The sequence below is a fragment of the Pleurodeles waltl genome, chromosome 3_1, assembly GCF_031143425.1.
Source record: "Pleurodeles waltl isolate 20211129_DDA chromosome 3_1, aPleWal1.hap1.20221129, whole genome shotgun sequence".
In the NCBI taxonomy this organism is placed as follows: Eukaryota; Metazoa; Chordata; class Amphibia; order Caudata; family Salamandridae; genus Pleurodeles; species Pleurodeles waltl.
Genome location: NC_090440.1, coordinates 1,352,517,337 through 1,352,589,425, shown reverse-complemented (window position 1 = coordinate 1,352,589,425; position 72,089 = coordinate 1,352,517,337). Strand labels below are relative to the sequence as shown.

General features: G+C 44.1%; 1 long non-coding RNA gene across 1 annotated transcript; it reads left to right on the top strand.

Annotated features, from left to right (window-relative positions):
- The first annotated feature begins 25,032 nt into the window (after positions 1–25,032).
- Positions 25,033–63,535, top strand: LOC138283356 (uncharacterized). Its single transcript, XR_011201213.1, has 4 exons — positions 25,033–25,203; positions 56,218–56,379; positions 62,525–62,556; positions 63,229–63,535. It is a non-coding gene; the product is annotated as an uncharacterized lncRNA (long non-coding RNA).
- Positions 63,536–72,089: the final 8,554 nt, after the last annotated feature.

Below are 72,089 nucleotides of genomic sequence, written 5' to 3'. Positions count from 1 at the left end.
TCAACTTTCACCTAACTCTACGGGGTACATTTATATGAAAATAGTGCAACACACCACAGCAACTAAAGAGCATCTCAAGGACACACTTAACTAAATATGGCCTACTCTTGCTCTCTTTCCCTGCTCTGGTGCACTACCAGGCTGCCTAGAGCCATGCACATACCTTTGCTCTATGCAAAGGGTGTGTGTGATGTCAAGCATATATTTTGTACTGGAAGGGTACCCATCCAATAAATCTTAAGCGTATGCACATTTTAAAACATTTGAAACATTGGATGCCTGCTGCACTGTGTGGCACACATGCAATATGTGAAATGTTAGAGGAAATAAATACATTTCAACCACTTGACATCTGTCTCTATGATGCGTTATTTTTGCCAATCTTTCTGCATCTGGCTCTCTGTCAAAATACATGGGTTGGATCATTGGTATTCCCAACATTGATATGCCCCACTAATGCAAACTATCGCAAAATACTAATTGCACTACTTTAATGGCCACTTTCCAGTTTAAAAAGGTTTTACTCTGGAATATGAATACTTTATCAAGTCTTTGCTCCTCTTTCTGCCACTTCGTCAAGGTGCAAAGCAATCACAAATTAGTCCCTTTACTTTGGTATCCCTCTCACACAAACGTATATGGGCACCTCTTCCTCAAGATACACTCTTCCTTCTCTCACTTCCCCGCCCTTACACACACGAGCACTCAATTATCAGACACAGTCCATTCCATTGTCAACGAGGAGATGAGTGGGTCCTTGGAAGTTTCCCTAATCAAGTACCAATTTCCAGTTAGAGGCATTGTTCAAGCCATGTATGGGCTTCCCAACCCAGCACCTCTTGAGGTAAAAATTCACTCATAGTGTCGTAGCAAGGTGGCAGGGACACAAAACAAGTAAGGAAATGGGGCACCAACACCGCTTTTGGGCCCCTCACACTCCTGGGAGCTCGCGCCATTGAGCCTGGTGCATTTTTGGTAGCTAGTCCCCTGGCTTATTTTCTTCAAATTACTCTACCACCCACCAAAAAAGCTTTCCACACTACTTAGTCTCAAAAAGTGCAGTTCAAGCCTCCATATGTTCAGAATGCAGAGGAGCTGGAACAATCTCGACAGAAGCTCATCCATGTGCAATGTCTAACACACTCGACACACAAGGTACAGGCTTTACCCTCTGGGGAAACACTTCTAAGGCTCCTGGGTTGACAGATGTATTTCAGTCTGTGGTAATCCCGACCCCTCGGGAGTGGAGAAAAATGAAAAAGTTACTCGTTTGTACTAGGCAGCTCCTCTTGTTTGTTAGCTGGCACCATAACCAACTTGAAGGTACATTGTGCCATCTGCTGGCAAGACCAAAAACAACCCCTGGATAATGAACACAGGTTCTGTACGTCCCAATCGCTGGCAGGGGCGTAGCTTTGTCAGTAAGACTGGTGGCGGTGGAGGGGGTGGTGGGTTGGCGAAGGCTTCAGATTTTCCGACAATCAGACCGGCATACAATGTAAAAATACATTATCCGACAAGCAGGGTGCATGGGAGGGGCCTAAGGAGCAGTGGAAAGAGAATGGATTGCGGATTGTGTACTAAGAGTTTAAAACATATTTTTTTGTAAAATATTGAGTTTGTGTGTTTTTGTCTGAATGAATGTTAAAATTCCTGGTGAAATCCGGCAGACATTACCCCATACCCGAATAAAAGCATCCGTACCAACATTTTTTATCAGAAAATTAATTTATTATGGTGGTGTATAACCCACCCCAAACAATAAGATATGGCCCCAATTGCTGGGCCCTGGCCTAAACTTCAGCCAGGTATCTGCTTAAGTGGTGGTGGCTACCTGCAGGACAGTGCTTATTGCACCTAGCCCCACCCCGATTGACATCCCTTCGTCACCCTACAAATTGCCCCTCTTCCCTCCTTAGACCCTTTCTCACATTTATTCAATTCAATGTAGGACTCGGAACGATTTAGATCACACACAAGGTGCAGTAGTCACGTCAACCATACTGGTGGTTAATATATGCTAAGCGTGCTTGGTGTGCAGAAACGAAGGGTAGATCTATTAAAAGTTATTCCTCTTCATTGTGTGAACGTGAGGGAGCATAATAGTGCTATATGCAGTGAGATATGGTGCTGTTACTTTTGCTGTAGCACTAACGTACTGTAGGCTAAATTACACCAAAGTCCACACTCTTGCACCTTTAGGTCCATAGTTATACTTTTACACGCAAAACTGCATTAGCGCAGTTTAGCGTGTGAAAGTATAGAGCCAGCCAGCGCCATTCCTGGACGCTGGCTGGATGCCATATTTATGGACTGGCGCTAGCCGGCGCTAATGCCCTATTAGTGTCCTTGTAAAGGGCGATACGCATGGTGGGGAGGTGTAGGGGAAACCGGAGCTTGTGCGCCAAACAATTGCACTACACTGTTTAGAGGCAAAAAAATGCCTCTAAGCAGTGTAATGCCTTTTACTGGCACACAAGCCTCATGGACATTGCTCCTGTCTTTGTAAAGACAGACGCCATGCCCACCACCTCAATGGGCATTCCCAGGGTACAAATGCTCCTGGGCATGGCCCCTGGGGCTAGCGCCATGCAGGGGGCCCCAAGTCAGGGCCCCAGAGCGAGAAAAAAATAAAAAATACAAATACTTACCAGGGCTTACCTGGGATGGGTCCCCTATCCTGTGGTACCCCTCTGGTGTGGGTGAGGGTGTCCCTGGGGCCAGGGAAGGGCACCTGTGGGCTCTTTCTATGGTCTCTGACCATGGAAAAAGGCCCTCATGTCCCTTAACGCCTGCCCTGACCCAGGCGTTAAATAATGGTGCTAAGCAAGCTAAGTGCCTTTATTTAAGGCCCCCATCCCGCCGTGCTAGATTTCAGCACAGGAGGATAAATATGGCACTAAGGCCATATGGTCGTTCTCTGCACAGGAGCGCCTACCTTGCATCTCACTGACGCAAGGTAGGTTTCCACGTCCATAAAATGACGTGAACTCCATAACTTTGGTGCTAGACGTGTCTAGCACCAAAGTATACATATGTAGTTAGGTTTGCGCTGAATTATCGTAAAAGAAAATGACACTAATTCAGCACAAACCGAGTATAAATATGGGCAGTAGAAAATATCATGCTTGAAAAAAGTTAATACTTTCCCACTTTGTAAGTATGCTGTACGGAACAGTACACATGAAATATTGGAAAATGTTGGAGAAAACAGAAACTTTCTCTAACATTATGCTTGCCATGAGAAGGCATAATTTCTTGATACAAATCATTTTCTACCAATGTTAGTATATAGAGATTAGCGTTAACATCCATGTGTGGTGGCGTGGGAACTTCCATGTAGCCATATGCCCTTATGACACACAGTAGAGCAAAGTAACACATACTACTATTTTGGGCTGCTTTTGGGCTAATTTTCAGTGCAAATCAGGAAAGTAAATCATGAAACAACACCCTGCACATTGTTTCCTTCACTTTTGTGCAGTAGCCCAGGACAAGGTTTTACTGAATCTGCACCTGCAAACACAGGATGCAAAAACATAACACTGTGGCCAAGGGTACCCATACTAATAAAAATGTAATTTTACAGTAACAATAAGGTTCTAAACCTATTCCTAGCAGTTTACAAGCAGCTCTTTGAAGCCAGTTCTCAGCTCACTGTGCTATATTAGAAGGGCTGTAATGTATGAAATCGAAAATAACAAAATAATTTATATTACACATGCAGGAACCCATTGAGCTATCTACATGCAATACGGATATGTGAACTGCATGCAACTTGTTGTGCTTTGCGGCAGGAACATTAACCCTTTGTGCTGCTGTATGACAAGTCAAAACTGTTGCTAGAAAAATCACAGATCCCTTCAAAAAGAGCATTAACCATCAGTTATCTTTCTGTTATAATTATCCCCTAGAAAATACAGGGTATACAAAGATCTCTGTAGGCTGCTCTTTTCCTCACCCCAGCTTGTGATGCAAACGATGCCCCCCCCACACACACACAAGGGTGATGCATGTTATACGGCTCTGATGGAACCACCTTAAAGCTGGCACTGCTTCCACCAGCCCCTACATCAGTATTACAGATAAACTTCCTTTAATTACTCTTACGTGCTGCTCAATCCTATTCCCACACTGAGGAAACAAATTTGCAAACAAAGAATTCTGGGCAGTGGCATAGCTCCAGTGGGGGTTTTGAGGTTGTTACACCTCCATTAAAAATGTATTCTTTAGTAAAAAGTTGGGTATAAGTGCTTTCATTTGGGTAATGTAAAGTGTTTGTCGGATTTCACCTGGGATTTTTACATACCCACACTTACAAAAGCATACACACTTTCCTCTGTTTGAAGGCCTTAAAATATTGATTGATTTAAAAATATTGCATTTTGAGTACCCCTAACAATCTGCACTCCTTTTTCCACTACCCCTTAGGTCTCACTCGTGTCCTGCTTCACATATGTGTTTTAACAAGATGTCCAAGTGTGATTGTTGGAAAATATGAAGCTCACAACCGCCCAATCTTACGGCCCAACCTAAGCCCCTAATTCTAGGAATAAGAAGCAGCAAGACTAGTCTTGGATGAGGGACCAGAAAAGACCAGGGGCCGTATTTATATTTTTTGGCGCACAACTGCGCCAACGCAGTTGTGCGTCAAAAAATTTAACGCGGCTAACGCCATTCCAAAGCGCCATGCGGGCGCCTTATTTATGGAATGACGTTAGCCGGCGGAGCTGCCTGGTGTGCGTAAAAAAAAATTACCCACACCAGGCAGCGCCGGCGTAGGGGAAAATGGAGCTTGGGCGCCAAAAAATGGGGCAAGTCAGGCTGAGGCAAAATTTTCGCCTCAACCCGATTAGCGCCATTTTTTTTTACTCCCAACCCCCATTGAAATTACTCCTGTCTTAGCAAAGACAGGAGTCATGCCCCCTTGCCCAATGGCCATGCCCAGGGGACTTATGTCCCCTGGGCATGGTCATTGGGCATAGTGGCATGTAGGGGGGCACAAATCAGGCCCCCCTATGCCACAAAAAATAAAATAAAATTCTTACTTGAACTTACCTTAAGTTCCCTGGGATGGGTCCCTCCATCCTTGGGTGTCCTCCTGGGGTGGGCAAGGGTGGCAGGGGGTGTCCCGGTGTCCCTAGGGGCATGGGAGGGCACCTCTGGGCTCCTTCTGAGCCCACAGGTCCCTTAACGCCTGCCCTGACCAGGCGTTAAAAAATGACGCTAAAACGGCTGGACGTCATTTTTTTTGACCCGCCCACTCCCGGGCGTCATTTTTGCCCGGGAGTGTAAATACGGCGCACATGCCTCGGAGTCATTTTTTAGACGGGAACGCCTACCTTGCATATCATTAACGCAAGGAAGGTGTCCACGCTAAAAAATGACGCAAACTCCAAGATCTTTGGCGCTAGACGGGTCTAACGCCAAAGTATAAATATGGAGTTAGTTTTGCGTCGGAATTGCGTAAAAAAAAACGACGCAATTCCGGCACAAACAGAGTATAAATATGCCCCTAGGCATGTGCAAGAGCATTTAGATGGGTGCATCTGAAGGTATCAATAGTATGGCACATGCTGGCGTACTACAGATCCCCAAAACAATGAGAAGTTTTAGGTAGACGCAAGATCTGCTTTTGCTCTGGACAAAATGTGTTAAACATTTTTTAACATGGGAATTCTTGATATAGAGAATTTTTATCACAGCATTATTTTATTGTAAAATGTTATGGGATATGTGCACTCAAGATGTGAGTAATGTAAATTGCATCACAACAGAAGGTGTCATAAAAGAGGATACAATGGGTGTTGGAGTACTCAGCAAACGACTGGCATAGTCTGGAAACTAACAAACCAAAGACAATATTAAGCAGTGGAGTGTCATGCAACACTTTATAACAAATACTGACATACACAACTCACATATTATGGCAGCAATATGCAACACAATCTAAAACCTGAATGATCCTTTCCTTGTGCAGCATAAGCTAATGCGAGCCAAGGAACCACCCACTTACTCTGCTTTCACAGGACGTGCTGGAGACAGAATAATCACACTGCCACTACTGAACTCTGTACCCTGATTACAACCTGTGGGCTAACCTTCTTTTTAATGGGTTGGTTGTTGTTTTTAGGTCAAAGCCTACCAGACAGAGCCGCTATCTGGTTTGTTGAAGACATCTTGGGGACATTCGGTTAGCTTCCCCAATAATGCATTCCGCTCATTGCTTACCATTTGGTTTGTGGGTTCTATCTCACATTTGCTTGCTTTCTGTTTGCTGGTTTTATTTGCTTTGGGTTGTGCAGCTTGATGTAGCATTGCCTATTTACCATCACTACTTGTATTCTTCCATGAGTCCATGCTTTCTGTAAACAGGGCTATAATTTTTGTTCTTATCTTATCACATTTGCTGTGCATTCAAAGACAGAGGTCAAATGTCATGCTTTGTCTTCCAGGGAGGTTGATGGTTTTTTTTTTCTTTCTCTGACTTTAAAGTGAGACTCTTTATCTGGCAATCTGGGTGTGTGAAAAGGGGTGGCATTTTCCCTTTGATTCTGTGTACGGTATTCTCATCTCTTTCCATTTTCTCCCCAAGCCTCTGTCGATGCCCCTGGCTTTTGTTAGCACAGTGACAACTTTGGGTACTGTATGCTCTACAAATATGCCTCTCCACCCTATACCAGACTACTACACTCTATACCACTCTAATTTACACCACTCTGCTCCATTCCACAACACTCCATGATGCTTTACTCCACTCCATGCCACTTTAAAACACTGTACGCCATTCCATGCCACTCTATGCCACTCTACGCCAATCTACTTTATGCCACTCTGACACTCTGCTTTACTCCACTCAACCACACTCTATGACACTTTACTTCACTCTAAGCTTCGCCGCTCCACTGTACTCTAATCTATGCAACTACACTCCACGCCCCCATGGCACTCCACTCCTCGACACCGTACTCTATCCCACTCAATGCCACTCCACTCTACTTCACTCTATGACACTCCACTCTATGGCACTCTAATTTACTCTGTGACACTGGGGGTGGGTGGAGTGCTTTATTCCATCCACAGAATTGGCAGACTTTGGCATCTCTGCCTTAACATTGTAACTTAGAGTTCCAGTCGATATCCACTAATCACTGTGTGGGAGAAATGTTTCCCACGAGGCTCCAGAAATAGGAGCACAAGTGAGATTTGGCACTCCCCTAGTGCAATTTTCTAACACGGTGGTCGAGGGTAGCTATGTGTGCTCACTGTCAGAGGACTGCTACTCCAGTATATGTGTCCCAGCTCGATTAGATTTTCTGCTCATGCAACAGCAAAATCAACTTGAGGGCTGTGCACTCTTGCACACCGCATGGTGATGTTGGCATTGACTTTTCAGTGCTGCTCGTGCTACTAGCACTAAATTGCAGCATGAGCAGCGCAATGGGCATATTTGCCAACCATTGGCAAAACTCTGCGGAATCCTACAGAGTTTTTTGGAACCCCACAGAATTCTGTGGAGGAAACTCAGTGAGTTCTACTCACCACTACACAGCACTTTGCTCCACTGCCATGGCACTTTATCACACTCTATACCAATCCACTGTGCCATTCCATGCCATTCCACTGTACAGCACTGTACTCTACGCCACTGTACTCCACTCTACCCCACCTTACTCTACTCCACTCTACCCCAATCTACTTCATGACACTCTATGACCCTCCACTCTACATTACTCCTCTTTATCATACAATACTCTACTCTATGCCACAGCACTCCAGTCTCTGCCTCAACACTTCACTCTACTCCACGACACTCTACAGCACTCCACTCTTTGCCACTGCATGATACTCTACTCCACACTATGCCACTCCACTCTACGAAAATACTCCACTCTATGACACTATACTCCACTCTATGCCACTTCACTCTACGACACTCAACTCCACTTTTTGCAGCTCCCTCTATGCCACTCCATGCCACTTTACTGCACTCTACACCACTCCACTCTCCTCCATTCCTCTCTTTGACACACTACTCCACTCTATTCCACTCTACACCACTTCACTCTACATCACTCTATGTCACCCTAGTCTATAGCACGCTCTGCCACTCCTCTCTGACACTTTACCCTGTCCCTCCACTTTACACATCTCCAGTCTATGCCACTCTACACCACTCTACTCTACACCAATCCAGTCCACTGCACGACACTGCACTCTACTTCACAACACTACATGTTATCCCATGACACTCTACTCTTTAACATGGTATGACACTCTTCTCCACTGTATGCCATTTCACAACCCACCACTCTATGCCACTCCGTGACACTCTACGTAACTCCAATCTAAACACTCCACTCTATGACACTCTTCGACACTCCATACCACTTTCCACGTCACCACTAATCTTTAGCCATACTGAACTGTAACAATGCTGGTTTGCATGACAAAGCCAATAGCTCTTGCATAGGCAGGAACTATTGGCTTTGCCAATGCTTATTCCCTTTGCCCTCATCCCCAGACCTCTGTTCATCAGACCTGTGTCACTCTACACGCTCTCCACATTGATTCACTGCCCCCTTTTATACAGCATAAATGGAGTGTTGTGTCAGGAGCCACATTTTGTTTTGACTGTTCCCTGGCCACTGCCTCTCTTCATCAGTTCCTTCGCTTTCCATTCCTTTTGTTTCCAACACTCCACTGCTTTTCTTTGTTTGTCCTCTGCTGCTGTACATTCTCTGCGTAGGTTGCTGCCACGTCTGGCTACCACAGACACTATTTTGTATCAGTGGTGGTTGGTTTTATTTTTCGAGAATGGTGTGCCACCCTATCAACTGCCACTCGCTGCTCTTCCACCACCATCCCCCTTCTGTCTGCAGTGGTTCTTTGATCACTGTCTATGGAAATATGGAGCCAGAAAGTCACCAGTGGCCTAAAAGTTAATTGTCAATTGTGGGCTGCAATGTTATTTAGACGGCCCTCGAGGGCCTATGAAAGCATGACTTCACCCTGCGTTTTTAGCTCTGATCTGTAATGAGGAAAGCTGCATGAAGCACATGGCAAATGAAAAAAGTTTTGACATGTTAAAGGCCTACTGTTAACATTACCCACATCATCTATAAGTAGCACAATGAAGCGTCCAGGGACAATATGCATACTTATAACGTTAGGAGGCTGTGGTGGCTATTCCTTATAATAAAAGAACACTTTTAAAGTAGAGTCATAATTTTACAATTCAAGATACAAAGGGGCATATTTATACTTATTGGTGCATAACTGCACCAAAAAGTTTAGCGCTGGCTTGCTCCATTCCTGAACACCAGCTGGGTGCCATATTTATGGAATGGCGCAAGCCGGTGAAAAGGGTGGGCTAGTGTAAAAAAAAATGACGTTAGCCAGGTGGGGCTGGCAGTATAGGAGAAGGGGGTTTTACACCATTTTCTGATGCAAAACCATCCTTACCACATGACTCCTGTCTTAGAAAAGACAGGAGTCATGTCCACTCCAATGGCTAGCACAGGGGACCAAGTGTCCCCTGGGCATGGCCACTGCACCCTGTGCCATGCAGGGGGTCCCAAGTTGGGCTCCCAACGGCACTTTAATAAAAAAAATATATATACTTACCTATACTTACCCTACTTACCCAGGATTGGGTCCCCCAACCTCTGGTGTCCCTCTGGTGTGGGTGGGGGTGTTACTGGGGCTTGAGAATGGCACCTGTGGACCCATTTCATTGTGTTTAACCATGGAAATGGGCCCAGAGGTCCCTTAACGCCTGGTCTGACCCTTTGCACCATTATTTAGCCCCTCCTCCCACCCGTGCATCATTTTAGCACGGAGGATAAATATGGGGCTATGGGGCTATGGGGTTAGCACCATTTTTTAGATGGGAACGCCTACCTTGCATCTCATTGACACAAGGTAGGATCACGCATCTAAAAAATGGTGCATACTCCAATATTTTGACGTTGGACATGTCTAACGTCAAACTATAAATATGGAGTTAGTTTTGCGCCGAATTTGCGTAAAAAAAAATGACACAAATTCGGCGCAAATAGGGTATAAATATGCCCCCTAATCTAATACTGAAGACAGATTTTTGTTAAATAAGCTGCAAAGATAATTTTGTTAACTCGTGCTTTGCTCTGCTTAAAAGTCTGTCCAATACTTTAGTTCTCAGACCAGGTTCTGCCTTCTGCAGTGGGAGCAGTTTGCACGTGGATGATGTGTGAAATACATTTTTGGGGACAGAAGGACAGGCTGTTCGAATGGCAGGGAAACGTTACTTAAAGACTATTCACTGCTAGTTATTGTGGAGTGTCAGAGAGGGCAGTCGACAGGAATAAGAAGGCTGTCATGTTGACAGAAAACAAGGTTCTAACATTCCCGGCCAATGTAGCTCCATTCTTAATTGAGAGGGACCTGATTTGAAAACCAATCTGGGTTGGTTTTCAAGAGGAGGGGCGCCCTCATTTCAATAAGGCAACTCACCTCTTCACACACTGACAGTGGAGACCTCCCATTTTCAAAGACTCGTGATCACGGTTTCCACGGGCTGGTTGCAGCAAAACAATAGAAAGTGTTGACAAACAATGCCGGTTTACCATTGGGAATTTTCTTAGGATTGAATGAGTAATTATCATCAGTCACTGGTGGGTCATATCCATAAGAAAAGTTACGTGCCATCAGCAAATCAGAACATAACTGGACTTGGAAGGGACCAGAATAACCAGGTAAGATTTATGCTTGATGTTTGCCTAGGGGAAGAGTGGGGACCTTATATCCTGCTTCCCTTCGTAGGCAGAGGAAAACAAAAAAAGCAATGGTGGATAACTTGAATTATGCTCATCCACTGGGAATAACCATGGCCTACAATCCTGTTCATCCATTTCTGCCCACCATGCCTCATCAGACAGGAAACAGCCATATGCAAATCAGCCTGACCCTTCCCTGCTAGGAACAGTCCAGTCAAAACTGTGAGGCATGTCCCCAATAAATGGGAAAACATTCAACCCCCGACTGGTTTCGACCTATTTGGACCTCATCAGTACTGGAAGCATGAATCTTAGGGCACAGTGAGCACCTTTCCCACATCTAGGAACACCTGTCGGACTGAAGGCATTTCACGGAGGAAAATAAAAAGTGATGGGTAGCTTACCTGAATTACTGCCGGCAATTGAGAATTACTCTGGCCACAATCTCCCTCATTTTTGTTTTTGGCCACCATACCATCGCAGACGAGAACCCGCCATATGCAAATTAGCCTTGGTTATGCTTCAATTGGAACAATCCAGGCCGAACTACCAAGCCAGGCTCCCTGATCTACAGCACAGACAGTCCCAGTCTGATTTCTGCCTATTTGGGACTCTTCAGTAGTATGTGACTTTTTTCTAATGGCACTGTGAGCTTCAGACCCATGTATGATCAGTTATGTTGCACCTAGGGCATTCATCTACGTTATACAAAAAGTGACATGGAAATACTTGAATTAAGCTCATCCACTGGTAATTACTTGGGCCTCATCCAGGGCCATTTTTTTTTTTTATCACTATGCTTCCTCAGACTACCATAACAGAACTAACAGGCCAGCCAGGTCCCCTCTCAATCTGAATAAAGGCAAACCCAATCCAGTTTCAGCCTATTTGGGCCCTTTCAATGGGGTGGAGCTTGGTTCCAGTGGCACAGTGAGCACAGGACCAACATCTGAGAATACCTGTTGGCATCACACTGAGGTATGCAAAATATACCAAAAAATAATTGGGTCCTTTGCCCATCTATACGGTCTATGGATGTTGGGAGTGTATAAATCACTGCGTACATATAGAGCATACATCTGGAGACCATGACACATGTAGCTGTGGCCACACTGGATTTTGTTTTTGTATTACATATCCTTTAGTGACATGTAAACATTGGATTGGAGAGAGACACCACTGGGAAGTTGATGTGAATTACATTGTTTTTCCACAGAACATCCCAGAAATCCTTGGTAGTTAGTTAGAGGAGGGTTTGGGAAAGAGATAGAGGACCCCTTTGAATCTAGGTAGCTCCCCTGCCCCTTTCTAGCACAATGTTCCTTGAGATTGACTACCCCTCACAGGTTAATAGGGAGTTAACTGATGCCTCTTCCAGTGCCTTTGTACTCTTATTTAGGGTTTCTCCTAAGAAGAGACTCCCAGCTCACCTGTTTCCCTGATCACGCTTGTGATAAAGAGCCTGGCTGGGCATGTCTGTGTGGAAATAGCAATAACGCAGAGCTTTCCAGAACCAACCACAGAACTGAACTGCTGGAATACACAAGGACCATCTGCAGCCTAGGTATAAAGCTGAGACAGACATTTCCATTCAGTGTGCCAAGATTTCCTTACCAGAAGCCTTGGATCTCTCATTAATGGCAACAGGAAGATTCCTTTGTGGTACAGGGTTGGCTACTGATCATCACATTCTCTTGCCAGATTCAGGACAAGTAACCAGGCCACAGCTTGACTTGTCTGCCAGAAGGGGCTGTCTGGACCCTAATGAGAGGGCTAGAGCTGACTGAATGCTCAGTAGGGACATTGGATTTGTCCAGTGGCGGCTGGTGACATTTGAAAGGGGTTGGGCGTAAAAGTTGGGTATGACTTTACATAGTGAGTGAAGCGAGCAAACTTAATGGGCAAACGTGGGGTCCAAGGAGAGCCCTCCTCCAAAGAAAAAATTGAAAAAAGATTGACACGGTGTATTTGAAAGCAAATTAATTAAGTAAGAAAGCAAGGTTTATGAACAGAAGGAATGTATAGTCTTGAAATAATAAACACGTTAAAAACTACCCCATATTTTATTGCATTAATATGCTCAAGAGATATTTAATGTGCAAATTGTACAGTGCGACAACTGCAGGCCCTTCAAAGTGTGTGCTTGCCCAGAGTCTTGCACTGCATGCAGCATCAACTTTGGAAGAAAATCTCTAACCGAGCATCGCAAAGCACCCACAGCTACTGGCTGTAATCAGTCATACAGAAATATGTGCAGAAGATATTTAAGTGGGATGAAAACAGTTGGGGCTCTCTAAAAGATAACATGTAAAATAAATTTCAGGGATTCCCCTAGTGTGCCACCAAGCCTGAATTTTGGTTTCCCTCTGAGATGTTATTGTATTAGACAATATAACACAACAACTTACATACCATACACCTAAAACCTGTCATTACTATTCGCTTTGTCAATGGTTGTTTGGAGTCTAAGGTAAACGTGTAGCAACAATTATTAGTTATAAATAATTAACAATGAAAATGTTTCAATTCTGAAATCGTGAGACCGTAAATTAAATATTATTAAAGACTACGAAAGAAATATGGCCTTCAGTTATGTGTAATTTACATTAGACATGTATGTCCTTTTTCTTTTCACATCTCATCCATCTGCACACTTTCAACCTCCCCTCTTTCTTCTTCGGCACAATCTTTTCTCTCTCCCCATGCCTAATCAATACGGCAGGTGTGAATTCGGTCAAGATCTGCACGGCTGATCAAGGATGAGGTTGTGGTCCCTGAGGTATCCCCATAGCATAGGCAGTAGAAATGGCACCCAACGCTGAGGATGTCTTGAAACTCCAGGGATTTTCTCTGTCAATTACCACCTAGAAGTGTCTGAAGTGTTGGAGAATCACTGAATGTGGTCAAACTGCGAAGAAGCAACAAGTGCTAATAGACGACCAACAGCATTGAGAGAGACTGTACCTTCAAAGCAGGTTCACTAGAGCCATCTAGGGAGGAAAAATAGCTTGTTTGGATGGGAAGTTTTTTTGAATGGCCCTGAAGAAGACCCATATGCCAAGATCTCAAGGACCATCAGCACTGCGAACCCAGGGCCACTTACGTTTGTCTGGTAGTGATGCTGTTTAGACTTACCTGAAGTTGTGGGCACTGGTGCTCATAGAATGAAGTGCATCCGGGTCGGCTGGGTCAGAACAAGGACAACAAATAATCCAGCACAGTGTGCTGTCCAGAGCTCACACTACCAGGTTTGTATCTCCTCCTAATGACAGCGGTGCCTACAGCTATGACCTGCTTCGGAAACGTCACAACCTCTACACCAAGGCCGGACAAATGCAAATCCTCTGAACCTGAAACAGATGGCAAATAGTGCAGATTTATCTGAGGGATTAAATCTTGAGAGAGAGTGACCTTGCCAAAGCTCCTCTGAACGCTACCACTGAGATCTTCTATTGGGACAAGGGACTATACACGATACTACAAAATACTGTCCCCAGATGACCGTGGGTACTGTTTCACTTGGTACCCTTTTATAAATGCAGCCTGTTGCTATGTACAGTATTTTTGTTCTCACTGTGCATGTTACAATTAAAGTCATATTCGTTATAAAATTAAAGAATTGTCTGGACTGTGTCTGATTATTTCACCCCAAAGCAACAAAACATGCCCCTGCCTCGGATAGCAACCAGACATTCGCCTATTTCTTTCCCTATCTCTTCCTTCCTCTTACTAGTTTGTTTCACCATCAATCGATGATCCAAGCTGTGATGTGAGTTCTTGTTTACAAGTCACTGATGTGTTCCTGTCATCACTTTTAAATGAAAGTTTATACATGTATCATTGAATACAAAGCACCTAGAGAGTCTCTAAGTGATACACACATTATAAATCTTCGTTAACAACAAATTATTTATTGCTCTACAGCTATGAAATTGTCTATAAAATACACCCTATCAATTTATTCTTCTGTCCTCTGATGAACACGTTGAGGCTTTCCAACAGCCTGAAATGCTCTTTAGTGTTAACTCCCGGACAATGGAATATAATGTATATTCATATCAATTGATCCTGTGCCATCAGATTCACTTGTAGACATGAAGCAATAATGAAGTAACCCGCACCTTTACTGCAGATTTCATGCAAATTCAGATGGGATGTTTTGCATATTCTATCATCTTCCAGACATAGCTCTGCAGAGTAGCGTTTTTAGGTCGAGCATAGCAGTGCACAAGCGTTGCTTTTCGGACTTGTTGGTATCTATGTGGGCTTTTAACCACACTCACCTCACACCCATCACTTTCAATCATTTATGGGCTTGCCTTTCAAAAATCCTTTGATGAAATGGTAAATGCTTTACAATTGTCTCTCCTTGGGACAGTTTTGTTCCCGCCATGGCCATCAACCCTGTTACATGGATTATTGCACTTTTGCTGATAAATTTGGCTGGACGCAAACTTCATTATCCTTTTTTGTCTCTCCTTGCTCGCGTCTTTACAAAACGGCGCACAATGGCGCACATAAGGACAATAGCATCAAAGATTTTGACACTGTTGCAGTACTTTACAGGATTAGCTCCACATATTGTGACACTAATCTTGCAAATTAAAGGGAGTCCAATCGAAAGTAATGGGCGCATCATTTCAACGACTGCCTTAGTCAGGCATTAAAAAAGGCGCCAAAAATTACGCAGAGAAATGTTGTAAATTTAACTGCGCCATTTTTACGGGCCTCCCAGTGGGGGAACACTTCTCTTTCATATATTATGCCTGGTGCAGGCATAATGTGGCACAAGGGGTTACAAAGTGGCACAATGCATGCATTGCGCCACTTTGTAAATACGGAGAAGGAGAATGGCCCCCTTAATGACACATTAGCATAAAATAAATTATAGTAGTGTGGCGCTAAGAGGTGCTAGGTCCGTGAAAATCTGGCCCTTAATTTTTTCATAAAGAAGGATGTTAAGCACTCAACATGATTGTGTAAGCTTGGAGAACACATATGGGGAGGAGAAAGCTGTATAACTCATACTAAAGGGAGTATAATTACAGTTGTTCCTGGCTTCTGTGAGTGGATGAATATTAGAAACTTCCTAAAAGCAGTCTTCTACTGGCACAGCATCTGAAGTGTTGCTCATCATATTAAAGCTAGCAATCTTGAGAAGCCGCTAACATATGGCAAGCTGACCACAAAGACTTGTTAAGAAGGCATTGGTGTATTGAGTAAGTGTGCCCTATCGATTTTCTGCATATTCAGTTACTGTTTTCTTCCCACACTTAAATGCTCTATAAATGAAGGGTGCTACTCTGCTGTGCTGACAAGACGTTAGATGGAGTGGTGGGGGCTTGGTATTCAGCCGCTAAGCTGATAACCTTTGTTGGGTTATGTTGTGGCATCCACATTACCAACCTTTATCTAAAGGTGACATGACCAGCTGGCTTGAAGTTAAGGAGAGGTCCACTCAGGGCGTTCCATGTTAAGCAACCAAGATCGCAGCACCACAGCAGCTGCTTTCGTAAATGTGTGTTCTCACGATTGAAGCAACATATCTTATAACTGAACACTTGCAAAATATACCTATCTTTAATGGAAAGGAGGCCTTTTAAACCACTGCTTACAGGAATAGATATGAGGAAATATACAAGCGCACTTCCCAAGCTTTCCTGGTGTACGCACAGAACAGGTATAGAGCAGGCACCTGCAGTACCAAAATGTCCTCTCTCACATAGAGCAAGTACAGCATAGACAACAGCGGGGCAATATTGCCTCATAGCTATAAAATATGTACAGCACAAGTAGCAATAGCACAGGCTTCCCTCACACACACAGAACAGATACATTACAGAAGGCTGCAGCAGTGCAAGCTTCCCTCGCACGGATGGAACAGACAGTGTGGAAGGCAGCAGCAATGCAAGGTTCCTTCACACCCATGCAACTGATACAGTACAGAAGCAGCATACGTGCAAGCTTCTCTTACACTTATAGAAGAAAGTACAGAAGGCGGCAGCAGTGCAAGCTTCCCTCACACTAACGTAACAGATACAGTACATAAGGCAGCAGTAGTGCAAGCTTCCCTCGCACATAGAGAGCAAACAGTACAGACGGCAGCAGTGCAAGTGCCCCTCACACTAACATAACAGCTACAGTTACAGTACAGAAGGCAGTAGCAGCAAAAGCTTCCCTCCCACTAACAGATTACAGTACAAAAGGCAGAAGAAGTGCAAGCGTCCCTTGCACATAGGGCTCAGACAATACAGCAGGCAGCAACAGTGCAAGCTTCCCTGACACTAGTATAACAGATACAGTACAGAACGCATAATCATTGCAAGCTTCTATCACACTAATATAACAGATACAGTACAGAAGGCAGCAGCAGTGCAAGCTTCCAACACAGGTATAACAAGTACAGTCTGGGGAGGAACAGTGCAAGCTTCCTAAACACTAATATAACAGCTACAGTTACAGTACAGAAGGCAGCAGCAGTGCAAGCTTTCCTCACACTAAGTAACAGGTACATTACAGATAGCAGCAGAAGTACAAGCTTTCCTCTCTCATAGAGAGCAGACAATACAGCAGGCAACAGCAGTGCAAGCTTCCCTCACACTAATTTAACAGCTACAGTACAGAAGTCAACAGCGGCGCAAGTTTCCCTCACACTCGTATAACAGATACAGTACAGAAGTCAACAGGGGTGCAAGTTTCCCTCACACTCGTATAACAGATACAGCACAGAAGGCAGCAGCAGTGCAAGCTTCCATCACACACACAAGTAGTCTGAGGAGATGCAGTGCAAGCTTCATTCACACACCAAATATGCATGTGCAGCAACAGCCCTGAATGATAAATAGCAGAGCACATCAAACCTTTAGAGAGAGCACCTTTTACTTATCTCTAGAAGGAAGAAGAATTTAAAAGGCGACTGGACAAGAGAATATATGGTTCTTAATGAAAATATGAAGCAGCAGTATTAATGGACACATAGACCCACGTTGTTGCTATGTTAAGTCGTGCTCCTTCTCAATCACAAAGAGGAGGTGGTTTGTTTGTTAATACAATAGGTGATGATTACTCAGAAAATTGTGTTCAAGCAAAAAAATAAATTAACTTTATTTGATTAATTCAATGAGATGATGAAAAGAAAACTAGAACTGATAACCCGAGGGACATTTGTATTTAAGGTCCCAAACTATGTCCAGGGTAGGCTTAGTTCTGCAGGCCAGAACACTGCCAGCTGCCATCTGCTGAAGTAGTTGTTAGACCTTTTTGTCTAAAGGACTGACGAGGGAAACCTTAATGTAAACGTCAGACTAAGGCAATTTTTTGCTAGACTGCGTGTTGTAATGAGAACTTGAAAATGTAGGTTTGATTAACTCAAGTGATGCTCACTCGTGGACTAAGGTGCTAATTCATATGTAGAGTGTTTTAGCCCAGAGGGAATACATGCTTCGTGAAGATGTTATTTATGAATTCCCTTTCTTCTCCTCAAGGTTTGGGCGAGATGATGCTGATTTCTCCGAGAACGTGACTGAAGAAACCCCAACACTGTGCCAGAGCTGTATAGCCTGGATTTGGCAGTGTATATTTTGCTTCGCAGGCAGCTAGTTTTCTGGTGTTCCCCCACCTTCCGCTGCAACCCACGCCCACCGCTCCCGATCAGCCTCACGTCCCACGTAGCCTTTTCAATTTCTGTGAAGAAATATTTTTGTTATAGTTAGGAATATTTGCACTTATCTTGTTTGTGTATTTCTTTTATTCTTTATATTTTTGTTTTTCTTTTATTTGGATGTATTTGTCTGGACATTTGTAACTGATTCTAAACTATGTTAAATACCTTTATTTGTTAAACTGTGTCCTTCCATTACTTCTGGAGATAGGTTTTTGGACGTTCCTGCTTTTAATATCAAGGTCCTTGCTTCACCCTGAGTGGGCAAAAAAACAGTGCCGGGGCGACCATGAATCTAAAACACTCCTCCCATTGTCAGAGGACTGAGACCTTGTAGGCAACCTCGCCATTTTCAAGATCGATCAAGTGGCAAACGTACCCTGGAGGAAGGTTGGAGATGCACCTACAGATCTGAGGCGCAAAGGCCAGTGGAAGAAACCGGGGTTTGTGAGCCCTGAAGGTATGCGCAGTAGGTACTAGCCTACAAGCAAGCAGCCTCTTACTTATTATGGCGCGTGCAAACAAGGCTTCAATTATTGTGCCATAGTAATTGAAGGCGATTATTTCTGAAGGATAATGATGCACATCAGTGGGCTCTGTAATACAACATGCCCATGGGTAAATTACATGACCGGCACCTGCACTAAACCTATGGACACCTCTCTCTGTGGTGTTTAGCACGTGCTTAGAGTGTCAGTTCCAGGGGAACCCACAAATTCATCTCATCACCCCACAAACGTGTAGGGGAGGAGAGATGCGCTATATGATTGCTGAAAGAGCAACAATACAACAGCTTTGTGGCTTGGGAGGAGGGATACAGATAATACCCACACACTGTGTCTCCTTTGGTTGGGTGCTGGCACAGTGAAAGGGAAAAGAAGTGCTGTTACGGCCTCCATGTGTAAGAGCAAATCATAGAGCGAAACATGTGCCACTAGTGGGCACATGCTACATAGCAGTTCTTCCACACTGTAGCCATCCTGTCCACATATACAAAGTTCATGTATTCCTATTATCTCTTTATTTGCCTCGACACTGGTGATATCCATTCATTTACAATTCACCGCAAGTGGAGGGGGGAGGGGGGCGAGCATGGAACGGCTCCCTGCCCAAAGAATCCCTCCTTTGTTGAAGTTTAGACAGTCTTAGGCTTTAAACACTCAGCTATGTTCAGGGCCACACATGGAAACTTATGGGATGATGGAAGAGGCCATGTTCGTCTTAAATTGAGTAATGTCAGAAATCATAGATTATTCTGTTTTCCTCAGATATGTTTATTTTGCTGTTTTTCCTCATCCCATCAGTTCACAGACGTTTGTCTACAGGCACGTGCTTGGATTGGTTGTAAGAGGTGGGCTGCGGGCAGAGGTATCATGCTCTTCCCCAGCCTGGTGCTCATGAGGAAATAACTTCACATCTAGCTAAAGCTGAGTCAAACCAGAAGAGACAGGTAGGGAGAGTGCTAGCCTGATCAATGTCCAGTTTCAAGCCTCTTTTTTCTCACATGTTTTCTTTAACAGCCAATGGAGGCATAAGATGAAACAGATAAGAAAGTGAAAGAGAGGTCAGGCTTACCATTAGTAAGTGTGTCTTTGTGTGCGTGGCAAGGCCCTCCAAAGAGTGGTGTGCACATGCAAGTGCCTTGAAGGCTCAATGGTCTGGCTTTTCACCACTTCTGAATGTCCGATTGTAGTGCTTGTAATTGGATCAGGTCCTGATTTCTGCATTTTATTAGTCTCACCAGGACTGGTACTTTCATATAGACTGTCGAATTTGACTTTAAACTTCCAGCACGTCACCCCTGGTGTAATGCACTATTCCTGAAGGCAGAAGTCTGAATTGCTCCTGCTATGAGGATTAACAGTCTAAGAATTTCTCTAACATCAGGGGCGAGCCAGGGGCTCAAAGGGGAGACTGTGTCCTCTGGTCCTGCTCTTGACTGACTCTGAGAAACAGGCTTAGACTGCAAGACGTGAGTGTACAAGAGAGAGCGATGGGTCAGGGCAAGAGAGTTGGCTTGTCAAGAAGGTGTTATGCTGATTGGCCGGCCTGCTGGCTTCTGGTCTGCATGCCAGAATTCTTTGTTCTTCATCTTGGACTTGACCATTGCTTATCAGGTGAGCCCTCATGGCAGGTGTGTGGTAGCATGGCCTGGGGTCTTGTCCAGAAAGAAAAGAAGTGTTTTTAATTTCAAGTGGCAGATGCAAGTGGCGGTTCCATAGTCCTTGCTATAACCTTGGACTCAACGTACACAACCAGGGATTTTCCTCAACTGGCTTACTATTAAGGGTGCATTACACATGCAAGATTGTTGTAATTCCCATAATCATAATTACCTATCTCAACAGCGTCTACCTACAGCATAGTACTTTCATGTAAATCAGTACAGTTTTTCTACAAATAGCACTATGTTCCCACAAAGAAGCATTGTCTGACAACGCAGCACCCTCTTCTCATAACATAGCTCTGCTTTTCCATTAAGAGCATAGTCGTAATTTGGGAATAGAGAGAAGTAGTATCTGCTATCCTTAACTTGCCCCTTGCAATCCCTGGCAAGGCCTTGCTACTACTTATCCCACAATAATGAGGGCAGCAGTAGAAACAAGCACTGGCAAAACAATAGGTCTCACCTTTGAAAGACGTTAGCTGATCTAGTGTCTTTGGCAATGTTGGTTGCTGATGCTGAGCACCATTGGCTAAAAAACAAATGTTTGCTGACAGTATAACAAGCACTGGCAAAATCGATAGGTCTCTCCTTTGAAAGACGTTAGCTGACCTAGTGTTTTTGGCAATGTTTGTTGCTGATGCTGTACACCATTGGCTAAAAAACAAATGTTTGCTGGCAGTGTTAAACAGCATCAGCAAAAATAAAAGTAGCATGATGATGCACTCATGAGCATGCATCACAGTGCATGCACACATATGCAACATGAGGCTGCAGCGGATGTTTATTTTTAATTTATCATTCTAAGATGAGAATGTCCTTCTTGGAGTGATAACATTAATAATGCTAAAAATATGCTTAACCACATTAAAATGATAGGAGAGGCCCAGCAGCAAATCATAGCTGCTGGGCCCTCAAAAAAACTACAAAATGCAAAATTGAAGAAAAACTAGATAGGGAGGGGTTTGGAGCAACAAAGAAGAGAGGGACAAGTGAGAGCAGCTCAGCACTGCCAGCGGGATAGACAAGGATGGTATTTGCACCATGCTAACTTACGCAAACTCAGAACTCCGCTATATCCACTAGGATGGACGTTTTTCTCAAACTGAGGCTGAAATCTCAAATTAAATAGCATTCCAATGACAGTGAGGCAGACTTTGCCCCAAAGTAAAGACAGAGAGGAGCACGTTTGCAAACCATGAAGATTTATTTGTAAAATTAGTAAAACTATAAACTCAGATCAAATTAATAAAGCATAAGTCAATAATCACCTGCATATCGCATGTAGGAAATGGTCCAGGAATTTCAAATCAGCAAATGCAAGTACATTTTATTAAATATAACAGAGAACAAAATAAGCAAAGTCTCATTCCCATAAAGGGAAACTCCCTAATGCTAGGCTAAGTTTGTGGGTAAATTTCCACAGCACCATGTGTCAGCAAATATAGCAGCAAAAGTAGAACAAAATGAAGGTTGTGATCGAGAAAACCAAAAACCTACTTGCTCTAGATTGTAAGTTTATTAGCACAAATAAAAGAAGCATTGGACTCAAGAGAGGGAAAGGAATGTCTGCCTGAAGAGGTGGACTGGAGAAAGAGTTCCAACTAACAAGCATGACACAGTTAAAACATGAAATTAAGTTAAGAGTTATATTTTACAGGATCGCACAGAGTAAGAACCAATCAGAAATCAATGTTCCTACTGTGCTTGGTCTCGGCCTTCTAATCACATATAAAACAAAGGAGTATTCACCTCCTCAGTTTTCCATCCAGCGCAGTGGCTGAAAGTCACTGTCCAAACTAGTTAATTGCTACTGTAAACCTTTAAACTATAACACAACAAAGAATAACGTTTCTAAATGAGAACATGGTGACTCTGGTGCCTGAAACTCAAGAGTTGTTAGGCACAGCAAGCAGAAATACAAAATGTATTTCGAATTGGAGTAAGGCACTGTGGTCCACTCACAATAATGTTGAAATGCTTGAAAACTAAGTTTAGTCAAAAACATTTGGTTCATTCAGTTTACTAACCCTAAATAAAAAACGCAAAAAAATAATATGTGAAATATGTGAAATAATGAATAACTCATGTGCAAACCACGTCTAATTAATGTGAGCAATGGGTATGTGGGTTATAAATTAATACACCATTAAGCGCAAATAAGTGATGGTGACACTGTGTCACCACAACCACCAAGCACTGATGAGCAACTATCAGTGGTCAGCAAGGAGCGACTTGGGAGCAAGAGGAGCTTTTAACAAAATTGATTTGTGGGCATTTCACCAAGGGCCAAGCTCCAAAACATTCTTGTTCTTGCTCCATATAGATAGTGTTGCCTGTCTATGGGTATTTTGGTACCTCCAACTTCATGCTGTTTAATTAGACACTAAAGTGAAGACAGTGGAAAGTCTGTTTCAAAAATAAATGGGGCACAAAGTCTGCATACCAAAAAATTAAAAGAAAAGCGAGCGAGATGGGACAGCAGTGCATAATTTAAGCCAGTGGTTGCCAGTGTCAGTCATCTGCACTCGTTTTTGGGGACTGGCACTTACTTTTCCTCATCTGACATTTCCCCAGAACAAGAGAGGGAAAAACACACAAATGGAGAAAAGCAGAAAGAGAAAGATGTAAAAAAGTCACCAAAGGAGAAAGCAGAGATTAGAAAAAGTGAGATGAAGAGTAGAGAGTGCCTGGTGTTGGATTAAAGAGGCTCATTGTGGATTCAGGACTACACAGGCTTGGTATTTGGCACACTGACTTTTAATATTAACAACTGTGGGCTTCTGAGCAGCTCTTTTGGGCACCAGCACTCCTCATTTGACAAATTAAGCACTGTGAGGAGGGATGAGAAACGCAAAGGGTGAGGTGCTAGAGCAACATGGGGAAATCATGTGTGGGTGGAAGCAACACATGGGGGGAGAGATCAAGAAAACACATTTATTACCGTGGGTGCTTAAAGAAATAGTAAAAAGTAGTTCCCTGATGTCAGCCTTAGAAGAATATCAGTTATACAATCAAAACGATAGAAAGAACCAAGAGACGCTATACTCAAAGGTAGGGGGAAACAAAAGTAGAGGAAGGTATGCCATTAAATAAGGAGTAAGCAAAGGAGATTGATAAAAAAGCTAACCAGTGTTAAACAAAAGACTGACTCTAAGCCCATTTTTTAAAGTTCTGGAACTGTATAAGTTTCGTTTGACAAGATGGCGAGACCTAAAATATTAGCAGGGTTGTAAGAGGTTGATTCCTTCCGATAATTAACATTCTTTACTCCCTCTTGCTCTTCAGCAGCACAATGGAAGCTGCTAAGGGGCATTATGTGAGGCAAAATGAAACCTCTGTGGTCTTCTCAGAGGTGTGTGATGTCGCTTCCACTGTCACTTGCCTTTTGGTGCATTGGTGTGGATAATTAAGACTAATAAGGGGCATATTTACAAGCCCCTAGCGCCACCAGAGCATCACTTTTTGTGACACTCCAGTGATGCTGTACATTGCGCCCTATTTACAAGGCTTCCATTAAGCCACGTTTTGTGACATAATGCCACCTTGTAAAAATGGCCCCTTCACAGGCAGCATTATGGGGAACATTTACAAGCCCTTAGCACCACCGGAGCATCACTTGATGTGACACTCCAGTGGGGCGTACACTGTGCCGCATTTACAAGACAGCGTTAAGCAACTTTTTGTGGTTTAATGCCACTGTGTAAATACGGTCCCTTAACACGCATGTTGCTGCGGGTGTTCCACAGCAACACCCATTGCATTTTGACGCTGCCCCAGATTTACGAGATATTGTAAACCTGAGGCAGTGCCGAAATCTAATGCCACCCCAGGGGTGGCGTTAGCATGGCGCAACGAGGAGAAATGCTTTTATTTCTCCTCGTTTTTGCTCTATACGTGCTGCATTTTGCAGCACACATAAAAGGAGCAAATCACGATTAAAGATTGTTTTGTGCAGGAAGGTGTCCCTTCTTGCACAAAAACAATCTCCCCAACAACGCAACCATCCTTGCACCACAGGTGGCTGCGTTGGCGTCTGGCAGCTAATTTAGTGCCGTCGCAGGGAGAAATGAAGGGGTGTGTCGTATTTTCGTAAATACTGAGTATCCCTGCGTTTTAGAAGTGACGCAGCAAGGCACTGCCACTTTTGGCACCGCTGCCGTGCTGCGCCACTTCTAATAAATATGCCTCTAAGCTCGGCTACCCAGGGGCTCCCGTCTTCCCATACATTCAGCCGCTTCCTTCTCCTGTCTCTCTTTGCAGGGCTGCCGTGGTTGAGAGAATGCTCACTCCCCGCTCCCCCCTCTGAGGAGTGACAGGTCTGAGCAGCTTAGTGAAGCACGGCTGGGATAAGCAGTGCACCCCCTAGAGCCAGCCGGAGTGTCAGGGGTTAATGGAAGGATGTGAGAAAGAGATAAGAGCAGATGCTCGCGGTGTGCGGGGTAATTCTGACAGGCCCTAGAAGGGTGTTATCTGGAGCAGGGAGAGGAGGGGCCTATTGGGACAGTTATGTGGAATGGGGAGGGGGCACAGATAATCTGCAGGAGCTCAGGAAGCAATCACTGGAAGAATCTGGGCCATACAAGGAGGAACTAAACTGGAGTTGGTGAATGAGTGACGAGGTGAGTGGGAATGGAGGGAGGAGCAAGGGTGAGTAAAAGATAGGATGACCCAGTGCAAGAAAGACTCAACAATACTGGGAGTCAGCGGTGGGAATAGGCGACTGTGTGGCTGAAATAATCAGCGAGAGAAAGAGGGAAACTGCGGAGGCCGTGGAAATCAGAGACCCAGCGTTTGACTGGCGGGGTCCGAGAGAGAGCAGAAAAGTAAGTGGTGTGGAAGCGAGTGCTAAACTAAGCAGGTGAGTGAGTGGGAAGAAGAATGCATGAAAGAGTGGGGGGTAGTGTGAGCAGGTGGCAGAAATGAGTGACTCAGTGAGTGTGGCATGCTCGTGTGGAGGGGGAGTGAGTAACAAATTGAGTGAATGATATGAGAGTGTGAGTGAATGAGGACTAACTGTGTGAATTTATGATTTGCAGGGATAACAGGTGGGCCAAGGGCGGTAGTAATGTTTCTAAAAATATTTATTTATTAGTTCATAGCGAATAAATAAAAGAAATACGCACTGACAAAGCCGATAGGTCACACCTTGTTGATCTACTGACTATGCCAATGCTTTGTGCCGATGCTCCGAAGTATAGACAAAAAAGAGTACAATGACACGACCATTGTTGCTAGGCATGTCACTTCGTATGTGTAGCATTCATCGCCATGAGTATGCCTATGAAAAGACGTAGGGTCAATTTTTTATTTACTAATCTAAGATGTGGGATGTCTATTAAATTGGTAAATAAAAAAAGATATCTTCTGTAAACGCGTTTAGGCTAGCGGAGTTCCCAGCCAGGAGCAAACGTCAGCTGCCAGTCATCCAAAAAAAACCAGCGTAAAAAAAAAATTAAATGACTGCAAGGTGTTTGGGGGCAACAGAGGAGAAGGTGGTGAGAGAGTTGGGGGACAGGTGGTGCAGAAGCGAAGGTGAGTGAGCAGGGCGAGAGAGCAATGGATATGTGCAAAAGAGCTTGTCAGAGCCCAGCATCGAATACCAGCTTCTGGGCCCTTGAAAAACAGTAAAATGAAACTAATATAGTTCAAGGACCACGTGTGGTGAGGTGCCATGGAGGAGTGAGTGATGGGTAGCCGAAGAGATAGCAATAAGTTGCGGGTATTTCAGGGGGTAAGGTGGGGAAGAGAGAAAGAAAACACATGCACTCTCATAGAATGCTTAGAAAAAAAAAGAAAATGTATTTCTCTAAATCTGAGCAGTGGAAGTACACAAGTCCTCCAAAGGATGGCAAAGAGGCTATGATCCAAGAGGGGGATAAACACAAAAGGATGAAGGAAATCCATCAAATAAGAAACAAGTAAATGAGAGTGACAGTAAAACCAACCAATGAGAAGCAATGAGAAAGCTCTAAATGCACAGCACGATTATAGTATGATCCACAATAGGTTTTCGCCTACAGACAGTTAAAAGCTGTCTAGTAGGCAAGGTCTAAAAACTTGAACAGTCAATCTGTAACGTCTTTGTGGCCAAGCACAAACATATAACACACATTATTTTGAACAGTAAATGACTTCAGGTGAACAAGAATGTAGACTGTAGTCCACTAAATAACTAATACAAATTTCTCTTAGCAGGGTACATTGACACATGTTAAACAAAAGGGGGCCCCTCAAGCCCTGTAGAGTGAAGGCATATTTCTTGTTGTGGCTTAAATTTAGATGGGGTGCTTAGTGTTTAAGGCAGCACCTGATCTTACAGAAAAAAGTACAGTTTGTCCAACCTTCCTACAACTCCTTAGATGGTTTTCCCTTCTGTCACCCTTGCCAGTCATTTTCATATAAACTGCTCAACACTCACCACCCTTCCACAACTCCTACCCAGTAATTCAGCAAATTTCCCCCGACTCATCCACTTAATGGGCACTCTCTAATTGGTCCACAGAGGATGTAGCTGAGCATCTTCCATTTGGTATGGAAAGTGAAGGGGGTCATACACACACATAGTAGACATGTCTTCAGTGTCTTATGGAGCTGGAGATCATGTACCCTGAACATCAGTTTGTGACCTGGTCATAAAACTTTACCATCTTCGAACAGGTCCAAATTAGTTAAGAATACCACACTTGGGTCAGTTGCCTCTTTTATTCCTCTCTCATGTAGCAGTCTTGGGTCATGTGTTGCTAGAACATATTGAATGTCTATGAATTAATTCTGGGTGGGTTGGGGTAGTATACACAGTAATATCAAACGAATATGCCTACCTACCCAAAACTGCAGGAACACTACTGTTAAAGGAAAACGTTTAGTGGATATTCTGTAAGCTAGATAACTGCTTTTAGTTTAAGCATTTTAGCGAACCAACCATCAAATACACCTTAACTGCAAATTATAAAAAGGACAGCAATGAAGGAAAAAAAGGTACAGTAGAAACATGCACTGGCCAAGCTAATTGGTCTAGCCCTTGGACCTATTGGTGTTGCCTCTATTTATTGTGATTCTGTTCAGCATTCCCAATGATGTGCAGCATGGCTAAAGAGGAATATAAAAAGAGCCTGTTAGACTTGGCATTCTTGACGTGGTCTCCCCTAACTTTTTGCCTCTGCTTCTCAGGTTGTTGATGTGTGCTGGACTCTGTTTTTGCTGTTTTTGATACTCTGAGCACTTTACCACTGCTAACCAGTGCTAAAGTGCAAGCCCTCCTATGTAAAATGTATGTGTAATTGGCTTATCAATGATTGGCATATTTGATATACTAGTACATCCCTAGTAAAGTGCACTAGAGATGCCCAGGGCTTATTAATCAAATGCTACTAGTGGGCCTGCAGCACTGGTTGCGCCACCCACATTAGTAGCCCTGTAAACATGGCTCAGACCTGCCACTGCAGTGTCTGTGTGTGCAGTTTTAAACTGCTAATTTGACTTGGCAAATGTACCCACTTGCCAGGCCTAAACCTTCCCTTTTTATGCATGTAGGGCACCCCTAGGGTGGGCCCTAGGTAGCCCCATGGGCTGTGTGCAGTGTATGTTAAAGGTGGGACATGTACTGATGTGTGTTACATTTTCTAACTGTGAAATACCGCTAAATTCAATCTTCACTGTTGCCAGGCCTATCTCTCTCATAGGTTAACATGGGGGCTGCCTTTAAATATTATTAAAGTATAGATTCCATTTGAGAGCAGATTGAAATGTGGAGTTTGGGGTCTCTGAACTCACAATTTAAAAATACATCCGTTAGTGAAGTTGGTTTTTAGTTTGTTGGTTCGAAAATTCCACTTTTAGAAAGTAGACATTTTCATGCTTAAACCATTCTGTGACTCTGCCTGTTTGTCGATTCCCTGTTAGGGTCAGTTTGACAATTGGGCTGTTTGTGAATCCCCTCTAGACAGTGAGACAGAGGGAGCTGGGGTGTAGCCTGCATATCCTGATGAGCCATCTGTTTTAGAGTGGAGGGAGGAGTGGTCACTTACACCTGAATGCGCTGTGCCTGCCCTCTCACAGTGCACTCGCCAACCCCCTGGGGTGTGTCTGGGGCCTGGCCTGGGCAAGTGAGGATTTTGTAAACAACATAGACTTTCCTTTGAAGTATGCCTACTTCAAAGGCAGAAAGGGGTATCCATATTGGACCCAAAGCCCCTGAAAATTAGATCACTTCTGGAACCAAGAGGAACCTCTGCAAAGTAGAAGCGCTGAAGAGCTGAGGATAAGTGCTGCCCCTGCCTGAGACTGTGCTTTGTTGGAACTTTCCTGCAATTGCTGCTTCTGCATGTTAAAGGGGACAAAGGCTGAACTTTGGTGGTATATTCCTGCTTGTGAAGAATCTCCAAGGGCTTGAACTGAGCTTGCCTCCTGTTTTCAAGTCTCAGGGCCATCAAAGACTTCCTCTGCCAGCACCTAGACTCTCTCCTGAGACTCCTGCCAAGTGGTGCCCTATTCAGTCCCTGGGTCCTTGAAAAATGAAGCTGGCAGAACAAGAGCAGAAAATTCACTCACAGTACGCTGTGAGGGGAAATTTTTGACGCACCATCTGCAACGTGGCTGATGAACGATGCAGCGCTGGCATTGCGGCTGGAATCGCCGCCCAACCTTCATCACTGCTGGGAGATCGACACATTGTGGCTGGAGAAACAACACGCAACACCTGCTTGCGGCTGCTGATAATGGCGCAAAACCCACGCAGTGCGGTTTTCTAACATAGTGCAACCGGATTTTCCATGCATCGACCCTAGGCGTCAAAGTCACCCCGAATCTGCACGGATCCAAGGGGACCTGTCCAGAAATCGGCGCATCACTCTCTTGCGAGGGAGAAAAACAACGCATTGCCGACCTGACCGGAGACGAAATGACGCACTGCCTCCCTTGCAAGGAAGGAATTGATGCATCGCTGACTTTTCTGATGCACGCTCGCCCGTGCAGCTTTACTTTTGATGCTAACCAGGTACTTTGTGCAAAATCAATGTTTCCATTGTTTTCTAGGGAGTAAGACTTATTCTTTTGAAAATTCAAATCTTGACTTGTCTATGTTGGATTTTTATCGTTTTGGTCTTGTTAGATTCAGATACATAATACCTATTTTTCTAAACTGGTGTGGTGTCCATTTTGTAGTGTTTTCACTGTATTACTGTGTGTGTTGGTCCAAATACCTTAAACATTGCTTCTGAGTTAAGCATGTCTGCTCATGCCAAGCTACCAAGGGGGAGAGTGGGGGCTAACCAGGTGTGTTTCTTCTTTGCCCTGCCTAGAGTGAGGGTCTTTGCTTAGACAGGGGGTAACCTGACTGCCAACTAAAGACCCCTTTTCTAACAGAGCCTATGTCAAGGCTGGCCAAGTCATTTTATAGGCATTCACACCAAACATTTATGTGCCTGCAAAATGATGCAGGTACTTTTTTACTTTGCATTTATTGATCTGAGCTGGATCAATAAATACAAATAAAAAACACTCAAAAGTGTTCTTTTTTGACAGCGGGTGTTGGCTGTCAACATGGAGAGGCAGAAGCAACATGGAGTCACAGGTCAGGAGAAGCAGAACGGAGGGCAGGGCTTAGGAGGGGGAAGCACATAACAAGGAGGGCAATGTGCAGTGCAGGAGAACAACAGGAAAGAGAGAGAGCTACATGGATTTCTTAGTCAGAGAAGCACATGGGTGAGAAAGCAACTCAGAAGGGAGAAGCACACAAGCAGGCAAAATATTTCAAAGGGGGGGCATGCGGCCTCCCAGGCTGAATTTGGTCCCAGGGCCCCATCCCCTGGCACTATATTTAATGGGGAGGGGGACACAGCCCTCCTATGGGCCAATTTTAAGCCCAGGAAACCCATCCATCAAGGGCTGCCACATTTTGTGGGGTGGGTAGGCACAAGTGAAGCATAATCAGCCTCACTAGTCTGATTTTGGCCATGTAGACCTCATCCTCCAGCGTCCACCTCTATATTTAGGGGTGAAGGGGCATGCAGCACCCCCTCCTAGCCCAATTTCAGCCCCGGGGACATCATCTCTTGGGGCTTGGCCATATTCCAAAGGCAGAGGTTGGCACCCAGCCCCCGGCCCGGTTTTGTTCCCATGGACCCCATCCCTCAGGGCCTAGCCAATATCTAAAGAGGAGGGGGCACCAACTCCCCTCTCCAGACCAATTTCAGCACTGAGGACCCCCAGACCTAGCCCACATGCCCCTCCCCAGAGCCAAATTCAGCTCATGGATCCCATTCCATGAGCCCCAGCCAACAAAGGGTGGGTGACCTGATGCCCACCCAGGGCACCCCCTATATCCTCACTGGCGGCAGTGGGGGGAACCCCAAGGCCCCAGATGTTTCCCCACATCCAGCAGGCATTGGGAGCGGACTTCATATTTGCTCTCGCTTGGTGGGAGCTTTGAAACTGCTCCCACCAATTGAGAGCAAACCCAGATTTTCCAGCCTGTATTTTTGTGTGGCAGGGCTGGGAGTGGGCACCATGGGACATAGCAGGTCCGGCCCTGGAGAATAGGATCCCCAGGGCCATTAATGGCATCAAGATGGGTGGCACGTGACCCCTTCTCCTTTTCTTATTGCAGCTGGGCCCTGGGGATGGGGTCCCCGGGCCAAAATCTGCCCAGGGAGGAATGAAGCATACCCCCCCCCAAAAAAACTAAAGCCAGGCCATGGGAATGAGGTCCCTGGGCCGACATCAGCCTGGGAGGGGACTTTTTGGCCCCTCCCAATTTATTTTCAAGGCTAGGCCTAGGGCATGGGGTCCCCAGGCCGATATTGGCCCTGGAAGGGGGGGAACTTCACCCATTTACCCCCAAAACTGCATAAAATCCCCCCTGGACCTGGCCCACATAGGGGACATAAAAAGCAAGAGTAGGAGACCTCTCTTTTTTTCAATTTAAATTTTGCTACGGATCCTCTGTAAATTTGTGGCAAATTTAAGGAAAACATTTTTGGCCTTAGATGGGGTTCATGTGGGACACCACCACCAGGCCTAGGAGTCAGGGTATTCCTACCCTGCCTCCTTATGTTTTTTTATTCATTTTACTTAGGACTCAGATCGGGTCCAGAGTCCCAAGATTCCTGGTTGAAGTGTTGGTAGCCAATCACGAGATATGTCGAATCCTTGGATACTCTTCATCCTTGGGCATTTATAAATCTTTTTTTTTTTTTAATTACTTAAAAACCACTGAATGGATTTACACCAAATTACAAAAAAAGCACTTTTTCAGGACCAAGATCTAGCTTGCTGCCAAATTTCGTGTAATTCCGTTCAGTAGTTCATGTTGTCATTGTGTCTAAAATTCTTATGGGAAATTTCATAAGGAAAATGTTTAAGGGTTTTGAGACCTGCCCTGTTTCTTGGCCCCTGCTTGAAGAATCACCCTGAAATTTTAGGACAGCAGCTGAAGTGAGTGGCAAACTAGTTTTGATAATTTCATGAAGTTTCGTCAAACTCAATCAACTCAATCAAAGTTATTAGCAAAACAATCTATATATATATAAATATGTATTTATATATAGACAGAGAGAGATAGAGAGAGTGATCTGTTTATGCATCAAATGGAAACAAATATTATTTGAAATATTTTGGGGGGAAACTTGATTGTGCCATTCCTACAGGCTTGCATGATGTGACGGACATAATAACTGCTGTGTATATTTTATGTTGGAAAGGACCCTTTGAAATATACAACAGACTATTCCAGTGTTTTTAGATGCTGTTCTTAGCTAAGATGAGTGTGCACCCAGCTGATCCTCTCCCTCACCAAGGACTTCGCCAAGACCAACCTCCATGAAGGAATGAATGCCATCGCCGAATGGATGAAGAGCAGCTGCCTCAAACTCAATACTGACAAGACGGAAGTCCGCATCTTCGGCTCCATCCCGCCACATGGGATGACTCCTGGTGGCCTGCTACTCTCGGAGCCGCTCCGACTCCCACAGACCACGCACGCAATCTAGGATTCATCTTGGACTCCTCATTATCCATGACCAGTCAACGCCATCTCCTCCTCCTGCTTCAAGGCCCTCCGCATGCTCCGAAAGATATACAAATGGATACCCACTGAAACCAGAAAAACAGTCACCCAAGCCCTCGTAAGCAGCAAACTGGAATACGGCAATGCCCTCTACACAGGAACGAAACTCCAGAAGAGGCTGCAATGCATCCAGAACACCTCCGCATGCCTCATCCTGGACATCCCCCACCACTGCCACATCACAGACCATCTGCCAAACCTGCACTGGCTCCCAGTCAGCAAGAGAATCATATTCAAACTCCTCACCCATGCTCACAAAGCACTGCACAACACCGGACCAGAATACCTTAACAGGCGGCTCTCCTTCTACACCCGACCCGACATCTCCGCTCCGCCGACCTCACCCTCGCAACCGTCCAACGCGTCCGCAGAACTACAACTGGCAGTAGATCATTCTCGCACCTCACCACCAAAACGTGGAACACTCTTCCCACCCACCTGCGCCAGACCAAAGACCTCCTTACCTTCAGGAAACTTCTCAAGACCTGGCTGTTCGAGCAGTAGCAGCTCCTCTTCTCCCCCTCCCCCCAGCGCCTTGAGACCCTCACGGGTGAGTAGTGCGCTTTACAAATTCCTGACTGATAGATTGATTGCAAGCAGAAATAAAACATTATTTTCTTAAATGTAGAGAGTCTATACTTTAATTGCATATTGATGTATTGGTGTTTTTAGTCCTCCTTGTTGAGAATCATTAATGCTGTGTGTTTCAACCCAAACCGGTAGCTACATGAGTGGATCTTTGTCTGGTCAGGGAGTCACAAAGTTCCTGTCTATGTAGACTCTTCAGAGTTTCTTTTGGATTTTGTCCAGTGATCGTGAGTCTGATCTATGAGTTATATGGGGTCATGTCTTACATTTGATCTGAAGGGTCCGTGCTTGTGGGGCCTGCCTTGGTTTCACCCTGAATGGTTGCTTTTTGCTTAAGCTTTTCAGCACTAGAGGGTAGGTGGCAGCCATCCTCATTTGTTCACTTTTTCTGTACTATATGGCCTTATGTTGAAATGTGACAGTCTAAATCTTGCATTGCCAGTGGTATTCTTAAATAAAGTGAAAAATGTTCTCAATGCCAACGGGAGATTCCTTCCCCACAGTTAGCTATTCATTTACATTTTATTAACAGAGGTTGGTTAGTCATATTTCGCCTCAGTGTCCTGTCTGCTCTCACCATACTCAACCAACATGAGCATTACACATCAATATATATTATATCACGTAGACTCAATAACCTTAATAAAATAATAAATGCTTGATTAGACCATGATATACATCCCTCCAAATCCAATTCACAGATCCCAACGGTTAACCGTCCCTGCTTTGCGAGAGCTGGCTAAGTGAGACAAGTGGGTGAGCCATAGGGGACATACATGCCCTGAAGAAGGATCATGTGACCATTGATCTAATAAAATTCAGAAACTCTGTCCCAGGTATAAAAGCAATGCACTACACAAGAAACCAAGATGCTTCCTAAATTCAATAGTGTCCCGGTAGTCCCTGGATCATGGTTGTCTAACCAAGAGGCAGGAGGCGAGCGTGTGTATGCTTCTCCCCCCCAGGCCTCGCAATCTGACATTGAGCATGTTGTAGACTCTTATCAGCGAGAATGGTATCAGAATATCATTGGGAGAATATCAACTAACAATCATATGAGTCCTAAATGTTGTTTACAAACATATTTAACCACTTAAGTTAATGAATAATAATATAACTTCTACTCCTAATGAGATAATATTTTGTAAAGGATATTTAGGAAATCGATATTTATGTTAGAATATTTTTGGCAATAATATTCTGACATGCACACCACTGTTGTTTATTTCGTTGGTTGAAACTAGTACCTCATTCAGCGCCTCATTTACTTTGTTTTTGCACAGGGCAGTGCCGCAAGCCTTTTTGATGTGCCGCCCTGAGTCAAAACAAAAAGGCACAAGCATGGGCAGTGCAGGGGCCCCCTGACAGGGCCCCATGGAGCTTTTCACGATGGGTGCAACTGCACCCGTCGCACAGCCGCAGCACTGCCGGCTCCATTTGGAGCTGGCTCCTGTGTTGCGGCCGAGATCCCCGCTGGGCCGGTGGGGATCTTCAAATGGCCGCGGCGGGAGTGCGGCCGCATTGGCGGCAGCCGCCCGCCAAGGTCGTAATGACCCCCAAAGTCTTGAATCTCTCTTCCAACTTCCGCCCCTAACATCTCCTTCTTCTCCCCTTCTGTCATGTCATTATATCAAAGTGACCCAGTCCATCCCCTAATTCCTAATTGGTCAATTAATCACTATATGTGACGCTACCCAATACATTCAATTCTTCAAATCTATGAATTCTATTATTTCATCGCTCTCAAGTTGTCGATTGAGTCACAGTAGGATGTCTTCATCATCCGGCTCCCCAGGTATCAAAAATGTTGCATCTTCTTCTCCAGTCAGTGTCTCTATTGTTCAAATCCTGGGAAAGTACATCTCGTCTGCTCTACACATACCTTGCACATTTTTGATTCCATCATCTCCTGTCCGTCGGTTCATCGCAGAAAATTCTAGCTAAGCAGACTTTATTAACAGTGTTCATGGTTAGTTCATCACATTAGTTTTTCTACATTTCATGATTATTCTGCTGCTGCTCGAGGCCTGGCAAAACTCGGCCACAACTTCGGCTACGTTAGCTGTACAACATAATGCAAAACGTACGTTATACATCTTAATATGACATATTACTACATTGTTATTGCACATTTTCAATATTTCGCACATTTTAAATCATTTTGGTACAACTTATGTAAGTTGACAGCCACTCTTCGTGGGCACATCTTCAAAATGTGCACATTAATTTTTCTACATTACTTTTCTCTACATATTATTATTATTATTATTCAAAACGCATAACCACTCCTTAATTATTTTATTTAACATATCTGCGTCAGCAGGAGTATCCATAAGATACAGTGCATTCCTGTCCTTGTCCCCTGCTCTGGCACAGAAATTGATGCCTAATACCAGCACAGGCAAATATGCACCATGTTGCAAGGATGCCTGCGTTGCGGGGATGATTGTTTATATGCAGGAAGGGACACCTTCCTGCATATAAACAATCATTAATGGTGTTTTCCTCTTTCTATGCGTGTTGCAGTGCAGTGCAGTACGCATAGAAAAAGGGAAACAGCGAGAAATAATGTTATTTCTCCCTGTTGTGCCACTTTAAAGCTAGCCCTGATGTGGCGTAGGAATCTGACACATTTCCAGACTTGTAAATCTGATCATGTGTCAGAGTTCGTCAGGTTCCATGGGTGTTGCTGTGGGAACAAGTGCATGGGCAGTACAGGGCCACCCGTAGAAGCCCCACAGCACCCCTTCCACCAGCCTGTCCCTGGCAGGGGAACCCGCCATGGAAAGGGTGTGGGAAACAGGGTACATTATCCAGAGGGCAGCGCTGCTGTAATCCGCCATCATCAGCGATGGCTGCCTGTCAGCGGTAGCCTGGCCGTGCGGAGGGCCGCCAAAGGCAGCCTCCCCTATGTTAATTATATGGCGGTTCAGGCCACCATGCCGGTGGTGGTCTTTTCTGCCGCTGCCAGCATGGCAGTCTGAAGGTCGTAATGAGGGCCTTAATCTTTGAAAATTTGCATCCGTAATCGTGTATGTTGGATTTGTGTCATTTTGGTCTTGTTTTACTCAGTTAAATGATGGCTATTTTTCCAAACTGGTATGAAGTTCTTTTGTGGTGTTTTCACTGTTACTATGTTTGTGTATACAAATACCTTGCACATTGCCTCTGAGATAAGCCAGATTGCTCGTGCCAGCCTACCAAGGGGGTGAGCAGGGATTATTTTAGCTGTGTGACTCCCTTACCCTGACAATAGTGAGGGTCCCTACTTGAACAGGGTACAAGCCACTGCCAACTAGAGTCCCCATTTCTAACAAATGGCATCCTCTTAGTACGTCCATTCTGCCAGACCCTCCGTTGGCCTCCCACCAAACAAACATGCATGCCTCTTGTTATCACTTTGGATAGTTAGAGAACTGGTGCTGAACAATTTTCAGAGTGGGGATGCTGCCATTAGTATTACATACCTGACGTCATAAAGGTCGTGAAAGTAAGCATCACACATGGAATAAGTATAGCAAATAAGCATGCCTATTCGGAAGGAGAGTGTTATGGGTGTGGTAGTTAGACAGTGGTGTATTTAGGAGCATAGTGTTGCAAATCTATTACTTTTATAGACAGCACATTTTCCATTGAAACGGTGACAGAATTCACACTGACATTCAGTTTTACTGATAAAACCATAGCACACAAATATTGACAAGTGAAAGTCATCAGATTTCAACAAATATTTATGATTCACACATGGCTAACGAAAGCATCTTGATTTATTTTGATCCTATTAAATTATTTGTTTTTGTCACACTTCAGATTCCCACTAAAATAATGTGCATCATTTGTGCCTCCCTAAATGCTGATATATGTTAATATATTTGTACAGTTCATTTCCAGGTATTTTAATTTTGTTGTGTGTTAAATAAACAGGTTTGCCTTTTAAACTCCACGTAACCCAGTAAGATTTTCAGACAGCTCACCTTACAAAAATGCTCTATCTTTACAGACAGACTAAGGAAAGGAAACACCAATCTCCATTTTAAAACAATAAGCAGAAATTTGTCAGACTACATAGCCTGACATTTGACCTCTTTCTTTAAATGCACCAGAAATGTGTCAAGATAACAACAGAATTTGCAGGCATCATTAATTTTCATTTACCTTCTGAACACCTGCATAGTTATTCTGGGATGCTGCAGCAGCCCAACTCTTCTACGTCCAGCGCCTATGAGTTAGAATGCTACGATGCCAGACTAGGAGCAGTTGCAAGCAAAACAAGTGCCACATAAGATAACATGGATTCTAGCACCACCCTCACTTTATTCCGTGCAGTAGAGCCCATTCCACCCAGCATTTCAATAACTGTGGCTCAGAGTCACCCCTCAGCTCCTTCCTCCTCTCCATAGCACAACCATTCATTGGATGCCCGCATTTCCTCATTTCCTTGTACTGACATCTTTGTGCCTTTGCAAGTCCTCCCCCTCCCCCTGCGCTGTACTTATATTGGTTACTTACATTCTATTGTCATAGGTGACAACTGAATTAGGTGTTAGTGCTTTTAGGAGCACTTCTCTAGCACTTCTCTATATTTTTTTAGGTCAAAGCCTAAAATATAGCGCAGCTGTCTAGTTTGGTAATAACATCTTGGGAACATTCAGAATGCTTCCTTGGTAAGGCATTCTGCCTTTTGCTTACCATTGGGTTTGTGCTTTCTAACTCACATTTGCTTGCTTTCTACTTGCTGGCTGTATTTATTTTATGCTGTCAAGCTTGAGTTAGTCCATTCCATGGCCAAAACCCAATTTATGGTATCCTTTCACCAGTGCTTGATTTCTGTAAACAGACCTTTAAATCGTTTTCTTATCTTGTCACATTTGTTGTACATTTAAAGACAGAGGTTAAATGTCAGGCTCTGTCTTCTGAGCAAACTTGGTGTTTACTTTTATTTCTTTGACTTCAAAGTCAGAGGATTTATGTGACAATCATGCTGGCTACTGAGTGTGTGCTGGACGGAAGGCTGTACAATGTTATTTTTTCTAAAATACACAAAATTCAAACGTCTGAAAATGAACTGTGCAGATATTTCAGAATATATCAGAATTATGCCACTCTACGCCACTGCAATCTATGCTTCACCACTCTACTCTACTCTGCGCCACTCAGCTCTACTCTGCACCACTCTAATATATGCCACTGCACTTTACTCTAATCTCTGCACTTTATGCCATTGCATTCCATGCCAATACACCGTACACCACTTTACTCAAAAGCAATGCATTCTACTCCACTGTACTCTACATCGATCTACTCTGCACCACTGAAGTCTATGCCACCATACTCTGCAACACTCAATACTATGCCACTGCACTCTACACTACTGTACACCATTGTACTCTATTTCAGTTAACTCTACACCACTCTGTTGTACCCTGCACAACTTTACTCTAAGCCACTCTGCTCTACACCACTCTACACTGCCCCACTCTACACCACTGCACTCAGTGACACGCTACTCTGCAACACTGCACTCTCTACCACCGGACTCTATTCTACTCTACTCTGTGCCACTGAACTCTATGCCACTGCACACTCTACTGCACTCTATGCCAATACACACTATGCCACTACACTCTGTCACTACGCTCTATGCCACTCACTCTACATCCCTTTATTCTGCACCACTCTACTCTATGCCAATGCACTCTACCTCTCTACTCTGAACCAAAACACTCTTTGACACTGCACTGGACAACACTCCAATCTATGCCACTGCACTCTACACCAATGCACTCTATTCTGTACCACTACACTCCTCTGCACTCTATGACACTACTCTATGCAACTGCACTGTATCCTGCCCCACTCCACTCTACCCTGCACCACACCAAGCTACTTCACTCTGAAACTATCTACTCTACGCCACTGCACTCCATGCCACTGCACTGTACACCACCCTATCCAGTTTGCACCACTTCACTTTATGCTACTGCACTCTACACTACTGCACGATATGTCGCTCTACGCTATTGCACTCTATGTTACTGCACTCTACACCACTGTATTCTACTCTACGCAATTGCTCTCTACAACACAATACTCTGCACCACTCTACCCTGCACTACAGCACTCTACATTTATGTACTCTACACCACTGCATTCTACAACACTGCAATCTGCAAGACTGCACTCACTGCCACTGAACTCTATGCCACTCTACCCTGCACAACTATACTCTATGCGGTTGCACTCTACTCTGCACCACTCAATTCTATGCCACTCTTCTGCACTCTACACCAGTGCACTGTATGTTATTACAATCTGTACCACTCAGCATTATTCCACTCATTCTAATCTACTCTACACCACTGCACTCTACTCCACTCTATGCCACTCTACCCTGCAGCTCTGTACTCTACCCTGCACCACTCCACTCACCGCCACTTCAATCTCCTCTGAAACAATATACTCTACGCCATTGCACTCCATGCTACTGCACTATATGCTATTCAACTCTACTTCACTACACTCTACAACAATATACCGAGCTCTACACCATTCAATTCTACAACCCTCTACTCCACTCTATTCAACACCCTCCACACCACTCCAACCTGCCCCATGCCTCTCCATTCTATGGCACTCTGCGCTACTCCACTCTACGACACTCTATGACACTCTTTTCCACTCTGAGAAACAGTCATTACAACGCGGCTGTTCCCCCGACTAGCCTTTACCAAGCATTTGTTATAACGCAAGTGTCATTACCATGAATAGCCTTTAGCACGCACACCATTACACTGTATTATCTTGGAATGGTATTTATGTTTAGGGCTATGCTTGGCGATGCTGGTGAAGGCTATCTGGGTTGTTAGAGGAAACAGAAAGATCTTTCCATTTCCTCAGAACAAGCTGCACCGTGCCTTAGGAGTGAGGTAAGGAGGACTGAGCCTGAGGATGCGGGGTAATGTTTTAGGGAGTGGGTGTTGGGTGAGGTTTTAGGGTGGGGCGGTTTTCAGGCTTAGGGTGGGGGCACCATCAGTTTAGTGCTATGTCTGTGGGGGTGGGTACTATTTTAGGGAGGGGTGCGTGGGGTGGAAAATTAGGTTTTAGGGCAGGGGATGGTTTTTGGACTTAGGGCTTAGGGTGGGGAGATGATTCTAGGAGTCAGGGTGAGGGATAGGGCTGTACTAATTTAGGGTTCAGGGCGAGGGAAGGGTATTTTTTAGAAAGACTGGGGGATGTCACGCTAGGACCTTTACCACACACATGCCTTTAAAACACATGCTTTTGCAACTTAATTCCTTGTAAAAGTATGCGTGGTAAAGGATATGCGTAGTAATGGCATTCTTGTTGTAACGCATGAGTGGTAACGACGTGTGTTGCAACGGAATACGTAGTTCCATCATACAACCTTTCACTCTACGCCACTCAGCTCTACAGCACTTTGTGACACTCTACACCTTTCCACTCTTTGACACTCTACTTCCATTATGACACTCAACAACACAACACCAGTCCATGCCATTCAACTCCAATCTGCGCCACTCTATGCCACATCTCCCCACTAAACACCACTCCACGCCAGTCCATTAACTGGAATGCCCCAAAGATATAGGAAACTCACAAACCTTCAATTGTCTGAGAGCCGTTGATCAGTGGATGACATGGAGCCATCTCAAACTGAATGCTTCCAAAACAGAAATACTCACATGTGGTGACTGTAAAAATTTGACACACTCTGCACCTGACCTGACGATCTAGGTCCACCTCATAAAGTATCTAAGGAAGTTATAAAAATTGGAATTACCATGGACTCCAAGTTAACAATGAATGCTCAAGTGGACAAATTACCAAGATCAAGCTTCATCGCCATAAAAAACTCAGCAATGCATCTTCCCCCACCTCGGATTTCAACACAAGGTGCGGGATACTATCTCTTTTGTGCCCTCTAAACTGGATTACGCCAATGGCTCTACAATGGATCATCTCTATTTACTGTTAAAAAATCCTATAACGCATTGACAACTCGGCTGCCAGATTACTCCTAGATGTAAAGCCACAAGCCCACATCGTCCCTGCCTTGAGGGCCCTACATTGGTTTACTGGTTGCCAGAAGATCCACCTTCAAGCTGCTCTGTATCACCCACAAAGCAATACATGGAACAGGACTGCTTTTCATCAGGAATAATATCACAAACAATATTCAAAAAAGAAACCTCTGCTCAAATTGGCACCTCACCTCAAAACGCCACCATACAAGAGAAAAACATTAGGTGGTACATTTTTCTCTCTTCAAGCAGGCAAACTATGGCATTCACTAGCCTTAATATAAGAATCACAGATAACTATCTTATCTTCAGAAGACTACTCAAGAGTTGGCTCTTTCATTCATAACCATCATACTCAAACAGCTACGGACTGCATAACTCTGTATATGTAAACATTTATAATCTCATTACATGTATATATCTAGATATGTGTATTTCTTTGTACAAACAGATATAATAACTATTTTATCTTAAATTGTATACATACCCTTAATGCCTGTTTTAACAAATGTATATTTTACTTATTTAAATGTACTGTATATATGTATGTATGTGTAGGTGGAGACGTATGTATGAGTGTATATATATATATATATATATATAATAATGTATATGTGTATGTATATATTTATATATATGTATATTATTCTACGCTTAACATGTTCATAGGTCATTGCATGATGTCTATTGTAAGTTGCTTGATTAGAAGCTTAAGAGTCTCTGGCCCTCATTACGACTTTGGCGGTCAGACAAGCCAACTGCCAAACTTGCAGGGATGGGACCGCCGTCAACCCGGCATACTCAGTCATATTACGATGTTCCCACCGGGCTGACCAGTGGGAACATCATATTATGACGTTCCTGCTGGTCAACCTGGCAGGACCAGTGCTATGATATTGGTCTCAGCTCCCTTAAGGGACCCAAGGCAAATATCATAGCACTAAAAGCACCCATGGAATGAACATGTTCAGCAAAACAGAGGGTGGAGGGCAGGGGGTCACTGCAGGGGCCACCTGTGGTCCCCAGCACTTCCTTTCTGCCACAATTTTCAGGACAGTTAAACCACCATGAAGAGGCTGGAGGAAAATGGACTCATGATCAGAACAGCGGTGCTGAACTCAGCGCCGCCATGGCTGATCACGAGTCCAACTGCCGTCAGCCCATCAGGAACTCTGTTCCTGGTGGAGACGGCGGTCCCCTGGCTGTCCGACTGCCAGGGTCGTAATTTGGAGTCACACCTCGAGAGCGGCGGTTCAACCGCCACCGCAAGGCTGTCTGTCTCAAGACCGCCAGCATCGTAATAGGCCCTCTGTTTTGATTTTATCTATTGTAATAGGTAAATATTATCTTAATTATTTATCTACAAGCATTTCACTCTTGAAATATTGAGGAAAGATAAAATAATGTTATAAAAGTTGACAAATTAACTTCAAATACTGCAACTCTTAAAATTCTGTATTTATACGATGAGATCTAAATCTCAATATATTATACTCCTTACACATATATTCCCTTGCTATGTAATCATATATTTATATACTTATTACTTTAGTCCACTATAGAAGAGGAGAAAAAATACTCTCTCAAAAGCTTTACTCTGTCTCACCATCACCCTACACCTCAATCTATCCTCTGTTTTTACTCTCTGACTTATCCCAAATCCATTTTACTACTATGATCTCCAAAATACCACTTCCTAGACTCTTCTCTCCTCTACCACTCCTGACTTACCCCAAACCTCAGATTACTACTATGATCTTCCAAACAACCCTACTAATTTCTCCCTTATTTATCTCTGCTTTAACTCATTCCAACCCCCATTTTATTACTATAATCTCCTCAGTCCCTTTCTACAGACTCTTCATCTCTCATTTACTCATCTCAAAACTCATCCTGCTACTATGTTCTCCAAAGTACCTCCATTATTCTGTTCAATCCAACTAACAGACTTACCTTCTCTGCTCACACTAAATCATACCTGTCTGTATACTAATACTAATACTGTACTCATATTCCCCTTTACTAATCCACCACTAATCCTTTTGGGCTCTGTAGTGGTGTGCTACTTGCTGAAAAGCGCTTAAACGCCTCGTCAGAGGTAGTAAGTTTTATACAAATACAATTACAATTACAATAACTCTCCACTCTACTCCATGGCACCCCAAGACATTTCACTTCACACTACTCTCCTTTACGCCACTAACATTTAGCCATGCTGAACAACAACCACACTGGTGTACAACATGGCTAAAACATAATGGCAAACCCAATAGTGCTTGCATAGGCGAGACCTATTGGCTTTGCCAATGCTTGTTTTAGGTTTGGGGTTCGGAGCACTAAATCCGATCTATAAACAAAGTGTAGGCAAAGAGGAAAGAATAACACTTGTCGTAACCAGAAGACTAGAGAATGAAAAGTGCGAGAAAAGAGAGATCAAGAGGGAGAGGGTGAGAGAGGGTGTAAGTATCAGCGGCAGCTTGTACCTTTTCAAAGTGGTGGAGCGAGTAAAGTGTCCCACCACTTTGCAAAAATATGATTCAAAAAACACCTCCTCCCTCAAAAACCCCAACACAAACCACCCCTCTGCCCTAAAGCCCAAATAACACTATAACACAAACACTAAACTTACGGGCACTACACACTTACATGCACTACACGCGTACATAACATTACACACATGCATCACATATACATTACACTTTATTTTTTTTAAAGGCACTTACCCACAGGCTGCACGTCCTCCTCCATGTGCTTCTGCTCTCTGATGCCGGAAGAACTCCTATAGCCAATCCAGGCGATGCTCTCATGCTGTTAACCAGCATGAAAGAAGCGCCTGGATTGGATGGAGTGTCCTGGCTGGGCGCTCATTCAGACCCCGAAGGCCTGTGTCTAGTCTCCACACAGCTGTTTTAGACAGCTGAGTGGAGCGCTTCAAAGTGCGCAGGTCACTTTGGCCGGCCCAAAGCAGGCGCTAAAATGACATGGGCACTTTGGAGCGTCTCCGCCATGCACTGCCCCAGTCCTCTGCTGCCAGAAGCACACTCAGTGTTCTGTGGCCCACAGCGGAGCACATGCCCAGCATGTGCCTGGGCTGGTGCGCGCTGAGGGGGAAAACATAAAATGACAATGAAATATTTTCATTGCCACTCGATTTTTTCCTGTGCAGCCCCCGCCCTTGAGAAGAAACCGCCACTGGTAAATATACTACAATTTGGGTGCAATAGATGACTTTCTATCTTTTTTTCCGCTGTCCCCTTGCCTCTTCTTTGGAATTTATCTTCAGAATGTTCCCTGGAATGGCTTTTTCATCAGCAGGATTATATATCTGCGGAGTGCTGACGCGGCGCGGCCCGGGCTTAAATAGAAATTGATTAGTTCTCAACCATTTCCAATGCAAATAGCGAGTCTGCCAGCGAGAATATGAACAAAAAAGGGTTTCACTTCGCGCCATCGTCTCTCCCCCCCCCTTACTATATAGGAGGAAATGTCTAGGGGATCATACCATCACGTAGTTCCCTGCGTGCAGGTTCTGAAAGGCCGATTAGGCTGGGATAGAGTCAGTTCAAGTGGGTCGTGTCTCTTTGGGAAATGTTATGAAAACCTTTGGCAATGTTACTCACGTGGCAAAATGTGCGTACAAATTACGCATCTGCTAATTTGGATTAGCCTGGGTGTGTGAATTAAAGCAACGAAGTGGGGTGTGTAAATAAGGATCAATGGCGCTACGGGTGAAAATCTACCCCCAATAGATAACGGGGAACTTCCTCAGGGAAACACCCTACCCTAGGAGAAAAACAACTCCAACTACAAACTTCAATTTGCGAGGGTCCCCTCTTTTTAGTGAATACTTCACAACACAAATTTTTTCAATTATAATGCATCAGTTCCAAAAGAAATCACAATGGTCCTGGAGTCAACTAGTTGGGTTGATTCAAATAATTCTTCTGCTACTTTGTTCCTATCCATACTAAAATTAGAAGTGTTTGCGGGTTCAACCCAAGCAGCCTCCTTACTAGCAATAAAGCAACGAAGTGGGGTGTGTAAATAAGGATCAGTGGTGCTACGGGTGAAAATCTACCCCCAATAGATAACGGGGAACTTCCTCAGGGAAACACCCTACCCTGGGAGAAAAACAACTCCAACTACAAACTTCAATTTGCGAGGGTCCCCTCTTTTTAGTGAATACTTCACAACACAGATTTTTTCAATTATAATGCATCAGTTCTAAAAGAAATCACAATGGTCCTGGAGTCAACTAGTTGGGTTGATTCAAATAATTCTTCTGCTACTTTGTTCCTATCCATACTAAAATTAGAAGTGTTTGCGGGTTCAACCCAAGCAGCCTCCTTACTAGCAATAAAGCAACGAAGTGGGGTGTGTAAATAAGGATCAATGGCGCTACGGGTGAAAATCTACCCCCAATAGATAACGGGGAACTTCCTCAGGGAAACACCCTACCCTAGGAGAAAAACAACTCCAACTACAAACTTCAAATTGCGAGGGTCCCCTCTTTTTAGTGAATACTTCACAACACAAATTTTTTCAATTATAATGCATCAGTTCCAAAAGAAATCACAATGGTCCTGGAGTCAACTAGTTGGGTTGATTCAAATAATTCTTCTGCTACTTTGTTCCTATCCATACTAAAATTATTGGGGGTAGATTTTCACCCGTAGCGCCATTGATCCTTATTTACACACCCCACTTCTTTGCTTTATTGCTAGTAAGGAGGCTGCTTGGGTTGAACCCGCAAACACTTCTAATTTTAGTATGGATAGGAACAAAGTAGCAGAAGAATTATTTGAATCAACCCAACTAGTTGACTCCAGGACCATTGTGATTTCTTTTGGAACTGATGCATTATAATTGAAAAAATGTGTGTTGTGAAGTATTCACTAAAAAGAGGGGACCCTCGCAAATTGATGGGTGTGTGAATTAGCAGGCATGGAATTTTCCTCGGTTTCTAAATTTTCACCTCGGAATGTGGAACCTCACTAGTATAGTATTCTATTCCCTAATTCTGAGATGTACCAACGGTGCATGTGCGTTATTTGCCACTGTGAAGTGCTCGAATTGTAATCCATTGCGGGTGCTGCAGTAAGTGGAGGAGAGGTCTCCGAGCTGTGCTTAATTTGTAAACAAAAACGTGCCCTTGCCCAAAGCTCTCATCCGAAACACGCGGCTGCTGCAATTGAATGTGCAAGCACGGAATACTGAGGCAGGGTAATCCTGAAGCCATCTCGGACCTCCTTAACCAATTTACAGCCACTCCCTGTCCTTTCAACTCTTTCTTGCATCTTTCTGCTTTCTCCCTTTGTGACGCTTTTTCGTTTTTCTCTTCGTCCATCTTTCCCATATTTGTCTTTTGCTCACCGTAAATGCTTGAGGCAGAAAAATAAGTGCCGGCCCTCAAAAATAAGTTTGAGGCTGCTCCCAGGCTCTCGGTGAAAAAAATTAATTTGGTGCAGCCTTTAAAAGAAACAAGAAGTTGTCCAGATGGTTTAAGGGACACCATGCTGCTTTAACTAGGGCGATCACCTTACACCATGTCATTACAGGTACTGCTTCCATTTCTGAACTTTTCACTAACAAATCATTAATCTTAGGTGTGTCAGTCTAACTAGTTCCATGGAATCAAGGAAGACTACAACACCCAGAATGCATTAGGCTGACACACACTAGCCCATGACTGGAAACCGTGACCTAATGACATTTTGTGAGGTGATCACTTAAGCTTTCATCAATGCCCACTTTAAGTGTTAGCTGACCTGGGTCTGGAAATTGGATGCACTATCATTCAACGCCATCCGCTTTAAACTTCACCCATGTGCTTGGCACTTCATACAGCTCCTGCCTCAGCTAAATTCTCCTTTTTAGGTCTCACCTAAACAGTGCGCTGTGCTACAAAATGTGTTGTGTACAATTCAGTGCATTTACAACCTGTCCACCGCATGCCATTAGTTGTTTTTGTTATCACCCTTTTTGCTGTCAATCTTTCGATTGCTTAGCTCCTGTAGGCTGCCCTTCCTTTCTTGTGTTAGCTCCTCCCGGAATCATGGACCAAGTATGTGTTCTTCCTCACCTTTGACCTTTCTCGTCTTTTTGCAACACACACTGTTTTTTTTAATAGTGTTTTGGTATTCCTAGATTTGAAATTAACATTTCTACCTTTAACACAAGCATACAACATCTTATTTATGCTGCTTTCACCCTATCTGCTGCCTCTTTTGACATGTTAGTTACTTACACCTATAACTGTACTACTCTACGCCACTCTACTTCACACTACGTCTCTCTATGCCACTCCCCATACCACAACACTCCACTCTATTCTACATCACTCTACTCTATGCCACTCCACTTTATTCCCTGCCGCTCTACTCTGTGCTGCTCCCTTCTGCTCCACGCTACTCTACTCTATACCACTCCATGCCGCTCCACTCACTCCACTTTACTCAGCTCTACTCCACTCAATTCTATACCACTCTACACTACTCCACTCTACGCCTCTCTAGTCCATGACACTCCACTTTACTCCACTCCACTCCACTCCACACCAATCTATTCTAATCTGCTCTACTCTATGTCACTCCACTCCGTAACACTCTGATTCATGGCACTCTACAGCTCTCTGTTCCACTCTACTCTACTCTATGCCCCTCCACTCGATGTCACTGCACTCTACACCACTCTACTCTACTTAATGCTACTTCATTCTACCCTACACCATTCTATGCTACTCTACCTAACTCCACACCACTGTGTTCTATACCACACCACTCTACTCTACTCCATTCATCTGAATGTCACTCTGCGCCACTCCATTCCACTCCATGCCACTCTACGCCACTCCACACCACTCTACGAAAATCCAGTCTACTCTGTGCCATTCTACTTTACACCACTCTACTGCGCACCACTCTACTCTACACTACTCAATGGCACTCCACTTCGCACAATGCAACTTTGTGCCACTCCACCCAATGCCACTTTGCTCTACTCCACTTTACTTCACTCTACTCCACTCCAATCTGCTCCACTCCTTTCCACTCTACTCCACTCTACGCCACTTTACTCTATGCCACTCAAATCTATACCACTTCACTCTGCACCAGTGTTTCCCAACCTTTTGACTTTTGTGGACCCCCACTTGATCATTACTGGAGCCTGGGGACCTCCACTAAATCTTTATTGGATTCCAGGGACCCCCCCACTGAGTTGTTACTGAAAGTTGGGGACCTAATCTGTCAATATTATTTAATTACCTAAGCAGCCGAGGACCACCTGAGGAGTCTTCATGGACCCCCAAGGGTCCCCGGACCACAGATTGGAAACCACTGCTCTACACCACTATACTCCACGCCATTCCACCCAATACCAATCTACTCTGTGCCAATCTACTCTACACCACTCAATGCCACTCTATTCTATGACATTCTACTCTGCACTACTCTACTCTGTACGACTCTCATCTGTGCTATTCAAACCACTCCACTCCACTATATGCTGCTCTACTCCACACTACTCACCTCCACTCCACTCTACTATATGACACTTCACACCACTCTACTCTACTCTACCACACCCCACTCTATGCCACTCTAAACAACTCCATTTAATTCTATGCCACTCCACTCCACTCTACATCAATCCAGTGACACTCTGTGTCAATCTACTCTATGGCACTCTACTCTACGCCACTCTATGCCACTCCACTCTGTGTCACTTCACTCTATGACACTCCAATCCACACCACACCAGTCTACTCTACGCCACTTCACTCAATGCCACTTCACACCACTCAACTCCACTCTATGCGAATCCACTCTACTCTATGCCACTCTACTCTACACTACTCCACTCTAAGCCACCCTACTCTACATCACTCCACTCTATAAAAATGTACTCTACATCACTCTATGCCACTTTGTTCTATGCCAGTGTCCTCTCTGCCACTCTATTCTACATCACGCTACACCACCGTAAGGCATTCCACTCCACTCTATGCCACTCCAGTGGCAGGATACTCCCACTGGTGATAGTGCACTTAAAAAATACACATAACATAACACTCTACTCCACTCCACACAATGCCACTCCACGGCAATCTATGCAACTCCACCCCACTCTACTCTAGACTACTCCACTTTGCCAATCTATTCTGTGCCATTCTAGCCTCCGGCACTTTCCCCTCTGGCACTCTACTTTGCACCACTCCATTCCATTCTGTGCCACTCCAGTGCCAGGATAACCACTCTGCTCTACTATATGTCACTCCATACCACCCTACTCTACATCACTGTACTTTAGTTTATGCCACTCCACTTTTCAACATGCCATTCCACACCACTCCATTCCATGCTATTCTACTCCATGCCACCCTACTCTACGCCACTCTTCTCTACTCTATGCCACTCCATCCTACACCACTCCACTCTTCTATATGCGACTCCATGTCACTATACACTACTCTACTCCAATCCATGCCACGCTACTCCATGCCGCTCTACTCTATGACATTCTACTCTGCTATTCGACTCTAATCTACACTACTCTTCTCTACACCACTCCATTCTATGCCACTCTATGCCAATCCACTCTACTCTACACCAATCTACTCTGTGCACTCTACTCTATGCCATGCCACACCACTCCACTCCACACAATGCCACTGTATGTCACTCTATGCCACTCCTCTCTACGCCACTCTACTCTGCGCAACTCCATGCCACCTTTCAAACTTCTACTCTATGTCACTCTACTCTACCTCACACTACTTTATGCCTTTTTGTTCCACTCCACCCCATTCAATACCACTCTACTCTATGCCACTCCATTCTAGACCAATCTACTCTATACCACTCTACTCTGTGCCACGGTACTCTGAGTCACTCTACTCTATGCCTCTTTAAGGCAGGCACTCCAATCTATGCCACTCCAGCCCCAGGATACTCTCACAGGTGATATTGCTCTTTAGAAACACACATAATACTGTACTCCACTCCACACAATGCCACCCTATGCCACTCCACTTCATCCCGCTCTATGCCACTCTACCCTATGCTACTCTACTGTACACCACTCCATTCGGTGCCAATCTACTCTATGCCACTTAACGCCAATCTACTCTGCACCACTCTCCCCTACACCACTGTACTCTAAGCCACTCTATGCCCCTCTGCTCTCTTCTACACTACTCTATGCCACTCTGCGCCCCTCTACTCTATGCCACTCTACTGTACATCACTCCACTCTATGCCACTACACTGTACACCACTACTCTATATTGTATGCCACTCCATTCCATGCCATGCCACTCCACTCTACATCACTCCACTCTATGCCACTCAACTTTACGCCACTCTTAACAACACCAGTATATGCCAGTCTAGTTTGTGCCACTCTACTATCCACCATTTTAATCAACACCAATCTCTGCCACTCCACTCTAGGCCTCTTTACTCTACACCACTCTACCATATGCCACTCTACTGTGTGCCACCTCATACCACTACACTCTGTCACTCCACTCTACACCACTCCATTCCACTCTACGCCATCCCATGTCACTCCCCTCTATTCTACGTCACTCCTCTCTACACCACTCCATTCTATGCTACTCTATGCCACTCTGCTCCATGCCACTTTATGCCTCTCTCCTTTATGCCATGTCACTAACGTTTAACCATGTTGAACAGCAGGCACCGCTGTACAACATGGCTAAAAGACATTTGCAAAACTGATAACTCTTATTTAGACAAGACATATTGGCTTTACAAATGCTTGTTGCATATGCAAGCACCCCAGAGACTTCTGTTGGGACCTCTCATGTGCCAGGAGACAATGCAATCTTAAATTGGGAGGCTCTTCTGCTCCAGACATAGCCACAAGGAAGAGACTGTGCAGCTGTTTCTACTTCCCCAGGCTTAGACAAACCCTCCTGACCAAACTACATAGAGACCACCCCAAACACACCAAGATAATCCTCGGGAATATAGGTGATGTGGCCCACAGGGAAATAAACACGAGTCCCAGTGGATGGCTAGAAATGCTTCCAGTGCCCACACACTGGAATCCCATGGTTGTGGCAAGAGGAATGAAGGCAGAAAATAAATTTGGAAACACACTACACGGTTGCCAATTTATTGCTGCTGCTGCACTTTGGAGCCCACTTCTCTAAAAATGCTGAATATACTTAACTTCCCTCATCACCAGTAGTTCTTACTGTTTGGGCTATTTTGGATGAGGATTTTAGAACTGGCTGTAGCACCACACTCTTCAAGGACAGGGAAGAGCAGAGATCACGCTCAAGGTCCTTTTGGGGCAACCAGATGCAAGGTATTGAGAGTTTCAAGGCTTTAGAGGGATCACACCATTATTTCTTATTTATAAGTCTTCTCCTCACCATGGCTCTTGCAGTGTTGATGTAGAGATAGTTCTTGAATTCTCAGACAGCAAGACACCTGGGCTGTGATCTCCTCTTTTGGACAGCTTACCCCTGCAGGGGCACACTTTGGTGCCACTTAGCACTTCTTCTACAATAGATGACACCCTCTATCAAAAGCAGAGTCGAGCAGCTCTTTGAGCAGAGTTCAGAATGACCTACTCTGGCTCTGACTTGGCAAGACTGCATCCCTGGAGCTAGATGTAACTTCTAGAGCCCCTCTCTGTTTTTGGTAATGTTTTTTAGGGTGTTGTTCAGTTTCATCAGGCTGTCCCAGCCATATTTTTAGGGTCAAGCTTGTGTAGCAAGCGCTTGTGCATACGTATCGCTTGCGAGACACTGTAATAGTTAGAAAAGGGCTTGGAGCCCTGCCCATGTCACGTCAGTGTCTTTAATTGGTTCGTGGGCTTGCCTTTTAAAATCAGCTTGCTTTCATTAGTGGAAGTCATGCCTTTTCCGTTAGTTAGCCCTCCTTGAGCACAGCGACCAAGTACTGAAAACATACAAAGCTTGCTGTTTTCCATCCGGTTTGTGGACTACTTTTTCCCTTTTTTCACAGTGCGATCTCGCTTGTTAGCAGCATGATCACGCTCGTTTTTTTCCATTAAATGAGGCAAGAAAAATCCGGTTGTGAGTTTTCAACTGCTAATAGCTCTAACTCAGAGAAATGCGAGACCCCTTGCATTGCAAATGCTTGTTTTGATTTGAAGCATCAGCAAGAAGAGAGGTGAAGCAGGATATGCACTGAAAGGGCATGTGAAAGAAAGGCAAAAAAAGAGGGTGAGGCATCCCTCCCAGAAAATACACAACTTGTCTCAGTGACACTTCTGGAGAAAGGGAAGTGGACGATCTCGTACGGGCATTTACACTTCAACGTGAGGCCGCTTTCGAGCTAGTGGGACACCCTCACTTCAAAGGGGAAGACGAAAACTTTATAGAGCCTTTCCTCAATCAGCAAAGAATCTGTGCCGGCTCAACTCCAGTCACTTTTTTGTCAGTCATCCACACATACAAGTTTCAAAATGGATTATTGTCCGATTATAGTACAGAAAACTTGTTTAGGGACATATGCGCTCCACTAAATGGAAAGGTAGATGTTGGAGGGTGATTGTGACCTCAGAAACACCCATTCTGCACGCTGTTTTTTCTGGGTGGCCCAGTGCTGTCCAAATGGGGCCTGGCACCTTCCAACATTCTTTGGAACCAGGTAATGAATGGGTCAGATAACTAATTCACTGAATTTACTAATGATTGCCAAAATGTGTTTATCAACTGCCTTGTTATCTATTACACTGGCGAGTGTTTACATAAAATATGTTATGTGTAGTTTATGTAGGCCGTGAAATTATACGCATACATAAACTGTAGGAATACTTCATAGTATTGAATGTTTTATGGTGGAGGTGCGCATGTGTCCTTTCTAGGTTTGCAAGTAGTTATGTTGCATCTACAATGGGGTGATGTGAGCAAGAACTTTCTTAATGATGCTGTCAAATGGTAACAACGGTTACTGGGATATGCTTAAATGTCACACTGCTTGACGATCGCTTGTAAAGGAGTAAAGCACTGGGCTTACTTTTTGCAACAAGGCAGGTATCTGCCACCTCTTTGAAAGATAAAGTGCCCCTCGAAAGACTGTGACAAGCCACATTCCTTTAGAGTACATTTTAAAAATTGTTTCTTTCTACAGGTTTACATCCACAGATTGCATGGTATTGCAGAATGTTCCGCCTAATATTTTCCAGAAATCCGCGCTTAATTTAACGTTGAGGGTCGGTGCCAGTCAGAGGGCTGAATACTAAGCGTAGGCTAGAATTCATCTCATGCCTCTTTAATCACCAGACAGCCGCTGCCATTTATCGCACTCTTGCAGGTTCAGTGGTTTCTCCCTTTGTGAGAGTTTTTCTGTCTTTCTCTTTCTTCTTCATTTTTTGTGTGTTTTCCCTCTCTTCCTCTTGGGAAATGTCTGATGGTGAAAAATAAATGCTACTCTCTAAACACGAGTGTTGCTAAGCCTCACCGACAACCACTGGCTCAAATTAAGCACTGTCTAAAACCCCCCATGAAAAAATGACATTGACTTGAATTAAAACAAATTCTCTCCTTTATTTATTTTGAATCGTCCTCTTCTTCTCTCCTACCTTCTGCATGCCTCTTGTGTATATAGACTACCCTAAATCACATGCCTGTCTTAATCCCTCTGTGTTCGAAACCAAATGCCTGCAACCTAACAATATAGTAATTCCATCAACCATGTGCTTCTCACTTTACCTTCTCTAATGTTCACATTTAAGTCATTAGTGACCCCAAAGAAAGTGGAGTAAATTCATGGTATGTTTTCATTGAAAGCACAAAACTAATCCTAATAACTGATGGATTGACTCCCATCTTTGGGCTACCTGGTAGCGTGCTACTCGCCAAAAAGCTTTTCAATGCCTCTTCAGGGACAGTAAGTGCTCTATGAATGCAAATTCAATGCAATCCAACAAACACACTCTACACACACCTATCACACATGCAGAGCAAAAATGCATCTCCCACATTAATAGAGAGAAGGACTGAGTTGAGGGTGATTAGATAGACATTTTCACAGACAAGACAGGCAGCCATCTTCGCTTTTGAAAGTGAAAAGTACAAAGGGCCCATTCCTTCCCTCTATATTCAATGTTGCCACCTCTACCAATGTCTCTCAGTCCAATGAGAAGACAGAAGTCACCCTGCAAAGAAAGGGTAAGTTATCTGAGATTCACATTCTGGCTCTCAGCTATTACACTGCAACCACTAAGCGAACAAGCATGATTTTTGTGTTAGCTGAGTAAAAAAATAAAAAATGTGAAGAGACAGACATGACTTTGCCAGTGACGTAAGGAAACTTGAGGGGGCCCACCTGCAAAATACCTGGATTGGGGATTCTCCCCTCAGACCCAGTCAGGGCCCAGCCGCCCTTGCACAGTGTATTGTGCTGAGGGCCATTACCCCCTACTCCACCATACACACACACCGCAGAGGCTGTGGGGGACTTTGTTATGCCACTGGACTTTGCTAGTAGTCAAATAGAAAGCAGGGGAAGTCTTTCTACAGAGCAATACAGGGGACATTTCCAGTCGTGGCTGGCGACTTGGAAAAAAGGCGGGGCGGGGGTGATAAAACAAACATAATAAATAAATAAATAAAAACGTACCTGAACATCGCCGCCGCTCTTTGCTGCTCTCCGCTGTACTGCAGGCTCCAAGTCTGCCCTGCAGCCAATCATGACACTGCTCAAAGCAGCGTTATGATTGGTTGGAGCATCCTGGCTGGGAACTCCAATGCAGGCTGGTGGCCTGGGATGGGTCTCTCCAACTCGGCAACACAGTGCCGGGATGGAGAGAGCTTTTGTGCACATATGTGTTTGGCCGGCCCGAGATGGCTGGCCAAACATACATGCGCACTGAGGGGAGTGCTCTGTGCACTCCCCTCACTGCTCGCCAACCCCATGGCCCTGTCTCATTTAAAAAGAAGACGATAGTAAACATAGTTTATTATCGTTTTCTTTTTAAAGGTTTGCAGCTGCTGGCGGGGGTGGTTGGAGCCCATGTCACATTTTTATCCTCTGAGGAGAAAACATGAGTTTCATCCGCAATAAATGTACTGGTTGTATTAACCCGCACGTAGAATAATGGCTGGAATTAAGCACAAGGATAAGACAGGGAGTGGCTGTGCAAGGGGTGAACTGATAGTGTGAGCAGTGGGCACCCAGTGAAAACATTTTCATGCAAAATCTGTGATCTGAGGTTTTGGAGACTCTAATTCTTAAGGTTATTGGTGGCTCCTGCTGCAACAATGATACATTCAAGCATGGGCTGTGCAAAAAGTTATTATTCAACGGTAACCGTAGCTACCGAATTATTGTCTTATTCCTGATTCATGATCCTCAACCCATTTAGGTCTGTGTTTTTCTTTGTGAATAATCCTGTTGGAGTCCTGGTTGTAGTGACATTTCTCACAGTACTGGACTCAGGCTTTTAAGCAACATTGCAAGTTTCTTAGCCACATCTTCATAATTAGTTTGGCAAATAAACCCAAATCCTCAGCAAGGAGTGCCATGCCCTTATTCCAAAGCTACGTTAACATGTCTTTTTGACTTGCATTTTCTCCAAGCATCATACATTTTATACCAAAGCAGAAAGGAGCAGTTGTGCCAAAGTGTACACTAGGTCAGGGTAAAGGATTGCATCAGTTTTCAGGCAGCTTCAGATAGAAACATTATCAACATATTACTGAAGGTTTAGCAGTAAGGCTCGTTGAAGGTCCGTAGTAAATTGCAACTATAAATTGGAAGTGTGCAGATAGCTACGTAGTCACCTTGTTGAGGTTCCTGCTTGCGTGCAAATCCACTGTGTCGCTATTTTTTTAAACTGTTATTAATGAAAAATTCGTTGGGAATTTGAATGTTGGGGGCATTTTTAAGGACCATTTTAAGTTGTTTTTAGTATTTGTATTTACTGTGTTTCAGGCTTTTTACTGGCAGATTGCACTTTGCTTCACTTCCTTCTTTACCAGGAAGCATCTCTAGAGCCACGATTTTGGTGCCGGACACTCTAGACTTTCCTTGGGGAATCCTATTTGAACCCGCTAATACTGCGGAACAGCAGCGGGTAGCCTTGCAGTCACCTTGGTAAGGTTCCTGCTTGCGTACAAATCCACTGTGTCGCAATTTTTTAAACTATTATTAATGCATAAATTTGTTTGGAATTCGAATTTGGGTGGCATTTTTAAGGACCATTTTAAATTGTCTTTAGTATTTGTATTCATTGTGTTTCAGGCTTTTAACTGGTACATTGCACTTTGCCTCACTTCCTGCTTTACCAGGAAACATCTCTAGAGCGACCATTTTGGTGCTAGTCTTTTCTTGGGGAATCCTACTTGAACCCACTAATGACGTGAATGCACAGAGGATTCTATGTCAGGACCGGAAGCTCCGATTATGCTTCTCAGTATTTACTACGCCAAAACATCAGCCAATGGAAAAGTATAAAAACAGAAAAAACACTATAAACCTAAGCCTTTGAACCATGCCTTTCATCTAATCCACCAATAGTAGTCCAACACAGTCTATAAAATAGAGAGGCACCATCTGACTTCTTCTTTCTTTGCTGCTCCGCAGTCAAGATAAGTGCCTCTCTATTTTACACATAAAGTTCATAGTTTTGTATTAATAGTTTGGTAATAGTCTTATTATTGTGCATAAGTGGGCCGCTTAGGTGGGTTCACTGTAATAGGTGCCGATCTGTTGTGCGCGGTCTTTCCGACTCACGCATTTCGGTGTGTGTTGCATCTGCATCCAAGTTTCTTCCCCTTCCCTAAGTTCCCCTCGGTAAGCTGTTTTCCACAGCTCCCGATGGAAAATATTCCGCTCCGTTCTGGGCTAACCCAGCCTCCGCAGAGGTCAGAAACTTCCATTTAGGTTAGAAGGAGCGCTCGGCAAGTCAGGCAACTCATTGCCTGACTTCCGGCACGTCTTCTATTGGTGAATCCGCAACCGAGAAGCGCGACGTAGCCCAATTGGCTATGCGCGCGCCCGACCTGTGGAGGGGGAGTGACGTTTTGTCGACTGTCCTCCTCATACGTCGGCAGACGCCCATCCCAGGCTGCAATGACGGGGTTTTTGATGCAGACAGCTAAAAAACATAATCATTGACATAATTTTTTCTCTTATAATTCTCTAGTCATCCCTCGTTTAGGGGATAATTTTGGGAAACTGTTGTTCTGCTGGTGCAGCTTCACCCCCCTTCTTGACTCCCGACCAAAGAAGGCCGGAGCTGTAATAATAATATCTGAATTGAGTATCTAATTAGTCCTTTAGATCCCCAGACTGTTAATTTGTCTTTCTTGGGAGAACCTTTGTTTCCCTTTGGGACTGGTTCTGTGATAGTCATTATCATGTCTGATTATGAGTCTTATGATCAAGGACTGGAAATGTATGGTCCTTATGAGGATAAAGATTACTACTTTGAGCCCTGTCTTGAACAGGTCATTAACTCATCAGTAAAAAAGTCACTGGATAAGGTTATTTCTTCAGCCCTGCAACCACTGTCCAAACATCTAGATTAAATATCAGGACCTGTTGCTCCCTCTTGTCCTTCTGGGGTTCTGGGGATCTCTCTTCTCCATCTATCCCTATCTTTGAGCAACCTTGGCCCCATTCTATCAACTGGCCAACATTTCCCTTCCCTCTCTTCCTGAGCATGCATATGCGGCTGCATCTGCCCCTCCTCAGCCTATTTCTGTAACCCTATCTCCGCCCTCGGATTTGGAATTCGATTCTTCTGATTCTTCACATGAATCCCGTAAAGCTCGTAAGCACGCGAAGAAGCGCTAGCAGTCCTCCCATGCTGCTCCCTCTCCTTTCACTTTTGAACCCTCTGATATGATTAATCCCAGATCTTCGGATTGAGCCTTAGCCCCTGCAGTGGTGGATTATATGCAGTTGCATATTAGGAAAGAGTTTGAAAAAGAAGTCAGAACCAAATTAAAATCCGAGTGTCCTCATCCTGACCTTCTCCATAAAACCGCTGTCACCCTGGAAATCAATAATACTATGGTGACATTCCTTAAAAACATAATAAAGACCCTAAAAAGGGTTAGATAGAGCTCTGAGGGCTTGTCAAGCAAACTCCTTGATGTTTTGGGCTCATTAGTTAAGATTCTAGAATTAGCTCTTCAAGTTCATAAACTGGGGCCGCTATCCACCCAGAGGTTCTGGCAGGAAGGACTCAATGGGCTTTTTGTTTTTTGGGTAATGCGAACTGTGCCTGGCCTCTGAAAAAAGGAAATCAGTCTTGCTTCGCATTGACCCTCAATTGGTGGATTTGGCGTCTGCTGAAGCGGGACCCTTGTCTGAAGGTCAATTATTTGGGGATCGCTTTGAATAGGATATTGCTAAATTTGTGATTAACCTTCACTTCCCTGGATAAGTCTCAATCATCCCTCAAATGCATGTTGAACTCCCTTTCTTTTTGAAAGGACCAGTTGTTTTTGTGGATGTTTGACTGTCTGGGGATACCAACAAGGTCCTTCAAGGGGAGCCTTCTCCAGACATAGGAATTATACCCAAGACCCTTCTCAAGTGGGTTTCTATCTATCCAGATCCAGAGTGTCACGAAGTCGCAACCTCCAAGGCTCTGGCAGAGGTTACAGAGCCATTGACAACACCCCCACGGGTAACAAATCTTCTTTCCCCTTCTCTTCCTCTAGGGGGCAGACTCAAACATTTTGTTCAAAACTGGTCAAACATTTCATCAGATGTATGGGTTCTGAAAACGGTACAAGGCTATGCCATCAAACTAATTTCCAATCCTCTGCAACCTTCTCCTCCTCCTCCTCCTATCCCTTTTTCCCAAATAGACAAATCCTTTATCGACTGCCAAATTACACAGTTGCTAACAAAACAAGCTATTGCCCTAACTTCCAAACGCCCAAGGGGTTTCTGCAGCAATGTATTTCTAGTCCAAAAGAAAGGAGGCAGTCAGAGGTTAGTTCTCAAACTTCCAAATTTCAAACCTTTCATAGTCTACCACCACTTCAAGATGGAAGGTATACATCTCTTGAGGGATCTCCTTCAGGACAAAGACTGGATGGTCCGTCTCAAACTCAAGGATGCCTATTTAATGGTTCCCATTGCCCCTTCCCACAGAAGGTTTCTACAATTCCATTAGAGGGACAATTGGTAAAAATATCTGACCCTCCCATCTGGCATTTCCTCGGCTCCATGGGTGTTCACCAAACTGCTGAAACCTGTGGTGGAACACGTGCAGGGGAGGGGAATTTGCATGATCATTTATCTAGACTATATGATTCTTTTAGCACAAGATCAATCTCTGTTGTTAACTCACCTGTCATGGGTTGTTTCTCTTCTTCAAAATCTGGGATTTGTGATCAATCACAAAAAATCTTCCATGATTCTGTCCCAGGAAATGGAATTCTTGGGGTTCCAGGTAGGTTAAGTCAAGGCTCAATTGCTGCTTCCCTCTCAGAAAATGAAAACGATCAAGAGAGAATTGAAAGTGACATTATCAAATCAGACGGTCTCTTTGAGGTCCCCACCTCGGATTGTGGGACTGCTTGCTTCCTCGAAGCAGGCGGTTTTTCCAGGGCCTTTGCATTACAGAGTCTTACAGAGTTTGAAGATTCACTACCTTCAACAGGGTCTTTCCTACGATCATCTGATTCCTCCTTCTCTCGAAGCCCGAGGGGAACTTCAATGGTGGCTTCTGCACATGGAAGTCTGGAACGTCAGAGCCATTTTTGGAGCTTCACTGGAAATAGTGATAGAGTCAGATGCCAGTCGTTGGGTCAGGGAGCGAGATGCAGTTTTCGACAGGAGGTCGGTGGTCATCAGAGGAACTACATCTCCACATAAATTGGGACTCTTAGTGGGTTCTTTTGCCATCAGGTCACTCTCCCCACTCGAGCAATTGTTGCACTCTCTTGAGGACGGACAATGTGTCTGCGGTATGGTACATCAACCGCTTAGGAGGGACAAAGTGACGCCTTTTGGTGTCATTTCTGCCTATCACAAAGGATCGTGGTGACAGCGGAATTCCTTGCAGGGAAAAACAATCAAGTGGCAGACTGGAACTCTGGTTTCTGAAGGATTCCAGCGACTGTAAGCTTCGTCCTTTTGTTTTTCAGAAGATAATGCTCTTGCCTGGTCTTTGTCAAGTGGATCTGTGTGAATCTCGTCCCAATTTTCAGAATCCAAGATTTTTCATCTGGAGACCGGATCCGTCAGCTCTGGCAATGGATGCGTTTCTACAAGACTGGTAAACTCAAATGAATGATGCCTTAACTCTGTTTGCCATGGTTTTGAGAGTAGCGGTGCTCACGAGGCACCAATCGGCATCTTTGGTTCTCATCACTCTAATGTGGAAGAGTCATCCGTGCTTTCCATCTCTTCTGGAGCTGTCCATTGCTCTTTCCCTGCATCTCCCGCTCTTCCCAAATCTCCTCTGGGACCCAATGGGATCCTGCTACCCCCTTTTGCTAGCAGGTCATCTGACCTTTATGGCCTGAAAGATATCGGGAGACATATCCAGTTGCAAGGCCTTTTGTCTTCAGCTGCCTCTTTTATACAACAATTACAATATGCACAGGGTAACCCAATAATAATCCGAAGGACCTGGGTTAATCATATTACAAAACTACATTGGTCCATCCAGAGAAAATTTTCTCATCAGTGGTGTTCCAGTGATGGTCCATACACAATGACAACTATATTCCAAACATGCAACATAACATAACATAACAAAAAGCCATTAACAATACATAAATTACTCCATATAGAAAAATATACACTTTTAATTATTCCCTATACATTTATAAAAAATCCTACCATATCAAAACAGAAAAAAGGACAGAAAGAGTGCAAAAGTAGAGCGCTCATGATTAGAAACATAGAAATTGACAACCAATCTCCCACATATCCACTAACACATCGAATCAAGAAGCCTGTTGGTTGACCATTTACATAATTAGGTCAAACTCATTTTATCCGGGTTATATTCCCCTTATCAATACTGTCCTCCACTTGATTCCGCAAACCAATCCAGGCTAAAACAATATCGTCGACGTTTCGACCCAATAACAATACTGGGGCCAATTCCGGGCTCCAGAGTGGGTCTTCATCAGGACTCAAAGGTAGGAAACATATATAAGGAGAAACCAGCTCCAACTTCCAATATACACCTTTTCAGGCAGATTCCCAAGTTTCCTCAAATCCACAGTACTTCAAGGATGGAAGTTTCTGTTTAGTGTGGAGACGAACAATAAACTCTGAAGATACGCTGGCTGGGATCCCAAGGAGTAAACTGAACTAGGGGTGACGGATGTATCCCTCTATCCATATGAGGAATATGATGGATACGGAGGAGATTTACATACTGTGGATTTGAGGAAACTTGGGAATTGGTTCAAATGTCGACGATAATGTTTTAGCCTGGATTGCTGTACGGAGTCAAGTGGAGGACAATATTGATAAGGGGTATATAACCTGGATAAAATGAGTTTGACTTAAGTATGTAAATGGTCAACCAACAGGCTTCTTAATTCGATGTGTTAGTGGCTATGTGGGAGATTGGTTGTCTATTTCTATGTTTCTAATCACAAGCACTTTACTTTTCCACTCTTTATGTCCTTATTCTGTTTTGATATGGTAGGATTTTTTTATAAACGTATAGGGAATAATTAAAAGTGTATATTTTCTATAGGGAGTAATTTATGTATTCTTAATGATTTTTGGTATGTTATGCTACATGTTTGGAATATAGTTGTCTTTGTGTATGGACAATCACTGGAAAACAACTGATGAGAAAATTGTCTCCGGATGGACCAATATAGTCTTTTATACAACAAGCTTGGGCTCCATCCACCTGTAAAAGATAGTCTTTGGAATGGAGAAAGTGGGTGGGTTGGTGCCTTCGAGGGGAAGTGGATCCCGTGGGATCCGAAATCAAAGACATTATAAATTTCCTGTTGGAATGTACAGAAACAGGCTTATTTTACAGGTCAGTAAATAATTTTAGATCAGCTATTTCTACATTTCATGAATGGATAAATAATATACCAGTGGGTCACGATCCTTTGGTATGTAAATTGCTGAAAGGTTTTAGGGTGGCTAATCCACCCAAACCACTTTACTCGCAACTATGGGATGTAAATATTGTGTTATCCTTTTTTAAATGTTTGCCCTGACAATCATCTGTTAACAATGAAGCAACTACATGCAAAATTACTATGTTGTTGTGTTTAATCTCATGCTGCAGAGCTTCTGATGCGAGAGCTTTAGATTTAGCAGGTAGGTTATTTTCTCCTTCTGGAGTTTCATTTCTTATCTCTAGACGCACTAAACACATGTCTACTTCTGTTGATTATCCTGCGTTTCGTGATAAAGAAAGTCTTTGTATGATTAGGTGTTTAAAGGTATTTGAGGAATGTACAACTAGTTGTAGAACGAACCCTCTCGGACCACTCGTCATATCAATTCAGAAACTTTTTCGCCCAGTCTCAGATGCCACTTTGGCCCACTGGGTTCGGTGGGTGATGTCAGAAGTAGGCACCAATGTATCTTTGTATGGTGCTCATTCCACCAGAGGAGCTATGGTGTTAAAAACGTTTCTTTTGGGTTCTAGAGGGGAAGACATTCTTTGAGTTGCCGATCGGTCAAGTGATTCCCTGTTTAAAATGTTTTATTATAAACCAGTTGTACACGTTTCTTCTTTAGTTGTGGATCAGCTTTGAACCAGCATATTCGGAGCCTCCGGTCCTGACATAGAATACAACATTTTCTAGCTTTGCAACAAGAATTTTAGATTCTATTAAGGACACAGAGTAGAGGATTATCTCATCTATTTGGACAAATGTTTTTGATTGATGTTTAATGCTTATATTGCATTATTCTGTTATGTAAACCTGCCCTTGATTTTATATGTTGGAGTGGAATTGAAACTCATATCTTCTTATCTTTCAGGAACTGATTCCAAACAGGTGTAAGGATTTCTGGACCACCCGTTTTCCGTTGATTGCAGGACTTGGTGATAAGTTATTTTTGTATTGAAGTTATCCATGAGGACCATGACCGGAACTGTTCATCTGAGAGTGGTATTGGACTTGTTTGCAAAGAAAGAGGAAGTCGGATGGTGCCTCCCTATGTTAGAGACTGTGTTGGGCTGCTATTGGTAGATTAGACAAGAGGCGTGGTTCAAAGCCTCAGGGTATAGTGTGTTTTCTGTTTTTACTGTTTTTCTATAGGCTGCTGTTTTGGAGTAGTAAAGACTGGGAAGCATATTCCTCGCCTCTTTGTTCTTAATAGAATCTAAAATTCTTGACGCAAACCTAGAAAAATTTGTATTGGCTCGTAGTCACCTTGAAGAAGTCTCTGCTTGCGTGCAAATCCACTGTGTCACTATATTTTTAAACTGTTATTAATGCAAAATGTCTTGGGAATTTGAAAGCTGTGACATTTTTAAGGACCATTTTAAATTGTTTTTAGTATTTGTATTCAGCTTTTTATTGACACATAACACTTTGCCTCACTTCCTTCTTTACCAGGAAGCATCTCTAGAACCACCATTTTGGTGCTGAGCACTCTAGACTTTTCTTACGGAATCCTATTTGTACCCACTAATACCCCGGATGAGCATTAGGTAGCCTTGTGGTAACCTTGTTGAGGTCTCTGTTTGCGTGCAAATCCACAGTGTTGATATTTTCTTTAACTGTTATTAATGCACAATTTGTTGGGAATTTGAATGCGGGTGGCATTTTTTAGGACCATTTTTTGTCTTTAGTATTTGTATCACTGTGTTTCAGGCTTTTTAGTGGCACATTGCACTTTGCCTCACTTCCATCTTTTCAGGGAAGCATCTCTAGAGCTGCCATTTTGGTGCTGGAAGTTCAAGTCTTTTCTTGGGAAATGCTATTTGAACCCGCTACTGACTTGGATGCACAGTGGACACCTCGTGGTCACCTTGTTTACGTCTCTGCTTGCGTGCAAATCCACTGTGTCACTATTTTTTTTTAACTGTTATTAATGCAAAATTAATTGGGAATTTAAAAGTTGGGGCATTTTTAAGGACCATTTTAAATTGTCTTTAGTATTTGTATTCAGCCTTTTATTGGCACATTACAGTTTGTCTCACTTCCTGCTTTACCAGGAAGCATCTATAGAGCTGCCATTTTGGTGCTGGGCTAGTCTTTTCTTGGGGAATTCTGTTATAGCCTATAATGATGAAGACGCGCAGCGGACAAATGCAGTGGGCGTGCCAAATGCAAAACCATTGGTGCCTGTCCTCGACCGGACTGCGACCAGCACCAGCCACTCTGCTCATTTTATACCAGAGTGCTGATTTAAGAGCCCCTAATGCCTCCTTGTACCACATTAGCATAATTGTTTTCGCTAATGTGGCCCAATAAGGCCAAAATTGCCACACCAAAGTTACAAAGTGACGCAATGCATACATTGCGTTTCTTTGTAACACTTTGCGCTACATTATGCCTACTCCAGGCATGATGTATACAAAGGGGGCGTTCCCCCGTTATGGGAGCCAAAAAAATGGCACAAAGAAATCTAAGAGATTTCTTTGCCTCATTTACTTCAGCACTTTTAATGCCTGCTCAGAGTAGGCGTTGAAAGGAGACACACCATTGTTTACTATGGGCCTCAAAAGGCTTTGCAGGATTAGCATCAATATTTTTGACGCTAATCCTGCAAAGCTCTGAACAAGCGTAAAATATTCTGACACTAGTTCCCCAACTACTACCATGGTGCACTGTAACTTAGATATGGGGCACACATGGTGGCATTGGGGGCGCTAATGGGCACTAGAAAAGTGGTGCTGCACTAAATGCAGCAACTCTTTTCTTAAATCAGGCCCCAGGTATTCCTATGTCATCTGAATTTCTAAAAGCCTGTAATAGGTCTACCCTGCACTGTGATATTATTATTTCACCGTTGGACATTGAAGGTCCCTTCTCTTCTATTAATTGTAAAGCCTTCTTTGAGGCACCATACATGTCACCACCAAGTGTGACGCCGGCTCTTAAAGAAAGGATGATACAGTGTGGCCTGATTAATGCTTGCTCCCTTAGTAAACATGCCCAGGAAGTTCATGACCTTATTGTAGACCTTCAGTTAGACTGTTTGCTCATTACTGGTGAAAGACTGGTGCAACTCTGATATTTCCCTTGCTCTCCCTACTGGATATACTATTGTGAGGCAAGGCAGACCTGGACTTCGGGTTTGCGGTCTTGCCATTATTGTCAGAGAATCCGTTCAGTGCAAAACATTTAACCATGGCTCCCTGGTGGGGGCTGAAAGTCTAGAGTTCTATTTTAAGATTTCCTCCTCCCGGTCTTTCACCGGCAGTTCCATCTACCACCCACCTGGTTCAGGATCTACTTTCTTGGCTTCTCTGGGTGAAGTCCTGGTGCCTTTGGTGCTACGTTACACTAATTTTTACCATTAGGGGAGATTTGAATTTTCATTTAGAGTGTTCTAATGACCTTGAAGCACTCAACTTCTTTGATGCAATAACCATTATAAGACTGTATCAATTGGTTAGGGTACCTACACATAATACAGAACACACTCTTGATTGTTTATGTTCTGATAACCCCAATTTGTCAGTTGAAGCCCCTATTCTGCAAATTTGGTCTGACCATATGTTAACCCCTTTCAAAACTATATTGGAGCAAGCCAATTCTCCTCCATCTGTCTTAGCCTCGGACCCCCCTACCACTCAATTGTGCTGCTAATTGATCTCAGATTCCCAATAACCTATCTAACTGTATCCCCTCCTTGCAAGGATGAATTGTAAATTACATTGAGTCTTTTAATAAGTGGATCTCACAAACAGCCAATTTACTGGTGCCAGCAATTTCCCTAAAGAGAAAGCCTAAGGCACATATTTATACTTTTTGACGCAAAACTGCGCTAACGCAGTTTTGCGCCAAAAAAATTAGCGCCGGCTAACGCCATTCTGAAGCGCCATGCGGGCGCCGTATTAATTGAATGGCGTTAGCCGGCGTTACCCGACCGGCGCTGCCTGGTGTGCGTGAAAAAAAAACACGTACACCAGGCAGCGCCGGCGTAGGGAAAAATGGCGTTTGGGCGTCCAGAAATGGGGCAAGTCAGGCTGAGGCAAAAAAATCGTCTTAACCCGATTTGCGCCATTTTTTTTGGGCGCCCAGACGCCATTAACATGACTCCTGTCTTAGCAAAGACAGAAGTCATGCCCCCTTGCCCAATGGCCATGCCCAGGAGACTTCTGTCACCTGGGCATGGTCATTGGGCATAGTGGCATGTAGGGGGGCACAAATCAGGCCCCCCTATGCCACAAAAAAAAATAAAAAAATACTTACCCAACTTACCTTTTCTTCCCTGGGATGGGTCCCTCCATCCTTGGGTGTCCTCCTGGGGTGGGCAAGGGTGGCAGGGGGTGTCCCTGGGGGTTTGGGGGGGCACCTCTGGGCTCATTCTGAGCCCACAGGTCCCTTAACGCCTGCCCTGACCCAGGCGCTAAAATCCGGCGCAAATGCGGGGTTTTTAGTCCCGCCCACTCCCGGGCATCATTTTAGCCCGGGAGTATAAATACGACGCATATGCATCGCAGTCATTTTTTAAGACGGGAACGCCTACCTTGCATCTCATTAACGCAAGGCAGGTGTTCACGCAAAAAAATTACGCTAACTCCATGAACTTTGGCGCTAGACGCGTCTAACGCCAAAGTATAAATATGGAGTTAGTTTTGCGTCGAATTTGCGTCGAAAAAAACGATGCAATTTCGGCGCAAACGGAGTATAAATATGCCCCTAAGGCCCTTATTTATACTTTTTGACGCAAAACTGCGCTAACGCAGTTTTGCGCCAAAAAAATTAGCGCCGGCTAACGCCATTCTGAAGCACCATGCGGGCGCCGTATTTATTGAATGGCGTTTGCCGGCGTTAGCCGACCGGCGCTGCCTGGTGTGCGTGAAAAAAAACCACGTACACCAGGCAGCGCCGGCGTAGGGAAAAATGGCGTTTGGGCGTCCAAAAATGGGGCAAGTCAGGCTGAGGCAAAAAAATCGTCTTAACCCGATTTGCGCCATTTTTTTGGGGCGCCCAGACGCCATTAACATGACTCCTGTCTTAGCAAAGACAGAAGTCATGCTCCCTTGCCCAATGGCCATGCCCAGGGGACTTCTGTCACCTGGGCATGGTCATTGGGCATAGTGGCATGTAGGGGGGCACAAATCAGGCCCCCCTATGCCACAAATTTTTTTTAAAAAATACTTACCCAACTTACCTTTTCTTCCCTGGGATGGGTCCCTCCATCCTTGGGTGTCCTCCTGGGGTGGGCAAGGGTGGCAGGGGGTGTCCCTGGGGGCTTGGGAGGGCACCTCTGGGCTCATTCTGAGCCCACAGGTCCCTTAACGCCTGCCCTGACCCAGGCGCTAAAATCCGGCGCAAATGCGGGTTTTTTAGTCCCGCCCACTCCCGGGCGTCATTTTTGCCCGGGAGTATAAATACGACGCATATGCATCGCAGTCATTTTTTAAGACGGGAACGCCTACCTTGCATCTCATTAACGCAAGGAAGGTGTTCACGCAAAAGAATTATGCTAACTCCATGAACTTTGGCGCTAGACGCGTCTAACGCCAAAGTATAAATATGGAGTTAGTTTTGCGTCGAATTTGCGTTGAAAAAAACGACGCAAATTCGGCGCAAACGGAGTATAAATATGCCCCTAAGGCCCATATTTATACTTTTTGATGCAAAACTGCGCTAACGCAGTTTTGCGCCAAAAAAATTAGCGCCGGCTAACGCCATTCTGAAGCGCCATGCGGGCGCCGTATTTATTGAATGGCGTTAGCCGGCGTTAGCCAACCGGCGCTGCCTGGTGTGCGTGAAAAAAAACCACGTACACCAGGCAGCGCCGGCGTAGGGAAAAATGGCGTTTGGGCGTCCAAAAATGGGGCAAGTCAGGCTGAGGCAAAAAAATCGTCTTAACCCGATTTGCGCCATTTTTTTGGGGCGCCCAGACGCCATTAACATGACTCCTGTCTTAGCAAAGACAGAAGTCATGCCCCCTTGCCCAATGGCCATGCCCAGGGGACTTCTGTCACCTGGGCATGGTCATTGGGCATAGTGGCATGTAGGGGGGCACAAATCAAGCCCCCCTATGCCACAAAAATTTTAAAAAAAATACTTACCCAACTTACCTTTTCTTCCCTGGGATGGGTCCCTCCATCCTTGGGTGTCCTCCTGGGGTGGGCAAGGGTGGCAGGGGGTGTCCCTGGGGGCTTGGGAGGGCACCTCTGGGCTCATTCTGAGCCCACAGGTCCCTTAACGCCTGCCCTGACCCAGGTGCTAAATTCCAGCGCAAATGCGGGTTTTTTAGTCCCGCCCACTCCCGGGCGTCATTTTTGCCCGGGAGTATAAATACGACGCATATGCATCGCAGTCATTTTTTAAGACGGGAACGCCTACCTTGCATCTCATTAACGCAAGGAAGGTGTTCACGCAAAAAAATGACGCTAACTCCATGAACTTTGGCGCTAGACGCGCCTAACGCCAAAGTATAAATATGGAGTTAGTTTTGCGTCGAATTTGCGTTGAAAAAAAACGACGCAAATTCGGCGCAAACGGAGTATAAATATGCCCCTAAATCTCTGCCATCAGCCCAGTGGTTCAATAAGGCCCTAGTGGACCAACATTTGCTATGTAAGCATATAGAACGGAAATGGTGTAAGGCCTATAATCCCGAGGACATGCTGCAATTCAAAATGACATTGAAAGCGTACCATAAGCAGATCAAGACCGCCACAAATGTTTTTTTTCCAAACAAATTGCAGTAGCACAATTTGATCAAAAGCTCATATTCAGGATTTATGATTGTTTCCTAAAACGTAGGTCATTGGAAAGAGAGATCCCACTCTCTCACATATTAAGTAATCAGATCTCTTTTAATAAGAGAAAATATGGTCCATTTAACGTGATTTTACCACCCCTACATTTTAATGAATGATTCAATGAACGAGTGGGACATCAAAAGTAGAAACCAGAACTTTACTAGCTTTTCAAGAAATTTTGATAGCCCAATTCAGACAGGATACCCTGTCTTGTAAATCAGGATCTCCAAATGACCCCTTCCCCCCGAGTTCTCCATAAAGTTCTGAATGTAGTCAACCCCTTGATTAATGAGATTCTGAATACCGCTTTAGCAACAGCAGAAGGGCCGGCAGATTGGAATTTGACAGTGGTTAAACCTTTGATAAAGAAGCCTCTTGCAGACCCAACAATAGTGTCCAACTTGCGCCCAATCTCATTACTTCCTACAATTAGTAAAATAATTGAAAAATGGGTTAACAACCAATTAATTGCATTCTTGGACATCGCTAATGTGCTTCATTCACAGCAGTCAGATTTCTGCCATAAGCATTCCACCGAATCTGCACCGTTGGAAGTTGCGGACACTCTAAAATTGATCTTGGGTGCAGAAAAGAATGCAGTGTTGACTTATACGCTGCATTCAATGCCATCCCCCATGACATCTTGCTCCATCCTATCAAAGAGGGCAGGGTTGCTGGATCAGCCCTTTCCTGGTAAAATATTTTCTTACAGATCGAAGGTAAATAGTTTTGTTGGGCCCCTATTCCTTTGCAAAAACAACAGTAACCTCAGGGGTTCCACAGGGCTCATTGTTGAGCCCTGCTTTGTTCAACATCTATATGGCCCCTTTAATTTTCCTGATTACGTCTTTCGGAATAGATTACATTTCATATGCAGATGGTACCCAGCTGATACTATAGCTGGACAAAGCATCACTTGGATCAGAGCTGGACTTAATTATGCTGATGAGCAAGTTTAATCTTTTTGCCCCAGCTGAATGGTGGCCAGATTTAGCCCCCCATCTTCGGGTCACAGTGGAGGTCGTTAGGAACCTGGGAGTAAAATCTGACTCTCTACTCTCTTTCCGTCCACAGGCTCTTGCTGTCCCGGGCACATGTTATAATTTAATAAAATCCTTGAAGAAATGTTCAGATTTTTTGCCTCTGACAGCTAAAAAGATGGTTGCCTATACGCTCATAACTTCCAAGCTGGAATACTGTAATACTCTGTAAACTGGATCTTCAAAACAGACTGTGCAAAAACTCCAGCCGCTAGATTAGTTTTTAAACTGTCAAGAAGATCGTCTGCTTCAGCAGCCCTAAAAGCACTACATTGGCTGCCAGTTCACAAGAGAGTCATTTTTCAAAATGTTCTTGATGACTTTCAGAGCATACAAAGCAACCAGGCAGAAATTTTTAACATCAAGGTTCTTGGCTAACAACCTTTTGCAATGAAATAGATCTTGCATTTGCTTAAGGTAGAGCTATTGGCGCTGTAAATGCATTCCTGGACTTTTCTTGCCATGTAAATTAGTCAACTCTGCCGCATAATTTGGTCCTCTCTGCCACAAAATTCTAGTGGCCCTGTCTATAACGAAAGCACTTTCATTTACATTCTTCCTGTATCTGCAGCAAAAAATGAAAATATTGCCATTATTTGTTTTATTGTTTTACATTATTGTTTTGGGGTCCCCCCAATCTAGTTTGGGGACCCAAATATGACCTTGACAGAAAGAGCATGTTGTGCAGTGAGTTATGGGCAAAAATGTTTTGTACAAGAAAAGGCCAGCAAAGCATTATGAGGTGAGTTTCCGAGTGCAGCAAATTTTGTGGTGTTTTGACTGTAATGCTCAGAAAAGCCCCTAGAGAATACCTCAATAAAAAAGAGCATTTGTAAGAAACAGTCTCATGTAACCATATAGTCAGCCCCTACAAGGGAACAACAACATGAAAACAGAACGGCAGAAGGTGACGCAGTTTAACCATATGTGTAGCCCCTAGAGAGCATACACATTTTGAGGCCTAACAGGCCTACTGCAATACTACTGCAAAGAAGGACCTCAAAATACAAACTACTCCCAGCTGTATAACAAAAGTTCCAACCATGCCCCCAACCTTGTGTGGGGACCCAGAGATGAGCTAGACAGAAAGAGTGTGTCCTGCTGAACGTTATGATGGTGATCCAATTGTCCTAGGACAACCACTGGAGTTATAGGCAAAAATGTTTTGAAAAAGAAATGCCTGCAAAGCATCATGGGGCAAGTTTACTTGAGTGCAGTGAATATTGTGGTATCGGCTCTCCCGCTGTGCCAGGAGAGCCGCATTAGGAATTTCTGTGCTTTTTATTGTTGTAACTGCTCCAGTTTGTATATTTCCAAACTGCTAAACTAGTGGTAGTCATGTAAAGCACTCCTTAGATAGAGTTTGCATTATATGAAACTTCACTGTTATGTAAAGCGTGCCTCCGATCGAGTTGGTACTATATGAAACTTCACATATTCATGTAAAGCACTTCTCCGGTTGAGTTTGAGCTCTATGAACCTTTTTTTAAAAAAAGTGAAATAAATAGAGAAGAAACAGTGGCATACAAAAACAAGGAAGAAACATCATACTCCACGCAGCACGAAGTGGCGAGGCAAAAGAAAAAAAACTAGTGCGCCACATTAAGGTATCTCGCCGATCGTGCAATAATTAGGCCTGGGTGGAGTTTGCAGAGTTCTGCTGCGTGGAACACTGGGAAGTGCAGAAAAAACTCTGTCACTCTACACAGAATGCCGTAAGTGGCAGAGTTGGGGTAAGTCGCACTGTTTGTGCTGATTTTCAGCGCAGGACTTTCTGCTGTTAAATCAGTGCGTACGGCATCATACGGAGTGCCAGAGGGCGCTAACTTCTTTCTGACACTCAAGTACATTTTCTACTCGAGCGGCTGCTCCTTCAAAGCAGAAAACAGCTTTCTCAACAC